Source organism: Atractosteus spatula, chromosome 10 (genome assembly GCF_055471065.1).
Source record: "Atractosteus spatula isolate fAtrSpa1 chromosome 10, fAtrSpa1.hap1, whole genome shotgun sequence".
Lineage (NCBI taxonomy): Eukaryota > Metazoa > Chordata > Actinopteri > Semionotiformes > Lepisosteidae > Atractosteus > Atractosteus spatula.
The window spans coordinates 23,009,174-23,081,262 of NC_142715.1; the positions used below are offsets into that span (position 1 = coordinate 23,009,174).

The 72,089-nt window shown below is 40.0% G+C and overlaps 2 protein-coding genes and 2 non-coding genes across 4 annotated transcripts; 3 read left to right on the plus strand and 1 right to left on the minus strand.

Moving 5' to 3' along the window:
• Window positions 1-25,372: 25,372 nt before the first annotated feature.
• On the plus strand, window positions 25,373-26,574 carry LOC148826006 (zona pellucida sperm-binding protein 3-like). The gene is made up of 6 exons (XM_088926351.1): window positions 25,373-25,497; window positions 25,576-25,693; window positions 25,890-25,990; window positions 26,059-26,132; window positions 26,305-26,487; window positions 26,567-26,574. The coding sequence occupies exons 1-6, from the start codon at window positions 25,373-25,375 to the stop codon at window positions 26,572-26,574; spliced, it is 609 nt and encodes a 202-aa protein (XP_088782477.1).
• A 6,983-nt stretch (window positions 26,575-33,557) lies between these two features.
• On the plus strand, window positions 33,558-33,668 carry trnal-caa (transfer RNA leucine (anticodon CAA)). Its single transcript has 2 exons — window positions 33,558-33,595; window positions 33,623-33,668. It is a non-coding gene; the product is annotated as a tRNA-Leu (tRNA).
• A 9,472-nt stretch (window positions 33,669-43,140) lies between these two features.
• Window positions 43,141-43,212, minus strand: trnaa-ugc (transfer RNA alanine (anticodon UGC)). Its single transcript has one exon. It is a non-coding gene; the product is annotated as a tRNA-Ala (tRNA).
• A 3,496-nt stretch (window positions 43,213-46,708) lies between these two features.
• On the plus strand, window positions 46,709-59,422 carry LOC148826009 (uncharacterized). The gene is made up of 2 exons (XM_088926352.1): window positions 46,709-47,288; window positions 57,267-59,422. The coding sequence occupies exons 1-2, from the start codon at window positions 46,709-46,711 to the stop codon at window positions 59,420-59,422; spliced, it is 2,736 nt and encodes a 911-aa protein (XP_088782478.1).
• Window positions 59,423-72,089: the final 12,667 nt, after the last annotated feature.

Here is a 72,089-nt window from a genome sequence, read left to right on the forward strand (position 1 = left end):
TCTGCTCAAAAGGAAAAAAAAAAACATTGAAATCATAAATCTCCAACACTGGCTGGAGACTCTGTGTGTCCGTGCTCAGCGGTTATATAGGACAGGACTCAGCGCGCAGCAGGTGCGGCTCATTGCTCTACGCTCCCCGTGCGGAATGCGCGTCTCCTCCTTCCAGACTCGTAACACCGCTGCACACATCCCTCTTAAATCCCAGAAACACAGAAACTCCGGGGGGTTTCTCTGTTCGAGGTTACAAGCAGAAACAAAAAAAGCGCTGAAAGCAGGAAGTTATTTCTGCTCGTAGGCATAAACGTGTAAAAATAAATTTTCTGATTCCTAAAACCCTAATAAAATCCATCTAAGTCTCCCTTTCGTTCCCAATGCACATTACTGAATATAAACCAGTCAAGTTCAGGTACTTTTCTGATGTACAGTATCTGAATAGTTCTGGCGCGGCTGTTGTAACAAAGATACTTACGAACTTTTTTTTCATACGAGCTCTTGCAGTTTTTAAAATGAATATTTTTTTGAATTCACTAAATCACACGAAACACCAGCATCACTTATCGTAAGCATCTGACCAATTACATTCCTGAATGTTAAACCCATTTAGTATTTATTTTTAACTTGTTTTTTTTTAATTAAACACCTGTTAACTTAGTCCGGATCGCGGTCACCGGGGACCACTCCTGTCTCCCCAGATGACACTTATTATTTTTAAGATAAACGCGAGATAAACAACGTTTGTTTCAAACCGCTCCACAAATTTTCTCACATGCACGTATTCTCAAATATCACCACAACAAAATCATAAAGTTTGTTTCCACAGACATGACACTATTATGCAATAAACCAATAAATTAATGAACTAGCAGAATCCCAATAAAAACACCCGATCACCTGGCCAGCCCAGCATGTCAATATCATACATTTTTACCAACAAAACCGCAAAAGCAAAAACCAGCAAATATATATATATATCCCATGTTTTTACCTTATTCTGGAGCATGATATATATCCAAAATAACCCAGACTAGTTTATCTCAAGAGCTAGAGACTAGTAAACGTTACTGATTACGTAATAAATGTTTGAAGAACGAGCGCCAGAAATAAGGCGATTTGATTGGTAAAAACCGCTGTCATTCTTTGTATTTTCAGCCATTCAGAGCCCTTAGGGGGTGAGACTTCCTCTAGAAGCTTCAGGCTGCATTTTTAGCTGTCAATCATTGACTCAGAAGGGATAATCAATCAGTTTTTTATCAGTTTCTTATCAGTGCTCCTTTTTTTCACACCAGAAGGCAACTCTGAGTTTTTTTTTCATTGCATAACAGCAGGTAAAGGCTCTCTAGCAGTGTCTTAAGGTTTTTATAGCAATTGCAATGGTTTTTATTCTTATTATTTTCAATATTTTTATGATTTTTTATTATAGGCGTGAAATTTCATTCCAGGTCCAGTCTTCACAAAACATGATGTAGAATTTTTTTTAATTGATCCATTTGTCCCAAATTTTTATCCAAGCTAGTAGCCACCTAGAACAAGGTTTTCAAATCATTCCCAGGCCCTTGACATGCATATAGTTGAAAACTCTGACCTCTGAAACCAAAAAAAAATGTTCGCCAGCTGTTTTTTTTTGTTTTTTTTTCATATGTTTGTCTGCTGAGTGGACACATTAAGAACTATAAGAAATTTGACTATTCACACTCAAAGCCAAGGGGGTTAGCTTCAATTTAAGACCTGAACCAGGCTCCTGCTATGTTCTGCTGCAAAGATATAACAAATGTTTAAGGGGGAGGAAATTCCAGGTGGACATTGGCTAAATATGTCACTGGTAGTAAAAGGTTAAGTATTCTTGCCATTTTTAGCATATTGTAAGTGGATTTTTTGCAAACATTTTATTTTTTAAATCACATGAAACCCAATCAACCCATTGTAACTTCACATTGATAATTCCTGAGCTTTATAACTGTGTATTATTTCTTTTTACCTTGTTTTAATATTTTTTTTATTATTTTTGCATTTTACAGAGCTTTTTAATATATTGTGAAGATTTTAGTGTCATTTTAAAATAGGACTATCAATGCTCCTGACTTTTAAACCTGTATTTATTCTGACATTATTATCTCCACCTGCAGATGAGGGAGGTATTTGATCTTAAATGTGTTGATTTGGGGGGAAAATATACATTCATTTCCTTGTATGTATCACCAGTGGGAAAATTGGCATTTTTGGATGAATTGCAATCTTTACTGCAAGGCCTTCAGACTGATATAGAAATGACTGGAGATTTAAATGACACATTTGATAAATCAGACAGGAACAGCATAACATCTAAAATGGCAGAACCCTCTAAAGTACTGAAAAAAATCCGGCACATTCATAATAAATACAATTTATTTAATTTAAAGCATAAAATTTGCTTTAAAAAGAAAACCACAATTTGTACGATATCATATTTCAATATCGACGTTCAGATGAAGAATTTGAGCATTTGAATATCAATGGAGAGTACATTGATTTTGGGACAATGTTTGCATCTGAATAATCCTTCCTCCTGGAAAGAAGGAAAAAAAAAAGTTTTGAGTCTCAGTCTTCAGGATCCCCCCCAAAAAACGTGCAAATTTGTTTCCGATGTATTTTGGATAAAGATATAACTCTCATAGAAGATACATTTTATCAGTTGAATGCAGTCGATACTTTCGACTTTTTATATGATGATAGGACCTACATTTAGGGCTCATTCCTGATAACACTGCTGCTATTGATGGAGTAGAAATAAGTGATGTACTGGCAGTTTTTTTTTCTGAGGCAAGAAGTCCTAGAACACCTCCTATAAAAATGTTAAGATTCAGAGCAAAAAAATATTTTTCCACCTCACCTAATGCTATTGCATTAACGAGGCTGAAGTTGGCTTCTTATTCGCCAGCTGCTGCTTTGCGTTTTTCGTTCCATCTTAAATGCTGCTGCTGTGATGTTATGTTGTCTTTCGCCTGTAGATGGCTCTCTACAGTCATTTTTAAAAATACTTATCCGGATGTATTACTGTACATTTCCTCAGTAAAGGGGAATATGTAAGTAGAGACTGTCCAAATTGCATTTTTGTATGAAACACAGTTCAGAAACACAACTCACAATAAAACAAACTGGCATGTTATACCAGGAGTAAATAAGACAAAGGCAAAATGTAAATTCACTGGCACTTTCTGCATATTTTCCAGGACCTTGCCTTCTGATCATAAAAAGTCTCAAACTCTTGCATTTTACATAAAATTTTAATATAGCAGTTTTAAATGGGACATTTAGAACATGGCATATGAGACTATATGGTTAACTGAGGATGAGCAGAGAGTGATCGAACCTACCTCCTGGTTATAAAAATGTCTAAAAATTCTGACACAGATGTGTGAGAGACAATGTAAAAGACTATCAAAATCCTGAACTTCAGGACATTGTACTGTACCGTTTTTTAAATACGACCCTCTGAACATGGCATGAGAGAATACATTGTCAAATGGTAAATGCAATGTTTGCTATATTGCTAGGGCCCTCCCTCCTGATTTTAAAATCGTCTCATATTTCTGACATCAAGGTGTGAGACACAATACAACAGACTGTCAAAATCCTGAACTTCAGGACATTTTATGATACCATTTTAAAAATATGACCCTCTGAGCATGGCATGTGAGAAAATGGCATGTGAGAATGCATTGGGAAAAGGTGAATGCAATTTCTGCTAAATTGCTATGGCCCTCCCTCCTGATTACAAACTCGTCTCACAATTCTGATACTGAGGTGTGAGACACAATGTAACAGACACTATTAAATTGTGAAGTACAAGAGATTATACTGTTACGTTTTTTTTTTTAATATTGACCTTCTGGCATGTGAGGACTTGTAGTCAACAAAATAGCACACATTCTGCCAATTTGCTTTGTCTCTCCTTCCTCGTTACCAAAACATCTTAGTATACCGACACTAAGGTAAATGTCTCTAAATCCAGAAGTTAAGTTGTCAAAGTATATCGGAGTCAACCGATATTGATCAGGTTCTGCTGATGCCGAGCCCGCAGCCTTCACCATAAGGTCCAATTCCCCAAGCCTACTGACCTTATATGTTCATCCCTTCTCGTCAAAATTAGTATTTTCACAGGTTACCCTTCAGAAATTGCAGTATAGAATGAAAAAACTCCAATAGATCTCTGCCGCTGTTGGCAATTTTCCTTTAAAAACAAATGATTCTCCAGAAATTTTACAGAGTGTATCACTTACACCGAGACCGAGAAGTGTTAAGCTGTACATGAGTCTTTGTGGCTCGGTTGTTAACCAAAAGGGTGGTGGTTTGAGACCATCCAGGGATGCTATGAGCCTTTTAATGAACACACCCTCTTCACTTCATTTCTCCACGGCCAGTCTTGTACCGCAATCAAATACAGAGCCCGTAGGGGGCAGTAAGCCCGCATATATAGATCACTGTGTATATAATGAAGAAGCAGAGGTTAGTTTCTCATATGCATGTTGCAGAGCCTTACGCAACTCGTACCAACAGCTGGGGTTTGATCCCTGCACGGGCTATTAGTTGAAAGACCATTGTAAATGACGTGTAACAGCTTTATCCAGTTGGCTTTTATGTTACATACTAAATTGCTATCTTGAAACCAAAATATTTAGAAATATGGAACACAACCGTTGTTCCCCAAGAAGGAAAGCTGTTTTACACTGACGTCACTCCTTTTTATTTAATCCAGATTTTAAAGACAACTCCACCCTCAAAGGAAATCAAAGGAAAATGTTGTATTAGCACGAGCTGCACAGGCTCTGAATCAGACCATTTCAATTAGTCTGATCAATGCAGGACAAGTTAATGTAGAATTATTGCTTTGTCTATCTCTTGTTTGTATATAAATGAATGTCTCTGAAAACTTAATGTTAGTTTTTAATTTAGTTTTAGTTTTACGATGTAGGTCATGCGTTGACATATGCACAAACACACGAAATGTCTCATTCCTGATTCAGCTCATGCTCCATAGGAGAGAAAAGATTCCTCCTGTTTCTTGTACAATTCACTTCACTGATAAGCAAGATTTGTGTTTCATCTTTCGCAAGCTGTATAGATTTCTTTCAAAACAAGTTGTTCCAGAAAGGAAACGAACACTTGCATTCACCTGAATTAAAAGGCATGGGATTTGCCCGTAAGGATAAATTCTGTACAGTAAGACAGGAAGAAAGGCACCGCTGGGAATCGGACCCAGGATCTCTTGTTTACTAGACAGGCGCTTTAGCCAACTAAGCCACGGCGCCAGCAAAGTGCCGTCCTTTGACAGCCACTTGGACACGTCTCAACTGCTCTGAGACATCTGCGTTCGGTGTGCACCGAGCCTGCTCGCCTTGCAAGTTGCCTCATTTACATGCGATAGCTCCACCACTAAGAGAAAGGAAGAGAAATGGCTTTTATCTGGCACTTTTCATGTCAGAGGATCTCAATCTGCTTTCCGTGTACAAGAGGATGTCCAACTCATGTAGCTAAAGACGTAGACGACAGTGCTCCACTGAAATCTTGATCTCACAACCCTCGGCATGATTCTGCTTTAGACAAATGGGGGAAAAGACTTCTTTCATCACACGTGCTGCACTGTTTACGGTGTTTGCAGTGCTCTTTCTTAAATGAAAACCAGGAATCGGCACCATATGAGGTGTGACTAGATAATATTGGAACAAGTAGCCTCGCCATTCCATGCGTGACGTGAGCAAAGTGTAATTCCTGTCTTTATAGTGTGCTTGTTAGAGACTTAGCTGGCACCCAGAGCGCTTTAAATCCGCTTTCAGCTAACCGCCGAACTCGCGAACTGATTACACTGCAGAGCCACAGGCGCCTCGCTTTTCTCCATTCTCTGGGTTAGGGTGAAAAAAAACACTGCTGGTATTAGCTGGCCTGCTGGGAGTACCTCTTCTTCACTGATAAGCAAGATTTGTGTTTCATCTTTCGCAAGCTGTATAGATTTCTTTCAAAACAAGTTGTTCCAGAAAGGAAACGAATACTTGTATTCACCTGAATTAAAAGGCATGGGATTTGCCCGTAAGGATAAATTCTGTACAGTAAGACAGGAAGAAAGGCACCGCTGGGAATCGGACCCAGGATCTCCTGTTTACTAGACAGGCGCTTTAGCGTAGACGACAGTGCTCCACTGAAATCTTGATCTCACAACCCTCGGCATGACTCCGCTGTGTTCTGCTTTAGACAAAGGGGGGAAAAGACTTCTTTCATCACACGTTTTGCACTGTTTACAGTGTTTGCAGTGCTCTTTCTTAAATGAAAACCAGGAATCGGCACTATATGAGGTGTGACTATATAATATTGGAACAAGTAGCCTCGCCATTCCATGCGTGACGTGAGCAAAGTGTAATTCCTGTCTTTATAGTGTGCTTGTTAGAGACTTAGCTGGCACCCAGAGCGCTTTAAATCCGGGAGTCAGCAGCCCAAGACAAGAGAGCTTCCTTCGTCTATGTTTTTTGCGTGAAGGGGGGAAACCATGCGTGTGCTGCAAACGATCTTAGTATCGAAGTGCCGTCCCACATAACTGATCTGAACAATCTGTTCTACAGAGGAGCACTGCCGGAGCTTATCGTTGGCAAACTGAAGACCAGGCTGACCTCTTCTGTGACTCTTGAACACTGAATCTCAAGGTTGTGAATTCAAGCTCCACGCTGGCGGGAAATTCCATAGGTAATGATCACATTTTCTTGCATGCTAATCAAAAGAAATATTAAGAAACTTTTCCCGATACCAGTTTTTTACAAAAGTAAAGGCACACGGCACATGTGTGCCACATCACGTCCGAGTTTAGTGACAACTACCTCAGAGATTGTAAGCTGGGTAGTTTCAGATCACTTTTTTTTAAAGGTTCAAGCAAACCCGAATACCTTTGCAAGAGACATTTCAGAATCCCAGTGAAATCCAGTACGATTGCTGGATCCCTCGAATTCACAGATCTGCAGTCCAACATAAGAATACTGTGGGTGCGTTGTATAAGCCACACCGCCCAAAATAGTTCTAAAACAGGAGATGCATTCTCGTTTAGGAATGTGAGATAAAGTGAAATGGTCTGGGAAGAGTCCTACATTTGAACAGTTCAAAATAGACGTAAAGGGGTATTTACGGACTCTTTCGAAATGTAAGAACAAGCTGTGCGGACCTTATCTTTATTTACCTTGTGTAATCCTTTTTCATAGAGTGTAATTATATTATAGCATGTGCCCCTGCCGATGTTATTGATATGGTATATGTGCTCTTGTTTGTATTGTATGTAGTTTTGTTGTTTTCAACTGACTTCAAATGAAAGGGAATTAATTGCTTTTTCACAGTCTCTCGAGAAACTCAGTTTTAATTCCCTCCATTTTAATGTTGGTTGTGCTTGCGTGCTGCTTCTGTCTGTGAAACTTGAATGTTCTGCTTCTTCACACCGAATCGTTGGCAGGGGTTGAGCTTGTTATATAATAATAATAATAATAATAATAATAATAATAATAATAAATAACTTTATTTTATATAGCGCCTTTAAAGGTGGCTTCTCAAAGTGCTTTACAGGATGACAACAACAATAAATAAGAAGAATACACAAGATAAAACACAATTAGAATATATAGAGGAGACAGTGGAAGGTGGTACTAAGAAAAGCAGAGGGGTGAAGAATGGAACCAGTTAAGTAAAAGCTTTTCTGAAGAAGAGGGTTTTGAGTCTGGATTTGAAGGAGTTTAGAGAAGGTGACTCACTGAAATCCTTGGGGAGAGAGTTCCAGAGCTTGGGGACATAACAGGAGAAGACCCTGTCACCCATACAATGTAGACGTGGTTGGGGGACAGTAAGGAGAACAGAATTAGAAGAGCGAAGGTTGTGAGGTGGGGAGTAGGGTGATAAAAGCTCAGACAGGTACTGAGGTGCCCAGCCATACAGAGCCTTATAGGTGAGCATGAGGATTTTAAAGTCTACACGGAATTTGACCGGTAGCCAGTGCAAGGACTCCAGGATAGGAGTAATGTGAACACTTGCACTAGACCTGGTCAGGACCACTCAGACATCCTGACAAGTGAAAACAAATGGTGTGCTGAATGCACCAGTAGTTCACGAAACTACGTTTCTTCCCTGAACTGCTTTGCTTGTGAAGCGCCAAGCTGCCTTGAACGGATCGCAGAAATCAAATATATGGATGGATTCAGAGTGTGCTTTCCAACTTTTGTGCAACATTTTCCCTTGATAGGGCGCAGTTGTCCTCACAATGTGGATTAAAGTGAAAGGAGTAACGTCAGTGTAAAACAGCTTTCCTTCTTGATGTACCATGGTTGTTTTCCATATTTCTAATTATTTTGGTTTCAAGATCTCAATTTAGTGTGAAACATAAAAGCCAGCTGGATAAATCTCTTATACATAATTTATAATGGCCTTTCAACTAATAGCCCGTGCAGGGATCAAACCCCAGCTGTTGTTATGAGCTGCGTTAGGCTCTGCCACATTCAGATGAGAAATTTACCTCTGCTTCTTCATTATATACACAGTGAGCAATATTTGCGAACCTATTGCCCCCCGTGGACTCTGTATTTGATTGTGATACAGGACCGGTCTTGGGGAAATGAAGTGAGGAGGGTGTGTTCATTAAAAGGCTCACAGAGACTCTGGGAGGGCTCAAACCACCACCCCTTCAGTTAACAGCTGAGCCACAAAGACTCAAGTAGAGCTTTACACTTCTCGGTCTCAATGAAATTGATACACTCGATGAATTTCTGGAGATTCAAGGAAAAGAACCAAGAGTGGCTGAGATTTGCAGGTTTATTTCATTCCATTCTGTGATTTCTGAAGGGAACCCTGTGAAAACACAAGTTTTGACGAGAAGGGATGGACATATAAGGTCCGCAGCCTTGGACAGTATGGTGAGGGCTCCAGGTTGCGGGTTCGACAGCAGCAGCAGCAGAACCTGATCAGTATCACTTACCTCCGATGTCCTCCATACATCCATACACCAAACATTGAAAATGATAAACTTGGTGAATTTCCACCTATTTTCATCAAGTTGAAAAGAAGAACAAACAGTGTCCCTGGATCTGTTATCAAAAACACCACCTTAACTTCTTGGTTCATGCCATGTAAACTGACATAATCAATGGAGTCATGCCGAGGTTGTGAGTTTAAGTCTCACCTGGAGCAGCTTGGTTTTCTGTCTTGACAGGTAAACAGTGTTTTGTGTTATTTGCTTAATGGAGAGATGATTCTCTGTTAATTGTGCTCCTCCTGGAAGAGGTAAAGATGTGAATTTCATGAGGACATTAGTGGAGATGGTGTATCTACTCTCTGTGTGAGTGCTGTGCAGGAAGTATAGTCTGTGGTCTGGGAAGAAAGGACTCTCTTCGGAAGAGCGGCACTATTCACAGGAGAGAATATACATTAAAAAAAATCTTTTTAGGGATGCAAGATTTTTCTTCTTTGGGGAATTAAAAGGAGTGCAGTTTGTGACCTTGTGGTGCAACAGTACCACGTCTGACTCCCAATCAGAAGGTTTTGTGTTCAAATCATGTCGAGGTCAGGCAATAATCTTTCAGGTTCTGCTGGTGCTGAACCTGGAATTCTCACCATGCAGTTGAGTTCTATCTGTACACCACATAGATAATCTTAATGAAATAACAGAGCAGTGCAGGACATGCGGTGAGGAGCTCATGCAGCGAATACTCTTGAAAACAATAAAGTCACTCTGCACATCTGGGAAACATCACGTCTGACTTTAAAGAGAGTTTCATCCGAGAATGGAAGTTAAGAAGTTTCACACCACTTTTGTTTTACAGGCTTAATACATCACCCCATCTAAAATGAAATTCTAAGTGAGAAACGTGTTTTCTAAATTCTTATCAGTTTTAAAATATCATCTCTTTAAAACAGACAAAGGGTTTATGTGTCGCTCTGAAATTCTGATTGATTTAGAATTAAAAGAAAAGACTGTTTCACAACGCCGTGAAATGATCAAATCTTTCACTCTACTTCTCTCTTGTAGTTGTATTGGGTCACGTATCATGTTTAATCACTTCTTCTAAACACTGGTGCACGTTTTCTCCATGAAAAAAAAGACGTTTTTCCCTTACGTGATCTCTTTTTTATCAAAGAGAACAGAAAGAAGAAAAAAAGAAAAGGTAGTGTCGTAAAAGAACTCTGTCGCCCTTAGGATATGTTAAGCACATTGGACATGAAAAGTGCCCAATAAAAGCCATTTCTCTTTGTTTCTCTTAGTGTCGGGTCTGCTATTGTGTGTAAAGGAGGCAACTTGCTCAGCCAGCAGACTCAGCACTTACTGAACGCAGATGTCTCAGAGCGGTGTGTCCAAATGGCTGTAAAAGAGGAGCCTTCTGCTGGTGCCGTGGCTTAGTAAGTTAAAACACCTGTCTAGTTAACGGGAGGTCCTGGTTCTAAATCCCAGCGCTCATTCATCAGGACTAGTGTTAATATCAATGGAAAGTACTTCAAAATAAAAGTTTTAACTGAAATATTTCAAGAGTAGGAAAGCATTTAAAGTAGAAAAAATCAGTTCAGATGATGTCTTTTAATTTTTGAGAAATGTGCACATACATCACAAGACACTTAACTTTTTCTTCATTAGAGCATGCATATAAACAGCTTATTTTAAAATGTTTGTAATCGTTATTTTTATCAAATTAAATACATCATCTATCAATAGTAAGAAAGTAAGAAAAATATTTTAGAAACTATGAACTATGAAGAGCGCTTAGCAGGTCGTGTCTTTATCTTAGTCGGTAAAGCATCAGACTTTCAATATGGAGGTCCAGGTTTTAAGTACCTGTTTGGGTAGCTGTGTTTCTGAGGCTTTTGTGAACGCCCAAAACAGTTGATGTATTGTCCTTCAATTTTTCAATTTGTGCCATGGATATTTTAAATGTTCAATCTTTTCAGGCTCTTTAGCATTTTCTTTCAAATGCGAAACAAGTTCAAGGTGTTCTTGTCACTGGGCTGCAGGTAGATAATCTACATGAGAGCGCATGTAACAGCACAGGACACCCAGTTAGGAGCTCACACAGCTTTCAGCTCAGTGCGCAGCGCTCTCTTGCCTTCCTGAAGATGACGTTAAATTAGTTAAAATCATGTGATAGTTAAAAAAGCTTAATAGTGAAACAGCCAGCACAAATGGTTGCGTTTGTGATTATGTCACTTCTCTACTACAGCAGTGTCGATAAAAGAAACTCTGAAACCACTAAAGCACTGCACAACTGAATTCGGGAGAATAATATTAGGGATTCTGAGCGATGTCTGCATACAAGCAATCCAATACAGATGCTGAAGTCTTTAAATATTGACTCTCCCTGTTGTGCTGCCTTTTCCTTGAAGGAAAACTATTCAACTGGAAGAATGTTTATCGCAGGTTTAAAACTTGCCGTTGCTATTTGGAAAAATCCACAAACGCGTGTTTTTCATGTTTTAAAAGACAGCCATACCCACTGACAAAATAACGACACTGCTGCTGATTTTTTCCGGAGCCGAATCACAGTTGACCTTTGTGAGCCAATTGATGAAGCCGACCCAGTGAATACTATAGCAGAAGGTGGAAGAGCGTTCAACTTTATAACTACCGCAACCACAGGAACAACAGCAAGAAGCAGAATCAATTTCCCATTGAATGGTGTTGTTGTTGAGGTATGCGTTGTGAACGCATGCAGAGAATCACACAATTTCTTCTAAACTTGGACAAAGTATTTCTGATGGAGCGCTGTGTGCAAAAATACGAATAAATTCTTAACTGATTAAATTCTCATCGGAAGCAAGGTCTTAACATAGAAGAACCTGGCAGCAGCGGAATTTGAACCCATGCCTCCGAGACTGGAGCTTAAAATCCAGCATCTCAGACCGCTCAGCCACACTACCTTCTACAGCACATTCCTTCCTCACATTACTCAATCAAAGAACACTGGGCTTTAGCTCTTGTCCGACATGGAAACGACTGTACCTTCGTTCTCTGAGATATTTCCTGTCACTTGGTGAAATCTCAACTTCTTTGGCAGCTCTGAATATAGTTCTTCTTTGGAGCAGACTTCAGACCTTTTATTTAATTTATAAAGGAGGGTGCATTCCGAAATGTGTAATTCCTGTTTTAGAAATGCTCTGAGCTGTGTGTCTTCTTTTAATGCACAAACAGTGTTCTAACTGTATACTGTAGATCAGTGCAGCTATCGTACTGGATTTAGCTGGGATTCTCAAATTTTTCTTGAAAAGGTATTCAGGGTTGCTTGAAACTTGAATAAAAAAGTGATCTAAAACTACCTACTGTACCTTTCAATCTCTGATGTTGCTGTAACTAAACTCGGATGTGGTCTTTTGCAGATGTGCAGTGTGCCTTTACTCTTGTCGTATTAAACATTACCTCTGTTGTTGGGCAGAGTTGAAGGGGAACAAACTGCACAGAAAATTACGGAACGATAAAATGTTTCTACACTTCAAAATGTCCCTTTAAAACCCTCCTCACACACGTCGGTGTGGGGAGTGGGCAGGTAGAGAGGTTTTACAGATGCTCATGATATTTCTCACGGGGTGTTACCTGTTGTAGTATCTCTCTCTGCGCCTTTGGAAATAAAAGAGTGGCTGAAGTGTGAGGTAATATTTTGAACAGCCTCTTTGTCTTACAAAACAAGAAATGAAAATCAACTGGTAAATTGAACAGTGCAGTAATCAGCACAGTATACAGTAGGAAGCAATTAAACAAAATGATTAGCAAAAATTGAAGTTGAGTAGATTGGAGTAAGAAATTAATTCTATTTGTAAGCAAACGAGAACCCGCGCTGCGCATGAATCACATCAATCTTTCAGCATTTCTGAAACGTTTGATTGAATTGACAAAGAAATCCTCTCCCGATCTTCATCTTTGAAAAGGTTAACCTTTTGAGCCAGCAGGTGTAACACTGCAAAGCTGCCTGTTTCTCACAGATGTTTGAAGCTGTAGATAACATTTTGCATGTTTGGTGCCATGGCTTAGCTGGTTAGTGTGCCTGACTAAAAAACAAGAGATCCTGGGTGTGAATCCCAGTGGTATCTATTCATAAACAGCAGGCCAATCACTGCCAATATTTATGGAGCTCAATATAAGGATGAAAGGATATGCATGTGTTACAGCTTTCTGCAGGTGTTTTATGTTTTAGCACAAGTGTTGGCTCTGTGGCGCAATGGAGGGCGTGTTGGACTTCTAGATGTTAATAGAATGAAGTCATTCAAAGGTTGTGGGTTGGAGTCCACCCAGAGTCACATGTTATTTTGATTCAGCCTTTCGAAATTCTCTAGGGATTGGTGTTGATCAAGTCAAATAGAGGACTTATTCTGAGTCGACAGTCAAAAATGAACCAGCGGCCACAAGGGAGAAATTAGCACTGGACCTGGTCAGTCATCACATTATTCCTATCCTGTAGTCCTTGCACTGGTTTCCTGTCAAGCTTCATGTTGACTTCAAAATCCTCATGCTCACCTATGAGCCTCTCCATGGCTTGGCACCTCAGTAACTGTCTGAGCTCTTATTGCCCTACTCCCCTAATCGCAACCTTGGCTCTTCTAATTCTGGTCTCCTATCTGTCCCCCAAGCCCGTCTACACTCTACGGGTGACAGGGCCTTCTCCGATTATTCCCCCAACCTCTGGATCTCTATCCCTAAGGATATCAGAGAGTCACCTTGTCTAAATTCCTTCAAATCCAGACTCAGAGCCTCTTTCTTTAGAAGAGCCTTTAATGAACTATTCTTTACCCCTTTGCTCCTACTGTATTTAGTACCACCATCTACTGTCTCCTTTAACTGTGTATTCTCATCCTGCTTATCTTGTGTATTTTTTCATGGTATTGTTGTCATTCTGCAAAGTGCTTTGAGAAGCCACCATAAAAGGCGTTATATAAAGTAAAGTTTATTATTATTATTAATAATGAACAGTGCATTTAACACTGAGCACACTTGGTCCTTCTTTGAGAAGGATTACAGGGGTAGGGAACAAGCTTTTCACGTGTGTTGTTGAAGACATGGCTTTGTTGCAGGAAATGTCTGAATGCCATCATCGGAGTAAGAAGAGGATCAGGGTTTTGGGGAAGTCTTTTTGATGCCTGAAACTGTGTGGTTCCTGGTTGTAACGGCTGGCACTCTACACCTAAACAACAGATAACACCGTTGACATCGCTGAACTGCCTAGCGGACATTATGTCGCCTTCTTCTGACCTGTATTTAAAGCAATTCTCTGAAAACGTGGCACATTATATCTGTGGTACCTTTATGGAGGGTGAGCGCACTCATAAGGATCATAGATTCGATCACAAGCATCTAAAAATGAGCGTGAGAAAATGACATCACGCTTGAATGGCACAAGTTCTCCTTTTCCCTCCATAGAAAATGTGTGTTTTAAAGGAGGTGTCATGTTATTTTTTTGCCAGACAAAGCAATGCCGTAAGAACAGTGTGGTTATTTAAATGTATTGGTATGAAATTGGTTTAAATCAAGGGATGTAACAACAAAAAATTAAGTGCTTCTTAACACAGAGATAGTTGGAGATATTTGGCAGCAGTGGGATTCCAACTTACGTCCCCAAAGAGTCTGGATCTTCAATCCAGCTCTTTAGAGTGCTCGGCTGCGTTAGCCTTGACTGCCTCATACCTCACACTGGCTCAGAGAAAACTGGGTGGCTTGCAAAGACTGGTAGGAGAGGAAAGGAATAAATACTTATTTTTTATCTGCTAAAAGAAGAAATGAAATATTTGATAATTGTCTAGCAGTTGTTTTGATCAAATTATTGTAATGCAGTGGCAGGTACAATTAAGGTATAATATGTACATGAACTGAGTCTGAAGTCTGAGTCGTTGATGGCAGCTGACTATCACTGGAGGACAGTTCATCGTGAGTGGGTAAGCCTGCATAATGAGGGAGAAGAGATCGGCCTCTGTGACGCAGTGTCCAGTGACACTATCTGTCTTACTGTTCTCTGCTAACGTAGAGGGTGAATGTTGTTTAAGGTGAATGTAAGGTTTCTTTCTTGTAAAATATTTTCGAGCATATTTTTGTTGCTGAAACTTTATCTAGTGCTTTTGAATTAATTCTGATATTGTCACCTAATTCTATGCATTGTTTCACCAGACTAGAACATTTAGAGGAGCTAAATTGCATTAATGAATTGCATAGTGATAGTATTTCTTGTCATTTAAATATTTCAGTCAAAAATGTAGAGAAGGTGCTCCTGTTTTCACCATTATAAAAACTGTGTTTCACCAGTAATATTTACTCTCATAAAAGTATTGTAATTGTATTGTTCTGTTCTGTGACAGTCTTGAGTGACACAAACCTTCTCTTTTACTGCACTACACTTCTCCAGAGGCCAGTTCAGCACACAAGGATCCTCAGTCAAACAAACACTGCAATAGCTTGATAAAAGACACTTCTCATCCTTTCTCTTAGTGTTGGTGCTACTATTCTATGCAAAGGAGGCACCTTGACAATTAAAGGAGTCTTCATGAAGGTGTGCATGGCAAGCTCTCCACTGGCAATTGACCGGGCTTTTGAAGAAACCAATCTCATTCAACAACCATACAAATTGCACAGCTTAAGGCACATGAAGCGAAATTCATGAGCAGATAGACACAAAACAATGTCGCTTCACATTATTTGCAAAGCTGTTTTGCTTGTCTAGCCACCTCTTCCTACTTTGCAGTGAGCACATATATTTCATTTTCTTCTCTTATATTTTCCTTGATATTTTACTATCCCTTTCCCCCATGTGGAGATGTATCCACATCCAAAACCCCATGTTTCACCCTACATTTGTGCCAGTTTTACAATCTGTGTAAAAGCCTGCCTTGCACAGGTCTAGTGGTACAATCAGTCAGTCTGTGTTACTTATATAGCTGCGCACAGTGGAGTCATGCTGAGGTTATAAGTTCAAGCCTCCCCTGGAGCCATTAAGTCTTCTGAATGTTTTCCACTCATAAAAAGTTCATTTGCCATAGCAGTTTCACTGTGACTTTGCAGGTAAAATATTCTTAATGAGAATAATATTTTGTATGCGATAAATAACCGCACCAGAAAATATTGGAGAGAAATGGCTTGTCGCACTATTTGCAGCAGACACTCAGACACAGAAATGTCCTGTCATTAAAGAAAATTTATGAAGAAGAGGTGTGACATCATTGCAAAGGCGATATTTTCTGATGTCTGTCTTGGTTAATAATTATTTGCGTGGGAATTACTTCTGTCGTTATTACTAATACTGATAAAACCAGAGAACTCACAGCTTTCTGGATGTTGGTCATGACTCTAGAAAGTGTTTTTATTTGCAAGCAGCTCTGGAACTCAACACCTGTTGATGGGTCACTTCTGTCAGACACATCAGTGGAACCCAAGCCCACCTACACACACACATACACTCTCACACACATTTACAATCACAGACACATCACACATTTATACACACAATCAGACACTTACACACTCACATATATACACTCACACATGCTATCATCATTAATACTCACATAGACGCAGGCACTACACACACTAACAGACATACCAACACATACACTTACAAATATAAAACTACACACTGACAGACACCACACACTCACAGACACACACCATACACACACATTCACAGGCATGCATTCACAGAAACAGACACTACGCATACTCACAGACACACACTTATAGACACCAAACACTCAGAGACCTCACACGCTCACACACTAATAGCCCACACATGCACAGACACCACACACTTCCAGACATGCACCCACACACGCACAGATACCACAAACACACTTATCCACAGATACACAATAACTAACACAAATATAAATACTACTAATACTACAACAGTAACACTATTACTAACACTGACACAAACTACTAATAATAACAGTAATGCTGTTACTAAAACTAACATTACTACTAGTGTTAATACTCTAACAGTAACACTATAATTATAATTAATATTAACATGAATATGAACATTAAAACTAAAACAATAAGTAGTGCCACTGTCATTAATACTCACATGAACACTAGCATTAAAACTACCAGTTGTAATCTCACTAATATTAACATGAAGACACTGATATTAGTTATTAGTATTAGTTGCTGCCCGTGATGTCACACCGCTCTCTGTGACAAATGCGAGACACTTATACGCATGCAGTGACAGAGCGCCTGTCGCCTTGGTTACCATTCTTATGATTTATAAACACTGGAAAAATGCATTTAAACTGTTACATACATACATTTATGAACTTGAAATATCATTTTCTAGCTCTAGGATACAGTTACCTAAATAATAATATGAATAATCATTGTTTAATTTCGGATTGAACATTATTAATCCTTCCTATCTATGAATTGGCCTCATTACTCTGCTCTCCTCCTCACTGATAGCTGATGTGTGGTGAGCGCTCTGGCGCACCATGGCTGCCGTTGCATCATCCAGGTGGATGCTGCACATTGGTGGTGATGGAGGGGAGTCCCCATTACTGTAAAGCGCTTTGAGTGGAGTATCCAGGAAAGCGCTATATAAGTGTAAGCAATTATTATTATTATTAACCCTAAATGCACTATGGTAATTGGTCGATACAGTCATTATTGTCCTGGCCAAATTTCCCATTGGCCCTTACCAATCATGGCCTCCTAATAATCCCACCTCTATGAACGGGCTACATTACTCTGCTCTCCTCCCCACTGATAGCTGATGTGTGGTGAGTGTTCTGGCGCACTATGGCTGCCGTCGCATCATCCAGGTGGATGCTGCACATTGATGGTGGTGGAGGGGAGTCCTCATTACCTGTAAAGCGCTTTGAGTGGAGTGTCCAGAAAAGCACTATATAAGTGTAAGCAATTATTGTTGTTATTATTATTATTTATTATTATTAACTGTTTTTTAGATATTTAAACAGGATCAAGAAAAGAATCAGTACTCACCAATCGGTGAAGTTAATCGATTTTTCTACGGTTCTTCAGTTGAAATAATTGGTTGTCGATAGATAAGTGATCAATAACTCTTCTCCGTGTGCTCCGTGCGCCTCCCGGGCTCTTTCTCTCTCTGATCCCGGCTCTCTGGCTGGTGTCTGTGACATCACAGCGCTTATCCTGACAGAACATAGCGCGTCTCTGCTGCTTTTGTGTGTCTTTTTCAGAAATGCCAGAGGTACTCGAAATGTTGCAAAAAGAAAAGCGTCTTTTTCGTTTTGTAAAAAGGTGAGTGCTGATTTTTATTTTATACAGGAAATGCATGCATGTTGAAACACTAAATTCTATGAATAATTGAGAAATAATAAAGCCAGGAAAACATATATGTAAAAATACAATTTGATCACATAATTTACTTCATTACCTCTGGTGGTTAAATGTTTTTTTTTCTGTTGTGTTTTTTTCTCTTGTACCTGTTTCTGATCCTCTGGTTGTAGTTATATTTGTAAATTCTATACGTTTAATAAAAAAAAAGAGTGCATCTCTGCTGGAGGAGACATCTGTCCGGAGCCCGGAGGGCTTTTCATACAAATATAACATCTCCCAAAAAAAACGGGCTGTGAAGAGAGGCGATTTATAACAGTTGGAGGAGGAGAGAGACAAACCGAGGAATTAAATTCATTAAACAGAAAAAAAAAAGTTTACTTCACAGATTAATGCATTACAAAGCGTACCCATGTGGAGCAGTAGAGAACGAGCATGAGTCCCTGCAATAAGCGCTTTTAAGGGTTTTACACGAATCATCAGAGTATAGAAGCCAGGAGGATCAGACTCATGTTCCTGGAGGTTAAAATGTGTATCCTGGTTTCATTTCCACCCAGCTCTCAGCTCTATAGGTAGTCTGATGATTTAAATTAACTCTATAACTGTTACAAGACTTCATCTAATTGTACATTTATAAGACTGTCTGTGAGACACTTGTGAGAGCAGCTGAATCCCAGGGCTGGTGTAGAATCACCAGAGCACTGCTCAGAGATACAGACTGGTCAACTGGTCACTATTGTAGTCACGACCATCGGCCCATTGGCTACTAATAATCAATATACTGATCAGAGTGTCAATACTGGTGTTTATTACATAAATACTAATATAATTCCACACTCACTTGTGTTATAAAACACTTAAAAAACATGTTTGGAGGCTGATATACAGTAAAGAAAGTAATACTGAAGGGCTGGAAGTCCTGGAAAGGGTTAATAGAAGCTTCTTGCTTCTGCCCTGGAACAGAGCCCACAGCTGCCGGATCAGTGACCCCTGAGCCCAGTTCACAGAGAGGAGAACCAGGAGCTCTTTTATGTCTCTAAGAGGACTGGGAGAAAGGAGAAAAGGGGGAGATGTGACTTGAGTCCAGGCTGTTCTGTCTGATATTGTTCATATAGCAGCACTGATGGTCTGAATATCTTCTGGTTCTGGATTGTGAGGATAGAGAGCAGTACGGAGTTGAGCTTCTGTCTGAGTGTGAGTCTAAGCTGTGAATCTGACTGAGAAGAGAATAATGTTTTTTTTTTTATTCTGCCTCAGAATTTTTCTTCTTTACCAAGTGGTGTTACATCCCCTTCAGATACTCTGCACAGACTGCCAGAGAGAAGAGGAGAGAGAGATGGACAGATAAGAGCACACACAGCGAGAGAGACATACGTCTTAATTTACTTTGAAGCAACTGTTCATTTCTTTTCTGGAACAAGTTGTTTCTGAACTTCAAGAAATTCAAACAACTTATGAAAGATAAAATACAAGTCTTGCTTATCAGGACAGAAGAAATACCGCAGGAAAATGCCAGTGATTTTTTTCCTTTTAACGAAAAGTGGAGAAAAACAACGGCAGTGCATTTCCGTCGGCTTGATTTAGCTTAATACAAGTATTCACTTCCTTTTCTGTAGATTACAGCCTGCGAAAGATGAAATAAAGTTATTGGTTATTCATGGTCAGTGCAGGAGAAATACTGCTGGCTGGCAGGAAAATGTCAGTATTTTATTTTAACTACAAACGTGTGAATGGCAAAAAACAACGGGAGTGTGTTTCTGTGCAGCTGTTAAACAAAGGGCTGGTGGTTCAAACCCACTCAGGGATGTGCTTCAGATTGTTCCGCTATAACCATAATCTCTGTTTAAACTTGATGGGATTTCTTTGCAAACCCTCTTGATCTTTGCAGGAAATGTGCATTTTACTCGTGTGGAACTACATGTAAACAATTAAGTACCTAAGTCAATGTTCAAGAGAACCATTTTCACGTGTGGAATTTTATCTTCAACTGGCTGTCAGGAGAATTCATTCATACACCCGTTGTATCCTTAGCAAAAATATTTTAAAATTAGATCACAGATTTGTTGGAGAACTTGACAATCCTTGAAAATCATTAAATGAGCATTATACAAATGTGCGTTGATATTTTGTATATTTACCTTAATTGTAATAAATATAAACATAATTGCTTTGATATGGATGTTCATTTGAAGGATTTGAGGAAACTATCAAGGATCTCAGAACAACCAAAGATACATTTGGGCATCTGCTATTGGTAAAGATTAACGAATACAGTAAGTGTGAAGCTTGCACACACACGAGAGAAAAAAAATCAATGATCATCGTTATTAAACTGACGGTCTGTATAGCAGAGGATGGTTTCGATCCATCGATCTCTGGGTTATGGGCCCAGCACGCTTCCGCTGCGCCACTCATAGCGTGATTCAACGCAACTGCTCTATCTTTGCTTTCTAAAAGTGCGCCCGAGATGAAAAGTCTAAACGGTAAACGCAGACGTCACTTTGAGCACTTGGTGTTTTATAGTACAAATATCACACGCTGCACTACATGGGCGTGTCTTCAAGAGCGTTGTGAACCAAAGCTTCTGCTTTCCGAGGCAACTGATTCTTTCGTCGTTAATTCCCAAATCTTTTAATGAGAATCAGTGAAACGAAAACGAAACACATGTACACACTCGGGTCGTAGCGTGAAAGAAAAATGATGCAAGCATTTGAGAAATAACAAGAGTAGTCTGAACAGCTCCAGCCTATCAACTGCTCTACAAAGTGATGGCTCCCTCTACACCCACTTTATAACACTGAAAATGATGCAGGAAGCACAGCAAAGTTCTAAAACCAGCGGTTGAAAAGCGTCTAGATACATAAAATGACAATTTCTCAAAAGTAAAATCTTAATCTTTTAAATATTGTCATCCATATATTTTCGTTTTTCTCTTTTTTACATAACACGCTTTCGAGAATGAAAGCTGCATTAGAAAATGTGTACTGTATCTAAATTAAAATCGGGAATATGTCTTTTGCGCTATTCAGCTTTCTTAGCGCTTGGGTCTCGATTCAGATATTGCAATGAAAGCAACAGGGGAGTAAGTTTTCCTTTTCTAAATCAAAGGAGATCTGCTCACAAGGAAGTATAAAAACTTCAGCGTTTACTTTTTGAAGACCGCAAATGTTCGAAACACTGTTGCTTCATAAGCTAATAAGTAACATTTCTGACCACGCATTGTATTACTAATGCTATTATTAACTAAAAAAAAGCTTAAATTCACATAATGGAATTTGGTTGGCTCAAAGTAGTCTATTCCTTGTACAACTTTACTTGCCCGCTGAGTAGAGTTTTAACCAACGGCAGCAGATGTAGCAGTAATAGCAACACCGGGGAGTGTCACAATACACTCTGTGAAAGAATTGCGGCTTCAGATCGTTTTGTTCTGTTGAAGCTACCTACAGGCTCTAAATTGTTGACATTGGCTTTGATCTTTTGTCAGGTTTCATGAAATTCTTCACATATTTGAAATGTTTCATTCGGGTTCGCCCAATACACGGTGCAAACCGTACCTGCAGCAGAATGCTGTGGCACATGAAGCCGTTTTGTTTATCGGTTGTAAGGATTGAGGAGCGTACTACAAATCGAGCAAGCGAAAAGAAAATTAAACAGGAGTCACTTTTTGGATTGCTAATCCATTGTGCTCTGCTCGTCTAGGTTCCAATCCCATCCTTGTCGTGGTTAAGGCCTGAGACGTGTGTGTTTTTTCTAAACGGTGTTTGCATTTGTTTCCTCTTTTACTACTGTACTAGAGCAGTAATATTTCTAGCGGTGGAAGAACATGGTATCACAGGCTGACAGCAGGAACACGTGGCCACAAGCTGCAGTACATTGGTTTGGGAACAGCAATAACTTTCCTGTGGAGACAGGTGCGCCGGTATTAATACAGCGCTTTCGAGCGGAAAGAGTTACAAGAACTGACTTAAACTTACCAGTTATGTTCAATAGCTAAAAACACAAAACCAACCTCTTCAGTGGTTGAATCTAAATAACAGAAGCCAATGCTGCCATCAAGGAAAAAAAATCCTGAGTTATGTAGTTTTGAGACTAAATATCTGACTTTCAGTTTGAAGCGGTACAATGCATTCTAGGTCACATTCAATATTGATTCAGGATATATATGAGTGTGCGAATGGTTAAAACTGTGTTTACATGAGCTACAAACGGTAACATTTTCATTGCGAGAAGAAAGTCAGTCCGTGCGCATTTCTCAGCATGCACATTGTCAGGAAAACTAAACCCACAGTGCCAGCAAACCTTTCGATAGCCTGTAGGTACTGCCATTGCAAATGTAACAGGCTGTTCATACACACATATGATATGGTTGCTATCTCGTAATTAGGAGATAATTTGGTATTTATTAATTAAGATTTTTTTCCTGGGTGGCAACAATGCGCTTCCGCAATAAATCATAGACTCTGCTTTCAAAATAGCTGCACCAGGCACTTGGACACAGATAAACACAGGGATTTAAAATTCAGGAATATGAATGGTCAATTGCTTACAGTTGGGGTTTTACGTTTTCTCATTTAGCGATTTGTGCATCAATCTTTTAACAATTCATTAAAATGCTAACAATATTTAAAATAAAAACAACAGCACCGTTAAATGAAGGGGAGACAGGTAGTTTTTTTTTTACAATCAGATTCCAATCTCTAATGCTGTGTGTGAGAGCTTAGGTAACTTTCCTTTTCTCACATTTTCTGACGACTATTCCAAAGGGGCACCCTGTCAACTCCTAATACTTTACAAAAGTCTGCCTGCATGTTTGATTATTGTCGTTTTATTTAGAAAAAGTTCAATATTGATCATAACTTAAGAAAATTATGATCACGAATAAAAAAAAGGGGCTAAAGATGTGAGTTGCTCTTGAATCAGAGCTGGGTGACACGGGCTTCTGTTCTGATATGGTTGTACGAGAAGCAGGAGGAATCGCTTCACTCCTATGGAGCATGAGCTAAATCAGGAGGGAGACATTTCATATGCTCGTGCATATGTTAGCGCATGACCTACATCGTAAAACTAAATTAAAAACTAACATTAAGTTGTCAAAGACATTCATTTATATACAAACAAGAGACAGACATAGCAATGGTTCTACATTAACTTGTTCTACACTGATGAGACTAATTGAAATGTATGAAAGCCCGTTTCTGCCAGGGAGTTAAAAAAACGCGCTATGGTATTGCAGAATTCCGACTAAGTAACTCAAAATTGCGACTTGGTAACTCAGAACTCCGACAATGAAGCCAATGCAGTGAACTTGGGTGGGAGCGGCGAAGGCAAAAGCCCTAGAACCCGAATCCGTTACAATAACAAAAGGACAGACAATGAAATATGGGCTATTTCGAAGTCGCAAATGTGAGATCTAAAGTCAAAATTCTGAGTTTTTAGGTCGCAATTCTGAGATACCATAGTGCGTTTTTTTTACTCCCTGGCAGAAACGGGCTTCCATTGGTTCTCAGTGCTGGGGATCAAAAGCAATCTGGAAAATCAGACAAATTATTATCAGATTATGTCAAAAGCTGATCAGTATTTCTTTACTGGGAAGCAAAGAAATGCTTGTATTACACATTTTAATATGACATGCAATTACACATGAAAAATAGTAAAATTATTTTCATTGCGGTACATGTTGATAGAACAGCCCCCTCGATAAAAGAAAGTGTGGACGGACGTGTCGCATGTTCCGTACTCTGTCTGGCAGCGAGTTTAACACACTGTCCTTGGAAATTAGAAACTAATTGAACAATAAATTAATCTGAGCAAATTTTACACGTGTGGGTGATTTAATTCTGTCGAAATTGCGTGGAACTCCTCCGCTGAGCTCGGATACACACGGGAAAGTGTTCAGGCGGCTTCACGGAGTCCCGCCTCAGACTGGAAGCAGGTTCTAATTAGACGCTGAGAACAATCCGGGTCTTTGTATGTAATTGATTGTGTTGATTGAGCGGTAGTGTGACCATGTGTGTGGTAGCATAGTCCTGCTAGTATAAAAACCTAGTCACCGCGTTCACACTTTATGCTCTTTTGCTTCAACACAGTTTGGTGGTTTACTTGTTTTACTTCTGTAGCAGTTTAGCGGGATGTCAATTTGGCAATGCGCTCCCCGCACTGATCTCTGCCGGGCCGGCTGGCTGGGACTCTCAGGAATTTGCGCTTCAGGCCAGCCTCCTGGCTCCTGAAGACGCAGCCCGGTCGGAGGACTTGAGCCTGGCAGATGCGCCCTTCGAAGACCTGTCTGCAAGCGAGAACGACTCGCAGTCCTTGGCTCCCGACTTTCGCCGCCTTCCCGTGTCCAGAGACGCGTACTCGCCCTACTTTGACAAGGAGAAGATGAAGCCCGAAGCCGGCAGCCGCCCCTTACCCGCCTACATCAAGAGCGTCCTGTTTCCTCCCTAGCGAGGGCGGCAGCCGGCTCGCCCGGCCATCGGGGGCACCCAAGGAGTGGCTGTGTGGTGCGACTCCAGCAGGATGTACGTGAGGGTCAGTCGGCTCCTGTTCGGCTTCAGCTGTTGGCCATCGGAGGTGACCTTGGGCAACTGCAGCGTCAGCCGAACCACACGCCGTTACTTCTACTTCATCTACGGGCTTCACGAGTGCGGCACCGAGCGATCGGTAAGCGGGTCTTCATCTACAGGCAGTGTATCGATGTGAGCTGTAGGGCTAGTGTCAGGGTTGCCTTTGCCACCCTCCTCCAGTGCACCTGTGCATCGCTTCATTCCCTTCTCTGTGCCGGTCAAGTGCTCCTACAACAGGTAGGCAGGGCTCTGCTGCTGCTGAAAAGCTGCTGGGAAAGTGACCAGAAGCCCCTCATCCCCTCTGTCCTGCAGGTTCCACTACTCCTACAAGGTTGGCTATGTCCCCACGTGGGCCAGGAGAAGGACCTTTTTCAAGGACCTGAAGAACAAGCACAGCTTTGTGCTGCTTACCACCAACTGTAAGCTCCTTGAGCGAGTGGCTCCTCCTGCCTGCAGGGGGTGCTGTGTGCAGGTGTAATGCTGCCTCTCTCTCTCTCCAGCCCACTGGGTCCGGCTTTCTCCTAAGGATGAGTACTTCCTGGGTCAGCCCATGTACTTCCAGGCCACTGCCTACTTTGCCACAGTGGAGCAGAGGCTGTACATCCACTCGTGTTACGTAACGGAGAAACCGGACCAGCACTCCCAGCCCCGTTTCCCTGTGATCGACAACTTGGGGTACAGCCCCTTCTGGGAGGAGAGGTGGGCAGGAGCCCTGAGAGCCTGCAGGGGTTCATCCTTGCACCTTGTCCCCAGGTGCATGGTGGACAGCAAGGCAGATGGATGCCTGTCCAGGTTTGTCCCCTCCAAGCAGAAGGATGTGCTTCGCTTCACAATTGATGCCTTCCTCTTCCAGAAGAAGCTGTCCAGGAAGGTACTACTCTCAAAGGCTGCTCAGCCTTCTTGCTCTACTGATCCATTGTCTGCTTTTCCATCCATGATCTAGATGTGAACCAGACTGGCAGCTGTAGTGCCTAGAGCTGCCAGCTTGACTTCACTGATGGCAGAAGGTCCTTCTCTGTCCCTCTATTGGCCTTGATCCCTTAATGCTGTGACTTTCCCTCTTGCAGCATGAAGTGACTGAGCTGTACATGCACTGTGTCATGGCTGTGGCTCCTGCTAAAGCAACACCAGGGACCAAGTCCTGCACCTACAACAGGGAGGCGAAGAGGTACTTCTGCAAGGAGGGTGCTCTGGGACATGCCAGGTGGAGGCCTCACCTGTCCTCCTCTCCTCCAGGTGGGAGGAGCTGTATGGTGACCATGAGGTCTGTGCCTGCTGTGAGTCCAGGTGTGCTGGCAGCCGGAATGAAGGTGGGTCTGGTTCTCTATCCCTTGTGGATGCATCTCTGCCCAAGAGACAACCATGCTTGGACAACTGAGGAATGATCCCATGCTGGACAAAAGGACTGTTTTAGATGAGTAGCATCACTGTGGGACTCTGGGTATAGCGGATCCCTCACTCCTGGGTGCTGCTTGTCCACAGGTACCAGGAGCCTGGTGACCAGCAGTCGGGTGGCTGTGGCACCAGTAGAGGGTCCTCTGGATGTGGGGGCTGACTGGACTGAGGATGAGGAGGGAGACCCTCAGAGCTCCAGTGAAGATGCTGAGAGCACCAGTGAGGATGTGGAGGGAGCAGAGGACTTTGGAGATGTTGGCCAGTGGACAGGTAGGGTCTGGCAGGAGGAGCTCTTGTAGGGGTGGGTGTCCTGCAGTTCAGCTTGATTGTTCTCCTTCTTCCTCCCCAGGTGCCTGAATGAAGGCTCCAGCCTGGCCCTTGTGACTCTCCTGCCTCCACTCACCTTGTAATGTCAACATCTCAATTAAACTGTGAAAGACCCTTCTGCCTGCCCTTGTTTCTTCATGGTTTATAGGTTTGAATGGGGTGGAGGAATTCAAGGGAAGTGAGACCCATTAATAAACGGAAGTATTTGTGGGGGTTCCCCTTTCAAGAATGCTTCCCGTATTGCTGCCGATGAGGGCTGAAAATGGCTGGAGTAATAAAGCGTTGTACTGGGGGAAGATGGCTGCACTACTCCTTGGGCAGGGCATTGTGACTTTTTTTTTACTGGGGGAGAGACAGGTGTTCAATATACTGGAAATCCTCCCATTTCGGGGAGGGGTAGTGCTTATGGTGTGTGAGTTGCTATTGTAGTGCCCAGTAAGAGTGAGATGTGGTGTCCTATTCTAGGCTGCACAAACTGACTAAAAGAAACACAAGGAAGGAATTGTCAACAGGGGCTTGGTATAAAGTAGGCCTTCCCTTCCTTAGCAGAGGAACAATACTGGTGCACAAACATCAGTGAATAATGGTACAGTTAGAATCTCGGAGGTCTTGTCTTATGGGTGTTGGTTTTACAGCAGTGGTATTGGACAGTCATGAGAAGTATTAGGATTGAGACTGGAGATCCCAGCACTTGAGCTGGAAGACGGGTGTTCACAACCACCTTTACCAGCAGCACAGACTGGGTAGAGTGAGACTGAATGCTTACTACACAAAGCCTCTCCACTGTTTCAGTGTTCCAGGTCATGAATTTCAAGTGAATCCTAGTCTTCCTTTGTGACTACCTATAATTTGCACAAATCCTGCTGGCCCACTAACACTGTCAATTTTTAGCCCTACTGCAGTGCCCTATTAAAGTTTCAAGGGTTTAGGATAAACTATTTTATATAATGGTTCCAAAGGTGGCTTCTCAAAGCACTTGACATAATTACAATAAGAATACACAGGATAAAACAATTCCAATAGACAGAGGAGACTATGGATGGCGGTACTAAGAAAAGTAGAAGCAGAGTGGTTAAGAATGGAACCAGTTCAGTAAAGGCTCTTCTCCAGAACAAGGTGTTGAGTCTGAATTTGAAGGAGTTTAGGGAAGGTGACTCTGGTATCCTTGGGAAGAGAGTTCCAGAGCTTGGGGGCATAACAGCAGAAGGCCCTGTCACCCATACAGTGTAGACGGGCTTGGGGGACAGTTAGGAGACTAGAATTAGAAGAGCGAAGGTTATGATGTGGGGAGTAGGGTGATAATAGATTAAACTGCAACTGAAATGTGAAGGCACGTTCTACAGTTTATGCAAGAAAGGGTAATGTTAGGCTTTTATGGGACTGGGGAAGTGGCAGCACTTTTGCGGACTGTTGGTACAACAGCAGTGCTCAAGGATTCATTTCTAATATTGAGGACAATGGGTTATATACCCATCGTTCTTACCAAAGGATCAGAGACCTTTTGCTATATAAAAAGACTCCTTTCCACCACTAATTTATTCAGGTTTGGTTCATTTGGGTTTTATCAGTTAAACATTTAATATTTATGTCAGTTTGTTGATGCCTGTATATCACAGTGATCTGCACACACACCTTTGACTGAATATGGGCTGCCAAACCTCTCCACCAAACTTATGTATCACGGTAGGTACACAAGAAGTTTATTTTTAATAACAGGGTTGTTGGTGCCAGTAGTCAGATTGGGTCAATTGCAAGGTAAGAACAGCATCACATTAACTGGAGATGATCCAGAGATTAGCATGCAGCTCTGTACGCCAGATTAATACCGATTTGCAACTCGCTCGTCTGCTGACTTTAGTCCCCTGCTCAGTAATCACAATGTTCCCAATTGCAATGAGCCCAAGGAAACAGCTGCTGCTCTCTAGAGGACACTACAGGACAGGACTAAGTACAATTCCTGCAATAGACTAAGCAGTTTAGTGCCAAACTAATAGAACACTGAATCCTATGGGACAGTTCCGAATGTAGTAACATCTTAATACTGAAATAATATCGTAAACACCTTGTGATCTTAAGAATCTGTCGCTGTTAAAACGTATTATAATAATAAGCTAAAATTGTACTGGAGCCACAACACAGTGGACTTGCAGCTCCTGTCCTGATCATACAGAAAGATGTCATCACTATAACACCTGTTAACAAACATAGCGCCTGCAGTCTGTGAAAGAGAGCTCTGAGGTAAACATTCCTTGCAGGGAAGTGAACCGAAAAACAGGCAAATACATCACTCAGATGAAGAGCAACGACTGTCGCTAAAGAAAGTGAGCGAGGGTACACCTATAGTAGTTCATCCACAGAAATTCAAACATAAATTTGTGACGCACCAGAGTACCACAAAGCTAGAAGCGTGCCTTCAACTGGAGTATTGTAGCACGACTATTTATAAGTAATATTAACTTATTCCAGGCGTTCATCTGGTTTAAGAATACGAATCGATGCCTTCAAATAGACGTTTAACAGTCCTTTGATGTAGAATTAAGAAAATGGGGAATTATTTGATCCCATTCTCAATCCAGTAGTTTATGGACAGGCGCTCTCAGCGGACTGTGTGCAGGAGTGATGGGTGATGTGGAATTCTATGGGCTCAGTGGGACTCTGGGAGTCAACTCAGGGCTCTGCTGTAGATTCCTGTAGAACCGGTGTGAAATGATAATGTATCGTTGGCTGGTATTGTTAATGTAAAGTTTACTGGTACGTTTCGGCCAAAACATATTTTCTTTCTTCTTTTTTTCAGCATGGAATAAACCTATTACATGTTTCTTTGCAGCCTACGCATGCTGACGCAGCTACCCACCTGAACTAAAAATTGTATGTTGGCCGTTCCGTTACACTATATTGATGAATCGTACAAGATCATAGAATCTATAAGCCTGAAGACTTGTCATGTACAGTGCCCTGATAAAAATCAAATTAATTACACTAATTTTTATGGAATCCCATTTCCGGTAGTGAGGCTTCCATAGTACACAGATGGAATAGTGGACGGTGGGCTTTTAATTTTTTTTTATTTAAACACCAGAAATACAAAAACGAAGACAGAATATGAAATAAGATACAGAAATAGACACTTCACATCCAGAAGAATTCACAATTATAAAAGCTGAAACATACTTTTTAAATATTTCCATTGTATGTCCTTTTTTACTTTAAAAAGAAACTCTTCTTTAGCTCAGCTGGCAAGGCCTGGGTTCGAGCCAATGCAGTGAGGCACGAACTAGGGTGGGAGCGGCGAGGGTACAAGCCCTGGAACCCGATATAAAGATATATATAGATATAAAGTCGGAATTCTGAGTTTTTAAGTCGCAATTCTCAGTTACTAAGTTGGAATTCTGAGATACCATAGCGCGTTTTTATTTTTACTCCCTGGCGGAAACGGGCTTCCATAGAAATGGTCAGATTCAGAGCCATTGCAGTTCGTGCTAATTAGAACAACGCCAGTACTGAACCCTCAGCACCGTACTGACTACTGAGCACAAGTTCAGCTGCTCGCCAGCTTTGTTACGGACAGTTTTGCATTGCTATTGAGCTCAGAGCAGGAGCTGATCTTCAGACAGTACCGTGTTAAAAAAGCAACATGAGCCAGGCAGGAGTCAAACCTACAATCTTCTGTTCCGAAGTCAGATGCGTTATACATTACGTCACTGGCCCTAATCTTTCGGTGCTCAACTGCACCATAGTGACCTCAGCGCCACTACCAGTAATACATCGCCCCCGACCAAAATTGCTTAGTAAAAAAAAAACGTTTTTCTATACTTGTCTGTTTAAAAATATTATATCTTTAAAAAAGGCAAAGGGTTTGTGTGTCGCGCTAAAGTTTCGATTCATTTCGAATGCAAAGAAAAAACATTTTCTTCCAAGAAATCATAAATGTGTCTCATCCTCCATACTATAATTCTCTCTTGTAGTAGTAAAGCATTTTGAGTCAAACCGAACAATATATTAAAGGAACAAGTAATAGGTTTATTCCATGCTGAAAAGAGAAGAGAGAAAACACAACGTTTCAGCTGTGAAACCTTCTTCAGGTTTGTTTTCTCTCTTCTCTTTTCAGCATGGAATAAACCTACAATATTACTTGTTCCTTTGCAGATACGCATGCTGACGTAGCTACCCACCTGAATATATTAAACGTTTCATCTATACGATTAACATAATGTTCTCCTGAATAACTACAGTAAATGACAAAGCCATAATAAAAAAATATATTTACGAATTTTAACTTTTTATACAGTAAAGTTTTGTTGTGAACATGAGCCCTGTTTATCGATATCACCAACACAGTTCTGGATTTTATTCTGCCTTCCTATGGACATATGAATTTTCTTTCACACAACAGCTTGCATGTGTGGTAGCTTATTAGCGCCAGGGAGAAAAAGAATATTGTTGGCTTTTAAATGAGAAACCATTTGCGTTTATACAAAATCACAATGCGTTGTCCCAGACATTGGGACATCCTCTGTTTAAACATCTGTCGTTTTCTCTAATATTGGCTCCTGTGCTTCGGTCCATTTGAGAGAGAAGACACTGAAAAAGTCGTGTGAAAGTGGATTTTGCACCTGCGCCAGTGCTGTAGTGGTATCATACAGACACCCATACAAATCCATCACACGTTGGAAGCTCTGGAAGGCAACGTAAAATATTGCTCTGTCCGTTGGTGGATTAGGTATGCATGCTACATTTCAACGTAAAATGCAATGTAAAAAGATCAAATTTGATTCAAAATCGATTAATGTAAAAACCGATAAAGCTCATGTTTTTTATCTAGTTTTATCTATATCTAGTTTTTCAAAGGTCTTAAAAAAATGTTTATCGCGATTGTGAAAGTTAGAGAAGGTGTACCAGTGCGTGCCTTTATATCGCCAGCTTCAGTCTCGCCTGTAGCTGCGAGAAGGTTAAAAGCGTACAAGTGATCTGTCTTTCGTCAAAATAATTGCTGGAGCAGCAGGACGTAGAGTACAATCCAGCAGCGGTAGATGGTGCTCGGGTAAGAGCTAATTCTGTTTTCAGCACAAGGAGCAAGAATGAGCTCAGTCTGGCTCCCAGCAGAATCCATTCTGGTTTGGTTGCTGTCAGACTGTGCATCTGAGGCTTTTTGGATCGCAACGTGAAAAAAAAGAACAAAAAACAATTACTCACATCGTGTTACTTCTACCAGAGGAAGGGAAGATATCACTTAAAAAAATCAGAACTGAATATTTGGATCCGGTGCCTCATACTTATACATAATTATTAAAATAATAATTATTTAACTATCAGATTGTGTTTCTGCAACATTTCGTGCACAGTATGCCGTATTCAACAATAAAACAACAGTCACAACGAGGCCTTTACACCCAGTCTGGGGTATTTTCCCCTTTTATATTTTTGCCACTTTATATCGAACCTGTTATACTCCCAGAAGTGCACAGTAGATTGTACTTAATAAAAATGTACAATTCACCGCTGGTATAAACAGATGTGTGCCGTGTTTGCCTTTGTAAGCATTTGTTTAAAAAATAAGTTCACAATACGATAAAAACACAGAAAGCACAAACTTAATAATACAACGATACAAAATCAAAACCAAATCATAAAGCCAATTAAGTACCTATCCTTTGAAAACAGAGAACACCTTTATATCTACAATAAAAATGTGACATTTGTATCTACTTTTGAATTACTGTACAAAGCAGACAGAGTAGTCCCTGAATTCAAAGATCAGATCTTGGCCAAAACAAGACAATCAGACGTGAGCTGAATTCGGAACAAAAGCCTCTGCTTCGTCGTTTATTGAACTTTTGATCAAAGTCTGAGTGAAAAAAAAGATCGGCTATTTTAACTGTTTGAATGAAATACACGAAGGGCACCTTCCTTCGAGCCGGAGTCAAACCGGCGACCTAAGAATTCTCTCTTGTTTCTACTACAGTTCTCCGCTTTACCAACGGAGCTATCAACAGATGTCAGGTGCTGCTTTCTGGCACATACTGCCCAATGTAGTGAAATGTTCCGGATGATTTAAATCCCAGATCGACATCGTTTCCAACTCGTTTCCTTAGTCTTGTTTACCTTGAATTTAAGCCACAAACCAGGATTCTACTGTATAAACTTCCGGAGATATTACAAAATGTTTGAGCATCAATCATTCCAGGCGGAAATTGACTCCTTTCTTTCTCGAGGGATCATATTAAACATTTCATTTGGATCGAGAAGAGGATCACCATGAGACACAAAACAAACAGTTTCATTCTGTCTTTATTAGAATCTGTATCACAGCTAATGCATGTAAAACCTTTAGTATGCGAGAGTGAGAGTTCAGTTATGCCAGGGAGTGTGAGAAAAGAGAACTGAAATTTAGTAAATTAATATTTAAATAGAGTGTAAATCTTCAAAGTGTCACTGCAAAATTATTACAGGGGTCTACCAGCTGCCGGACGTACTTGTTTTGGGACTATTTCCAATAAGTACCGCATTAGTAGTTGTGTGTCCTTACTGGTATCTTTTAAACATTCGGTTATATACAAACGGGACAGAGACACAGTAATAATCCGATTTTAACGTGTCCTGCATTTTAACTTACTGAACAGATAAATTGAAATGGTCTGATTCAGAGCCCCTGCTGTTCGTGCTAATTAGAACCACAGCAATACTCCTGAGTCCTGAGCACCACACTGAGCAAAGGTTCACCTGAACTCTGACTTTGTTCAGCACAACTTGTTGTGGCAGTTGAGCTCAGAGCTGGAGATGATCTCCATATTCTACCACACCAATTAGTCCTAAACGTAGTACGTTTAAAACAATTTAATTCAATTTTTAAAACAATTTAAAATATTACACAAAGGCTGTAAAGCACACTCTAAATCGATCCGAATATTTGATTTCCGCGATCCGCAACAGTAGGCAACGTGGCGCTTCTCCAGCAAAGCATTTCTCAGTTTTGTGAACTACTGGTGCTTTTAACACACCAACCTACATAACTCTTCAGGATGGCCGAGTGGTCTAAGGCGCCAGACTCAAGGACTCCTGTCTTTCCATTGCTTGGGTGTTCTGGTCTCTGAATAGAGGCGTGGGTTCAAATCCCACTCCTGACAGCTTTTCCCTCTCTTGCATTTTTCCTGTCTTCTTGTGCTCGCTGACAATGACAGAAAGAAGAAAACGGAGAAACCGGCTTGCGGGCACATGGTGGGCAGGTAAATGCTTCGTGAACACTCCAATGTGAATAGCAGAAAGTCAAATAGGCTTCTATTTCTCCTTTAAGAACTGTTTGGGGTGCCTGTAATCGAGTAAAGATTTACGGTCAAGGTATGCATTCAAAGGTGAAAGACCGAAATATAAATCCAGAAGAAGACGTATTAAAACATATTGTTTTCCTCGCGGTTTCCCCTATATTTCATTACATGTGGCATTGTGAAATCAGCCTGTAGCCCTACGGAATGCAGCCACTCTCCCGGTGACAGCGGCAGGAGCCGAGAGGATTAAATCAGAGCTCAAACAGAGAGTTAAAAAAATATGGGCAACTAGAACATAGATCATAGAACATTTTCATTAAACTTTCCTATCTGCTCGGCCTTACTGAAGTATTTTAGCTGCATTTTAGCTTCTATTTATATACTTTACAGTAGATAGTGTTTAGTAAGAGAAGAGAGATACAAGAGCTAAACCCCCACAATAACCAAACCTTAACTAAAGCAGGAAGATCAGTTTCTGCTCGAGACAGCCGTTTTCTGAACTGTAAACCTTCAACACTGGCTGGAGACGCTGTGTCCGGACTCAGAGGTTGTATAAGAAAAGACTCGGAGACCTGCAGGCGCGGCTCATTGCTCTGCGCTCCCCGTGCGGAATGCGCGTGTCCTCCCTCCTTCATTACCTTCATACACTCCTCTCAAACCACAGCAAACTCCTGGAATATTTCGGTGAACAGATACTGGGTCTTTCTTTCCGAGATCATAGGCAGAAACAATAAACACGGTGAAAACAGGAAGGTATTCTGATCGTATAGGGAAATGCGCAAAAATACATTTCCTAAAATCCAATACAATCTAGTTACATTCTGATGTATCTGAATAGTTCTGGCACAGTTGTTACAGCAAAGAGACAAATAAACTTTTTTTTTAATTTCATTTGAGCTGTAGTTTCGAAAATGTTTTTTCAATTCTCTAAATAATACAAACACAAACACCCGTTGTAAGCGTCTGACCATTGATATTCTTGAATTATAAACCCGTACACACGCTGGCAGGCAGTTCAGCGAATATGATGCCCCTGCAGGGGCCGAATATTAGACAGATGTACAGTATACATACAGTCATCGTGTGGAGTTTATTCCTCCTCTACCGCAGTCTTTGCCTCGGACCACCCCACTTGCCACATTTGCGCCTAATTGTCGATTTTTTGTATAGAACACCGAATATCTTGAGGAAGCCTGTCAAGCGAAGACTGATGGATTATTGAGGTGCAAACACCGGTTCAAAATCAACACCCTCTGCTATTGCCGTTTCTTTGATAGTTTCTTCAAATTCCTCATCTGACCTTCAATATCGAGGGATATTGAGCATAATACCATACAAATTGTAACTTTCTTTTGATTGCCAGTTTTTTAAAATGCCATCCTCTTTTACAGTTATTTTAGATGTTTGGCAAGGCGTAATATCCCCCCTCTCACCCTCAGCTAAAATATTTTAAAAGTACAACAACATTACATTATATTGAACAGCACTTCGGTTAACATTTATATTAAAATTAAGGTAAATATACGAAAATATAAAAATAGAACTCCGGCTATCTGTTGTTTTTGCTTGTCAAGTTCTCAAACAATTTGCATTGTTTTTTAAATTACTTTAGCTGCAGATGCAACGGGAGTAGAAGTGAATTCTCCCGCCACCCATTGGAACATAAATGAACATGGATGAATACTATCTGCTTGGAAGTTGCTGATGTCGGTAATTATTGGAAATTCCCGGTAATGTTGACTCTTTTCTCAATTGTTTACTACTGCAAATATCAAAATAGTTAAGGTCTTGTGGAAAAATAAAATTTTTGCGGTGATGATGTTTACTACAGGAAGAAGTGCGTCCCTGGGTGGTTTCAAAACACCCACCTTTGGGTTAATAGCCGAACACGCAAACCGATTGCACCACAGAAATGCTTGCACCTTGCTTTTTTTACATTTACATGCTTTTGGTGAACAAAAAATTCGCTCGCATTTCATCTTTCGTAAGCTATATGGTTAAAAAAAGCAAGATGGGTTCCGCAAAGGAAATGAATACACGCATTAAACCAAATCAAGACTTCTGTGAGTGTCCCAAATTACATGTTCTGTAAAACAAGACAGGAAGAAAGGTACCGCTGGAATTCAGATCCAGGATCTCCTCTTTATGAAACAGGTGTTTTAATCAACTTTGTCATGGCGCCGGCAGAGCGCTCTTCTTTTATAGCAGCTTGGACACACCGCCATGAGACATCTGCATTCGGTGTGCGTTGAGCCTACTCACCGAGCAAGTTGCCTCCTTTAATGCACTAGCAGCCCCGATACTAAGAGACAGGATGAGAAATGGCTTTTATCTGGCACTTTTCATGTCCAAGGAGATCAATGTGCTTTCCGTGTACAACAGGGTGTCCTCTACACCCGCCACCGAAGCATAGCACAGGCTTGGTGGCTTGACATCTCCCAAGGAAAATAGTGAAATTACAGGTGGAAGAGGAAAATGACCCTCAAGAATGCAGAAAGATGGTCATCTTAAGGGAGCCAAATCATGTCTGAAGGGAATGGGTTTCTAGGTGAGGTGGCCAAGTGGTTAAGGTGATTGACTGCTAATATATTGTGCTCTGCACGTGTGGGTTTGAATCCCATCCTCATCAGTGACAATTTTTTTTTCTTTAACGTAACCTTACATTTGCCCGTAAAGTTCATATATTTTTCTGTAGCTGCAAATCCCCAATATTTCTGCTGTCTCCTGAGAAACACAAGCGTGGAGTCAAATCATATTAAATAACACAACACATCTATTAATTTAACACCCAGATGTGACAGAACACATGAAAGACTTACACACAGCCTTTAATATGCGATAGTGAATTTGCAGGTATCCTGGGGATGGAAGATAACTGATATTAAGGAAATACATATTTAAAGGGGGTGTAAGTCTTACATGTGTTCTGTCACATCTGGGTGTTAGCTGAATAGATTTATAGTATTATTTATTGTGTTTTGACTCTACACTTGTGTTTCTCAGGAGACAGCAGAAATATTGATGTTTACTTGAACTTGAACTTTATTGCCATATGTAACCGGTACATGTACTGGTACAATGGAATTCTTACTTACAGAAAGTCTCACGATTGTAAAACAAGTGTAAAAACACAGTGCAAACAGTGCTTAAAGACAATATACAGACAAACAGTAGATAATGTACACGTAGACATGTAGACATTTATATCTACATTCCCGGTGATCTTGGCTTAGGTACTCAACTATTTACTTGTAGTTTGAGTTGTGTCAAAAGTTTAAAATCTCTGCAAACATCAGGATGGCTAAGGATGTGTAAAGAAACTCAATCACATTTAGAGAAGGTCATGTTTAGATCGGTTTAATTCAAAGTGTGTTTCTGGGTGCATTTGATCTACCAACGTTGTGTTTAACTGAAGCACACCCTGACTGAGTGTGCCATAGAAACTGACACATGTTGTATTTTTTCTACATTCACAGATTTTTGACTAAAGCAAAAAAAAATGCATTGTCATTTTCTTGCCAGCTGACAGTAATTCTTCTGCACTGATAAGAAAGATTAGCATTTTATCTTTCACAATGTGTGGATTTTTTTAAAAACAAGTTGTGCCAAAAACTAAATGAACACCTCCATTAATCTTAATGTAGAAGCATGTTGTCTATAATGATAAATGGTGCAAAAAGACAGGAATAAAGGCATCACTTGGATTTGATCCCAGGATGTCCTGTTTATTAGGCAAGTACTTTTACCAACTTAGCCACAGCAAAGCACTACCCTTTTTTAAGTGGTTGTGTTTTCGTTTCATTTTTCGCTCTTCTACTAGAGTAGTAATGTTTCTAGATGTGCATGAACGTGGTATAGTAGGCTGACAGCAGGAACACGTGGCCCACAAGCAGTGACGGTATTAGAGGTGCCTGCAGTATGTTGGTTTGTGAGAAGGGATAAAGTAACTTGCCGAGGAAGCAGGTGTGCCTGATTTAATAGAGGCCATCGAGCAGAAAAAGTAACAGAAGAACCAACATAAATTCAACAGCGATCTTCTGCAGCTGAAAACACAGGCGAGACTTCTCCAGGAAACTCACAACCTGGGCATGACTTCACTGCACACTGCTGTTGAGAACGATTGGTGCAGTGGTGCACTGGAGCTGTGCGAGTATTTCTCTCTACACTGACTGACACTGCAGAAACACAGGGTTTTGGCTCTGGATCCATTTCCTCATGGAAGAAAGAGACAGTAAAATAGCAAGGAAAATACAAGAGAAGAAACTGAAAGAATTGTGCCCACTGCAAAGTAGGAAGGACAGAGGTGGCCGGACACTTAAAACAGCTCAGCGGATAATTTGAAACGACATTCTTCGGTGACAATCAGCAGATGGATTCAGGTTCTGTTGTGCAGTTTGAACGTTTGTTCTCCGAAATCTGGCTCGTTATATGAGATGAACTGATATTAAATAGGAATAATCATCGATATAATAATTGATGTCTGGCGAAGGCAAATAACCTTTGTTCATGATTTGGGATGTGACTGGTTACATTTCAACAGTTACAACCCCCTTTATAAAGGGTTTGCACTCTTATGCAATCAAGGGATTGAAAGATTTTTATTATTATTATTGTTGTTCCAAAAATGTTCTATTTGTTACTTCTGATGGAGCTGTGTGCAAAGATTTAACAAGCTCAACTCCTGCCAACGATTCGCCGTGAAGAAGCAAAACATTGAAGTTTCACAGACAGAAGCAGTTCGCCAGCACAACCAACATTAAAACACTACGATTTGCACTGACTGGAAAGTGATCTCAGCAGACGTTGTTCCCTGCATAACGCTAAAGGTGGCAAAGCACATTTGGGTTGAGAGGACGCAGTAAAGCTTTTGTTTTCTGCCTTGATGTCAAGCTGACAAAGTATCTCTAAAAACTTAGCTTAGGTTCTCAAGCGACTGTCAAAACACAATTCCACTGATTGCTTTCCAAGTCACTTTTTGCCAGCCGGTAATATTTCTTCTGCACTGATAACCAAGAATTGAATTTCATTTTTCGCAAGCTCTGTGAATTTCTTGAAAAACAAGTTTTACAGAAAGGAACTGAACACATACATTTAACAAAATCAAGCCCTTTGTGGTTGCCCGAAATGGTACGTTCTGTACCACAAGATAGGAAGAAAGACATGGCTGGGATTTGAACCTAGATTCTTTTGTTTAATAGACAGGCGCTTTAACCAACTAACATCACCTTTTATAGCCATTTGGACACACCGCTCTGAGACATCTGCGTTCAGTAAGCGCTGAACCTGCTCTCAGAGCAAATTGCCTCTTACATAGCAGCCCCGACACTGAGAAACGAAGAGAACTGGCTTTTATCTGGCATTTTTCGTGTCCAATGCGTTTGACATCTCCCAAGGGCGACACTATTTCTTCTTCTTTTTTCTTTCTGTGCGCTTTGATAAAAAAAAGAGAACTCGTGCAAGGGAAAAATGTCCTTTTTTTCATAGAGAAAACGTGCACCAGGAAATGTGTTGAGAAGAAATGATTTAACATGATACGTGTCCTAACTTACTGGAGCAAATGCTCACCCGTCGAGGTCTGCTTTACTACAAGAGTGAAAGATTTGATCATTTTGTGGAAGAAAACAGTGTTTTTTGAATTCTAAATCAGTCGGGAATTTCAGTGCGACACATAAACCCTTTGTCTGATTTAAAGAGATTATATTTTAAAACTCATAAAAATGTAGAAAACACCTGTTTCTCACTTTGAAATTTTAACGGGGCGGTGTATTACTCGTAGCAGCGCAGCACACTATGGTGCAATTCAGGTTATGTGATATACCAGAGGTTTAATAAATAACGAGTCTGATTTCAAATCATAAGATTGTAGGTTCGACTTCTACCTGGCTCGTGTAAACTTTATTCAGGATCCGCATTAATAGATGTCTATTATGTAATGAACTGCACCTGAAAGCAAACGTTGGGTCTGTTTCCTTTTTTTCCAGCATGAAATAGCAAATCGTTACAAAAAGCACCAGCTAATGCGCAATAGCGTTTTTTTTTCAAATGACATTTACTTCAGGCTTCAGACACTTTTTAATAAAACAAAAGTGTCCTGAAACTCCCTAGCAGGTTTGCTTGAACCTGTATTAAAAAAAGTTACCTGAAACTTCCAGGATTCCATTTCATTTTCTGATGTAGCTGTCTCTGAAGTCGGACGTGATGTTTAGCAGATGTGAACTGCCTTTTCTCTTTTGTTCAAAGGTATTTGCTGTGTGAGCTCTATTTTGTTTAGATTATCTATGTGGTGTACACAGGGAGCTCAACTGCATGGTGCGAATTCTGTGTTCAGGTCCAGCAGAACCTGAAAAGCTATGAGCTGACTCCGACGTGATTTGAACATGCAGCCTTTTGAGTGGGAGTCAGACGTGCTACCGTTGCGCCACAAGGTAACAGCTATCTTTTTCCTCCTGTGAGGAGCGCCGCTCTTCTGAAGAGAGTCTCTTCTTCCCAGACCACATTTTATTTTTCCTGCGCAGCTCTTGTGCAGGTGTTGTTCTCGATAACAGATCCAGGAACACTGATTGTTTTTCTATTTTTTTTAATTAAGTACCCCATGGTGCAACTGTAACACGCCTGACTCTAAATCCAGAAGTTAATTTTCAAAGTATATCGGAGTCAACTGATATTGATCAGGTTCTGATACTGCTGAACCCACAGCTTTAATCATAAGGTCAAATTCCCCAATCCTGCTGACCTTATATGTCGATCCCTTCTCGTAAAAACTCGTATTTTCACAGGATACCCTTCAGAAATCACAGTATAGAATGAAAAACTCCAGTAGATGTTGATGATTTTCCTTTAAAAACAATTGAATCTCCGGAAATTTTACGGAGTGTATCACTTTTACTGAGACCGAGGAGTGTTAAGCTGTACATGAGTCTCTGTGGGTCGGTTGTTAACCCAAAGGTTAACAGAGCCCGTAGGGAGCAGTAGGCTCGCAAATATAGCTCACTGTGTATATACTCAAGAAGCGGAGGTTAGTTTCTCATCTGCATGTTGCAGAGCCTTACGCAACTCGTACTAACAGTTGGGGTTTGATCCCTGCACGAGCTTTAGTTGAAAAACCATTGTAAATGATGTGTAACAGATTTATCCAGCTGGCTTTTATATTTCACACTAAATTGCGATCTTGAAACCAAAATAATTAGAAATATTGAACACAACCGTTGTTCTCCAAGAAGGAAAGCTGTTTTAAACTGATGTCACTCCTTTTTATTTAACCCAGATTGTGAAAACAACTCTGCCCTATCAAAGGAAAATGTTACACAAAAGTTGGAAAGCACACTCTGAACCCATCTGTATATTTGATTCCCGCGATCCGTTCAAAGCTGCTTAGTGTTTCGCAAGCAAATCATTTCAGGGAAGAAATTCAGTTTAGTGAACTACTTGTGTATTTTCACTCATTGAATTTGATCTCAAAATTACAGTTCGGATTTATTGGAAAACTTCACAAGCATTATTAGGTTAGGAATGTAAAATTTTATTTTAATATCTTGGTATATTTACCTTCATTTTAATATAGATATAACCATGAATGTTGTTAATCATATTGTACTTTTGTCGTACTTTTTAAAACATTTTAGCTGAGGACGCACGGCGACTATTATACCTTGTGATACATGCAAGACATCTGTAAAAAAAGATGTAATTACAATAAAATTGTCAATTAACAGAAAACAACAATTTGTTTAATATTATTCCTCGATATCGATGATCAATTGAAGGATTTGAAGAAACTATCAAAGAAACAGCAGCAATAGCAGATGATTTTGGTTTTGAACCCATCTTTACACCTCAATAATCCATTTGTCCTCGAAAAAAGAAAAGACGGGCATGTTTTGAGTCTCATAATTATCCTAGATTATTCTAGATCCAAAAGAAACGTATACATTTGATTGCTTCTGTAGTATTTTGGATTTTCTTCTGAAGATCTTACGAAGTATTGCCAGGATCTATATTTAGTGCTCGGTAGCGATAACACTGCTATTGATTGAGTAAAAATCTATGATGTATTGACAGCTTTATCTGAAGCGAGAAGTATTCGAACCCCGCTTATGAAGTATTGGGATTCATACCAAGAAATACTTTTTGTTTTCCCACCCAAAATGCTGCTATTGCATTACACATTATATGAACATTACCAGTTTTGGTAGCTCCTGGGTGCGATTTTCCAAAACTGAAACTAATTACAAAATTATTTAAGATGAACCATGTCCAAAAGTTGTAAATCATGACTAATATTAATATCAACTGAAATTACAACAGAAAAAAAAAGATTTAACGGAAATATTCATAAGGCTATGCAAGCTAAAAAGTAGAACAATTAATTTCATATAACTTTTATTTTTTATTTTTTTAGAAATGGGCTCACACACCTGAAGACACTAACGTTTCTCTCCGTTAGAGTGTGTGAATAACAGTTTAACCTAAAATGTTTGTAATTGTGATTTTGATAAAATGCAATAAATCGTCTATCAGCAGTAAGAAATTATTAAGAAAGTAAGAAATTGTTTTATTTAATAAACTGTAAGATGTGAAGAGAGTTTACAGTTTGCATCCTTTAATTTGTCTTTTAACTTAAGCGTTCAGGACCCAAGCCCGTGAGCGGACGGTTGTGTTTCTTGAATCTCTTGTAATCATCAAAAGTAGTTCAGGTGGGCAGCTGCGTCAGCATGCGTAGGCTGCAAAGGAACAAGTTATAGGTTTATTCCATGCTGAAAAAAAGAAGAAAGAGAACACAACGTTTCGGCCGTCAAAAGTAGTTGTTTGTTGTTTGTTGTTTGAGTCCTTCAGTTTTTTCTTGAGTTGTACCATGGATATTTTATTCGATCCATACTTTTCATGATCTTTTGAATATTCCTTCACTTATGAAAAAGTTCAAGGTGTTCTTGTCGCTGTGCTCCACATCTACACGAGAGCACCTGTAACAGTACAGGACACACAGTGAGGAATTCGCGCAGCTTTCAGCTCAGTGCGGAGTCCAGAGGGAGGACTCGCTCGCTGAATGATTTCTCAAGAAATCCCAGGTGAGATTTAACAGGTGATTTCTTCAACAGCCACGACAAGTGTGGAGACGTTCTCTGGATTTCCTGAATATGACGTTACATTAGTTCAAATCATTTGTTGTAGTTAACAGAACTAAATGCTTTGGAGGTACATCTAAAACAGCAGAGCAACACTGTAGCACTTCGCGTGTGACTGAACTTAATTGTGTAAACCTGGCTCTCTATGAACACCAACAAAGAGTTCTCACTCAACAGAAGATTGCGATGTGAGCACAATAATATAAAGCACGTGGAGATGCCAGGGATTGAACCCGGGACCTCATACATGCAAAGCATGCGCTCTACCACCGAGCTACATCCCCAACAGTGTGTGCTCATGGAGAATGCCTGCAATTTCCCACTTTCGTGTTTCCTCTACTACAGAGTAAATTCATGGGAATGAAGAAATAAGGAAGGAAAAATAATCACATTGAAGCTTCCAGAGACTGGGCAAAAACGAATCAGTTATTTTTATATCCAGTCACACGGGCGACGGTGGTTAATTCCTCGACGGGGGAGTGCTTTTTACCTCCTTACTCTACTGTCTTTCAATTCTGTTTTCTTTGAAAGCTTTTTGCATCTTTTAAGTGCTCTCGGTTAAACTACGCATAGAACAACAGCAGTACTGATGATTTTCATGGACCGATGCACACTTCTTCTGTACAACTCCAGTGATAAAGCCCTGTCTGTAAATATTGTAGAAGAACGAAAAAGGGCGAAACAACGCTCCAACCACAGGAATGGTAACCGGAAGGATCGTGTTCTTATTTAATATGTCATTTTGAGATGCCTTGTCAACGCAGACAGGCGTTAGAGCTGAACAAATAATTTATAGTGGTGGTTGTAAACATGGAACATGTTATTTCTATACCAGGAAGAAAGGAGCAGACTCTTAAACTCTTTAACTCTTAAGTTAAAAGAGACAAAAACGACACCTAATCACAGCTAACATTAATTAAAATGACATCACAACAAAAGAGCGAAGCCTTGAGTGAATCAAATTCGTTTTCATTGAATGTCTGTGTCTTCATCACTTTTGGGTAAAGTAAGCTTGAAGTTCAAAAACGATTTTGGCACGCCTGTAGCGTTTTTATGAAACAATTGCTTTGTATATACAATTGCTCTGTGTATAAAGTACATTGTGAATGTTCTCACAGCCTTCAGTTTGTCTTTTTATTCCACGCACGAATATTCTTCTGTCCATATCACATATCATATAACACGGAACGCCTTCAAACCAAATGCATTTTAAAGACCACGACTCACAACCCCTCCATAAACATATCAGTGAGCTAATTATCCTTTTCTGACAGTCGGGGTTTTGATTGATGCGCAATTACGCACCATCTGGAACACTGGGGGACCGCTGTATACATACATACGTTCACAACGCAGAAATACTGCTCAATAGAGTTTCATGCGAAAAACCCATATATGACCATAGGAAGCAGAACAGCAGTTTCCAATTACCCAGACTGTCAGCACAATAAAGCTTTAATAAATAAATAAATAAAGCTTTGTTTTATTTCTGAAACCCTTTCTTTATTTCCTGTTTTCATTCTGCAGGAAAATTCCTATTCTTTACTCAACAGCTTTTTAAAAACAGCACCCATGATGTTCAAATCATGATGTCCATGATTGTTTACACAGAAGACTGGCAGAGCTTTGGGTTGTGAATCTCTTTTTCTCATGGTTTTATTGAATGTGGCACTGTGCACTAGGATAGGGGGATGCTGTTCACAAGCCAATAGCATTTAAACCACAGCACCCACAATGCTGCAAGTAAGTGTTTTACACACTAAGCAGGTCCTCTGACCTTTCCCAGCCTTGCTTTGGGTTGTGAAACCTCTTTCAGTTTTTGTTATGATTTTTTCAATACGGCACCTATTAGACATGCAATACACTGGGATAGGGAGGTCCTCTTCATGACTCAATAGTATTTGAAGCACAACATTCACAATGCTACAACCAAGTGTTTTACACACCAGACAGCCCCCCTCACCTTATACAACCTTGCTTTGGGTTGTGAAAGTGTTCTTTATTTTTTTATGATTTTTTGAATATAACACTACAGGTAATATACTGGAATAGGGGGGAGTCTTCTTAATACATGGGGTACATGGGGATAGCGCCTTAAAGGGAGGCTTCTCAAAGCTCTTTACAGAATGACAACAACAATAAATAAAAATACACAAGATAAAACACAATTACAATATATAGAGGAGACCGTGGATGGTGGTACTAAGAAAAGCAGAGGGGTGAAGAATGGAACCAGTTCAGTAAAGGCTTTTCTAAAGAATAGGGTTTTGAGTCTGGATTTGAAGGAGTTTAGAGAAGGTGACTCTGTGATATCCTTGGGGAGAGAGTTCCAGGGCCTGGGGGCATAACAGGAGAAGGCCCTGTCACCCACAGAATGTAGATGGACTTGGGGAACAGTTAGGAGAGCAGAATTAGAAGAGAGAAGGTTGCGAGGTGGGGAGTAGGGCGATAATAGTTCAGACAGGTAATGAGGTGCCAAGCCATGCAGAGCCTTATAGGTGAAATATTGTCAAATTTGTAAACCTGAAATTATTTTTTGTTCATATAGTCATTAAGATCCAAAAGACTTGGCCAGAGATTCAACAAGCCCAGGCATAGAGACTGAGTGTCGAGCGAGCAGGAGCGATGAGGAAGGAGACTGCGAGAACATAGATATAGATACTTTACACAAAGTACATCAAGACAATATACTGTACAAACAGTAGACAACGTACAAGTAAACAATGCAGACATGTAAACAGTGACTGCAGACGTGCAGAATAAATAAGAAATTAAGGTAGATGTTTCTATTAAATTAAAGGTATTCGAAATGTTGTAAAAAGAAAAGCAATTTGTTTTGTAAAAAAATGAGAGATGATTTTTATTTTATACAGGAAAAGTGTGTGTGTCAAGTTGATCTTTTCGGAGTGCACCATTTGAAAATATAAATTGGAAGTTAGTTTGGATAACTCCTGATGGATATTGTATTACAAATAAAGCTAAAAAGATATAATTTAAAATTGTTCATAGGTTTTATCCAGTTAAATAAGTACTGTCTAAATTTAAGCATGAGCAGGATGATTTGTGCGTTTTTTGTCGGGTTGAAAGGGAATCTTTGGTACATTTACTTGTAAGGTGTGTGTTTGTGAAGTTGTTTTGGACGGACTTGCAGAGTTTTGTTTGTAGGCATTTAAAGGTGTTTTTTTTAGGTTTAAGGACTTTGATATTGTACTGTGTAAGAGAACTTTTTTTAAAAAGAATTTATTTATAGCAAATTTATTAGTCATTCTGAGTAAATTTCACATTCATAAATCAAAATGGTCCAATAATACTCCCCTTTTTAGTACTTTTCAGATGGAGTTAAAATATTATTTAAATTCTATAAAAATGAAAAAATGCTTAAGCAAGGAAAACATTTGATATATGTAAAAAATATAATTTACTTCGTTACCTCTGCCAGTTAATTTTTTTTCTGTTCGTGTTTTTTTTTCTCTTGATTCTGTTTCTGCTCCTCTAGTTGTATTTGTAAATTATTTACACATTTAATAAAAATAAAAAAATGTCGACCGTATGCGTTACACAATAATATAACGCAAACATCTATTCTGGACTATTTTTTTCAGATTTTTATTATTCGAATAATATTTTTGTGGTTTATAGCAACGGTCACTAAGGAAGTTCATCTGATAACCCGGAAGTCCTCTCTTTGACCACATTTCGCTTTCTGTGCTCAAACCCACGTGTTTACAGCCGCTGCAGCTGCAGGACTTGTCTGTGTCTTCCAGATCGACTCTGGAAAAAATGGAGAATCTGTTGCTTAATCTGAAAACTGAGGCGCACTCTTTCGTGGAGACTGTGCTTAAATCGATCGTGCATGAAGTTTCGGAAATTTTCCGAAACCGGACAGATGATTCCGAGAAGTCGATTGAAGAAAAACTCCGCCGGATCTCTCAGGTTCTGGCGAGACGGGTCGTGATTAAAATCACGTCTGTCGACAACGGTTTCGGGGTCGAAATCGCGCAAATGAAGCAGGAAAACGAGGTTCACTGTTTCGTGGAGGTTTTGCTCAAATCGTTCGTGTATGAAGTTTCAGAAGTTTTCCGAAACAGGATGTCTGACTCTGAGAACGAGTTTCAAGACAAACTCCACAGCGTCTCCCAGATCCTGGTGAGTCGGGCCGTGATTAATATCACACAGTGTGTGGAGGACAGTTTCGGGACAGAAATAACGCGAATGAAGGAAAACGAGACCTTTAAAGTGCGACTGCAGCTGTGGGAGAAGGAGTCGGGAGCAGGAGGAGATCAGGGAGGGACGGATCATGTTGGACTCATGCCTCCCTGTGAAATCACTGCAGAAACAAATGAGGAAACGGAGCTGTCGGGTAAGTGCGATGACTTATGTAGTAATGTCTGTGTTTAAAAACGGTGTTTTTAACTTCCTCACTGTTGAATCTGTAGTGGAGAGATGCAGAGCGAAGTAGGAAAGGTTTGTGATGTTGCCGAGGGATTCTTTTCTGCGAACTAAACTAGTTGTGGTCTAGTTATATTCTCATTAAGGTTATTGCTGTTCTTTGAATGTGGCCAGAAACTCGGTTTTGTCTAAGTATTATTGAATTTGTCATCAACTGATACACTTTCTTTATGTGAAAACCAATTTAGGAGACTTTGGAGTCTTGGAAATATGTTTGTGGGCAGATTATTTATCGACGTGGCGGTAACTATCTCTTCTGTGCAGTGTTAATGTACCTTATTGTACATTAAAGCAGTGTCCAGTCAGCCAGTGTGTGTGTATGAACCCCTCTCTCTCAGTGCACTGTTAATGTACTGGAGTGTCCGGTCAGTGTGTCTGTATTAACCCCCCTCTTTCTCAATGTAGTGTTAATGTACTGGAGTGTCCAGTCAGTGTGTTAAATACTGGCAGTTTAGACAGAACAAATGTTTTCGTGAAATTACATCCCCGACTGTCCTCTGCTGCCCTTTTCAATCTTCTGCTGAGCACAAAAGAGTCTTAAGAAAATGATTACATGATCAGCTTCCCCTCCTAGACCCTGTTAATTGCTGCGATGAGTTATTGCTTTGTGCTCTGTTTTGCCATCTTCTGAATATAGTCTGAGGAATACCCAATGATGAACTAATGTAGCTGGTGTAGTAAAGCAGGCTTAATTATTTTAGAACCACTAATGTCAAGACAGCACTTGCTTTTCCCCCACAATTGGAAACTAAAATATTATTTTTTATGGTTTAAATACGTGCATATTTTATGTAAAACAAAATTACATAAATTGGACAACCTTCGGCTCAGGAGCAAGTAAAGGTTTATTCCCTGCCGGAAAGAGAAAAAACAACATTTCAGCTGTTGAAGAAGGTTTTGACGCCCGAAGAAGGCTCCACAGCCGAAATGTTTATTTTTTTCTCTTTTCAGCACAGGAATAAACCTCTACTTGTTCCTTTGCAGCCTACGCATGCTGACGCAGCTCCCCACCTGAACTACTTTAAGTATTCATGCTGTATATATTATTTACATCTGTAGATTATGTGTTACTTTCAGATTCATCCTGTTTGTGTTCTAGGTTTTGATGTACAGATTTGATTTTGTCACCCCATTTTGATAAATATAATATTGGTTTACCTGCAGTATATTTTGTAGATGGAATATTTAATAGTAGACGTATTCAGTAGTACAAAGCTTTGAGGTCCTGCCTAGTTTGTGTTGAAAGAAAGCGAATGAATGAGTTATTTTCCCCAGACTGTGATTTGTGTACCGGGATAGTCGAGTTGAAATGTATTTAGCTACGCAAAAACGGCGGTATCACCACGTTTTCCTTTGTTTACTTCGCCCATTTGGAGTTCAGTCTGCTAAAGACGAATGAACACAACGTGTCACTCCCTTTTGGTTCGGGGACAGACGCGATGAGATTCAATTTCATCAGCCTGCGAATGGAGAAAGGAAGACAGAAACATATTTAAGAAATTCTGTCCACATGCACTGAAGTCCACACTTCTTACGCTGCGTCATGGAGATGTGGACCTGGAGGAAGGGCTTAGGGTACAGTTTGGAAATTGGGACGTGGTCTTATAATGTTAGTGAATAGGGAGGACAAGTTACGCCATGAGTCAATAAATGTGTGTTGAATGTCTTATAAACCCTCTTAACATTGACACAGGAGCAGGATTTGTGGCTGCTGCGGTTCGGAGCCTTGCATTATCTTGCAAATGTGCTCATCTGTGTGACAATGACCCCTTTCTCAGTCTGTCTGGGGGGTGGGGCTCAATCTTCTGTCTCCCTTCCTCGATTTAACATCTGATTCGTCCTCACTACCACTACGGGCTTAAGAGCTCATGAATTTAAAGTGAATATTTAACAGGCTGTGATATGTATATATAACCAATATAAATGTCAATATAATTTACATATTACTGAGAAGTTATCATCAGTGAATGAATTTAAGATTTTAATGATAAATATCTATTGTACGTAGTGACTTTAAAATCTTTGTATATAAAATTTCAGATTAAAACAAAGTTTTTGCATATTCTTGTGTGTATATATATGGTTCAGCCACAGAACCAGGAGAACATGTCTCCTTCTTCTTATAATATTATTGTGGTTTTGTTTTTGTTACTGAGAGATCTTGGCACATAGTATATATATATAACCATTTTCCATTGTAATTCAAGGTTGTGGATCGCTGAAAGTCTAACACACAAGAGAGAATGGTGATATACATAGAAAAATTGGTACCAGATGATTATTTGTAGCGGCTTCCTGAATATTTGTCCCACAAGAGACACTTTTTTGTTGAAACTATCAGGTTTTGATGTACTTTCATGTGAACTCTTGCTCTTAAGATGGTAAGAGATTGCATCTGGTATTGCATGTAATTAAATGGTGATACTTTTATTTGCTCTGTTTCCTATATCAGGAAAATATAGTATTTGCTCAGTAGAGGGGCAAAGTTTTTAGTAGTGTCGTGGGAATTTTCTCTAAACACTTAAACACGCAGGAAGAGATTCTGCATTTAAATAGTATGCTCTGTGAAGTTGCCCCTCCTACAGACAGCACAAACAATGAAACCCACGTGATTTGTTAGTGCTATGTTTGTGCCGTTGAACCTAGCTTCTGTGCTGCTTTCGTTCCCAAGATATAGCGCTTTGTTTTTTCGGGGTCGTGACGTCACTCAGCCCCCTTCAACGTCGTTGGGGAACCAGAACGGTCTCAATCGTTAGTGCTGTGTTTGTGCCGTTGAAAGTAACTTCCCAGCTACTTTCTTTCACGAGATATAGTGCCTTCTTTTTGGGGGGGGTTGTGACGTCACTCAGCCCCCCTACAACGTCTTAGGAGAACCGGACCGGTCTCATTCGTTAGTGCTGGGATTGTGCCGGTTTGTGCCATTGAAAGTAGCGTTTGTGCTGCTTTCGTTCCCGAGATATAGCGCCTTGTTTTTCCATTGATCACGTGACCATGCACAGTGACTTTGATCTCGAGTTAATCCGTCAACTGAGTTAAAGCACTCTGTTACCAGCGCGAGAGTAACAATTCTGCAACTTTGTTCCTCTGTTTGCCCAGGTACGGGGGGGCGGCGGTGGATTTTGCATTTAATATCATTATCTTCTATGCGTTTGTGTGAACAGGAAAATTGAATTTGTCTCCAATATCATACCCGAATTAGAAGAGTTTCAAGTGTAGCCTTAAAAAGCGACATTAGCAAACAATTGTATGTTCTTACAAAGAGGCTTTAACAAACAAGTCTTAATACCTCATAGCATTGTCCTTTTTTAAAAATCTGAAGAAGTAATCAGTTTCATATTGTCTCCGTCTTAAGTAAACATAGGCATCAAGGGACGTGTGAAGATTTGACCTGTCTGTGTAGCCACATATTTAAAAAGACTTGAATTTGCAACTTTCTGAACCATTGTTGCTCTTTTTTATGCAAAGCCAAAGTGAAAAGGAACCAGGACTTCAGGACTTTTTTTTAAAGGGGCACTATGTACAAAGTTTACACAAGTTCATAACACATCTGAGAAACAAGAGTCTTACCATCTCACACATGCAGACCGTGGCAATATTGGAAATTATTTTTATTTTCACAGAACAGAAGTGAACACATATCTAGGTTCTTTGGAAAAACTGGCATTATCCACGTGTTTGTATTAACAGGGGTCTTATGCACAAACATGAAACGATTAGCTCACAGTTCTTTTATCTGTATTTCTGGTCAGTCCTTGGTGTAGAATACAGCATGAGGGCACACCTTGAGCTCTGAAGACACAGATATGACTGCCTTTGTTAGATCGCCAGATTTCTCCCAGGTGAAGTCGTGTCTTTTGCAATATGCAATGTAATGACCCAGGACAGGTGGGCAGAATGCAGTGACACCTCTTAATTTGAAGGTCCCATTTAATTCCAGGTTATGTGGAAAATCTGAAAGTTGACTCTCAAAGATATTTTGAGACTGGACAGTGTTTTCTTCACGACTCAGCCAATCTCCCACGTCACAGTCAATGACAGGATGTTGCCCAGTTGACAAGCTGTGCTCTACAGTACCATTACACAAGATGTGTTCTGATAAAGCTGGGTCACAAACTTGCATTTCTATCAGAGTGTTCTGCACATCTGTAATTTGAACAAGTGTTAACAACACTTTTGCTATGATTTCTGAAATATTACATTCAGCTCTCACTTATTGTAGCTCTGACTCTGTTTTCATTGCACCAAAGATGTCCCTCACAATTTTAGCTCTTAGAACATAAACATCTTTGTGCACACCTTTCTGTGCCAAATGTTTCACCAGTTGAAATATTTCTATGCTATCTACAGCCTGATTAACATAGCTGCTAGAAGACCTGCTATCACAATAGTCACTGCATAGGTACTGACATCAAATGCACAAGTGTTCAGTACATTCCACTCACTTTTACTGGGGGCAGGTCTCTGCTGCTTCCATTCCTCATCAGAGCCACTACAGCCTTTTTCACAGGAATAGAACAATCTATGTTGTAACCACTCAGAACGAGGCACAAGATAAGAAGATGGTTTCCGTTTTTTAGGTGGTGCAGCAAGCCCTCTCCAATTTTCCAAACAACTCAGATTTGATGGATACACCAGTTCTTTGTCCTTTTTGAGCTCTGTCTGTTTTTCAGAATTCATAACAAGTGTTCCGCTCTGCTGTTCTAGAGAGCTGGATGTGGTAGCACTGATAATGGCCCTCTCACACTGCTGGGAAACACCATGAGCACCCATTGATATTCTCATACCTTCTATGGGTGCTAGGTGCTTCATAAGGAACCTGTCAACTCATGCTTCAGCACTGATTGTTTTAGGATTTTGAAATCCGCCTCCACACTGGCTGAACTTGCAGTGATGTTCACACTTTTGAAAAGTGGAACCATTAAGCCAGTCCAGAGTGTGAGATATCAAGCAAGCCTGGTGAGATGAGGAACAATCTCTGGTAGGAAATGCAGGTTATGTCTATCACCACTGTCCACAGCAAGCAACCTGCATTCTTCACAGATTTCTGTTTTCCAGTCTTTCAATGCTGTCGGGCATGCATCAAGGGTCCCCAGTTGCACCTATTTTTTCTAGAATTTCATCAGAAGGAAAAACATTGTATCCTTGTGCTATTTTTTGTTCTAAGTGTGAGGTTTTACGTGTGATTTGATCTGTTATGCATGTATACATTGATTCTTTTTTACCTTTGCAGCCCTGCAGCACTTGGGTATATTCTTTTGTCAGGTTATGTCTGGCAGCACAGCCTGAATGTTAGTACTGTTAAGTTCCTACCCTCCTAACAATGCCTGTGGGTGATGAATCCTGGAATGAAGGGCAAATATGTAGAATGAGTACTATGGTGCAACAACATACATTGTTTAAAATACAAAAAAACAAATCCTGTCCTCACATCGACTTTCGTAACCAAACAGTGTGTAAAATGTTTAACAATGTCAGAATAACAATGAACAATGCAGAGCTTTAATCCAGTACATTTCCTTGGTCTCTTAAGTGTGGTAACAGTGTAACACACCAGATGATGCATTTTTATACTTCCTTAATATACTCTGTTGTGTGAGGGGATAACTTAATAAAGCTCACAAAACTCATTTTATCCTGTTCTATGATCTGTGAAGGCAGACCTTAATCCATTGTCAAATGGTTAACTCTACTACATTTACTACAATAGTGGAATCACCAGTTTCGTGCCTGCTGCTTCTGGGACATGATACAATCAATGTAAACCGTGCAAACATTCCCAAAGATGCTCAGAACTTCACAGAGGCAGGTACTTCAACGTGCATTATAAACCCCTCTCCCTCTCTACAGGTAATCGAACAATAGAAAGGCAACAGCTCCTTAATAAGCTATTGCATGCAGTAGGTCTGATATCTACTTTCATACACAATTAAGAATTAACAATCAAAAATCACAAATATGTAGTGCATTACCTGGAATCGGACCGCTCAAGGTTTTAAAAAAATCAAGCAAATGATGAGTAGTTTAAATCCCCAGAAAGAAATAAGGATGAATGCAAAACACTGTATATTGCTTAGAACTGAAGTCTCAAACAACAAATCGTGGCGAGCTTTACACTTCTCTTTTGTTAGCTCCATGATGTAACCCTTTAATCTTAGTGTTCATGTGATGGCCGAATCCCTAGCTAGACCCATGGCCCGGGTATTATGGGAAATGTTTAATGCAAAGTATAGAGAAGTCCGATTAACACTCAAAAATGTAACAAAAAATGAATTTCACCAAACCTGGCTTAAACTGTGCTTCTTCCCAATTTTTACGTGATTTATAATAATATCCTTTCAGTTACATAGTGCTTCTCTGGAAACCCCAGTGAAAGCGCTCTACAGGTAATGGGGACTTCCCTCCACCGCGTAAATGAAAATAACTAAGTTTTTTACATTGTTATGGATTACAGTTTAAGTGCACATCAAAAAGTCTCTGTATATGTAGATAGAAATTGATAAATTAATATTTTTTGATCCGCCTACTTACGTTAACTGCAATACCAAGGCCCATCACCACTTCTTTCATTTATGATATGTTTTTAAAGCATTGCATTCACCACTTAATCATTTCAGCTTTCACATCAGCAATTTGTAACATGTCAGAGATTTTTTGGGGTTCAGTTCTCTTGTAACACTTACAGAAACAAAACATTATAATTTAAATTCAGAAGTGTGACAAATCCTTTCAAGTTTCACTTCCATGTGTAGAAATATCATGATAACGACAAATGAAGCTTACTAATTTTTGTGGTATTCCCCGCGATATAAACAAGTTTCTCAAATATCTTTACTTTAAAATAAATTCATGGGAACGTCAACGTTGCATCATAATTACAGTATAGCATTTATAGTTTGTAAAGTAACTTACGATTTGGAAGAAGAGGTCTTCGCCAGAGATGCAGATAATAAATCAAACATTAACTGCAAAGGCTGGGGTCAGCTGATCAAGAGATCACAATTGAAAGATCTGGTGGTCTTGAACTTGCGGTTTTGTATGGTGCCGACGACACAGAGTGACGTCACGGCCAGAAAAAGAAGGCGCTATATTAAAATGTAAAACATCCACCCCCACCCGACCAGACAAAGTCGGAAAACAAATTTCATTCATTGTTTTCATCACATCCAGTAATTTCAGTACTGAGTGTGTTGGTACCTGTAAATGTCCTTGTAGTCATATTTGTGTATTCAGAGGTCAAGGTGTGCTCTCATGCTGTATTCTACACCAAGGACTGACTAGAAACACAGATAAAAGAACTGTGAGCTAATCGTTTCATGTTTGCGCATAAGATCCCTGTAAATACAAACACGTGGATAATGCCAGTTTTTCAGAGAACCTAGATATATGTTCACTTCTGTTCTGTGAAAATAAAAATATTTTCCAATATTGCCGCGGTGTTCATGTGTGAGATGGTAAGACTCTTGTTTCTCGGATGTGTTGTGAACTTGTGTAAACTTTGTACATAGTGCCCCTTAAAAAGTCCTGAAGTCCTGGTTCCTTTTCACTTTGGCTTTGCATAAAAAAGAGCAACAATGGTTCAGAATGTTCCAAATTCAAATCTTTTTAAATACGTGGCTCGACAGACAGGTTGAATCTTCACACGTCCCTTGATGCCTGTTTATTTAAGAAGGAGACAATGCGAAACTGATTACTTCTTCAGATTTTTAAAAAAGGTCACCGCTATGAGGTATTAAGACTTGTTTGTTAAAGCCTCTTTGTAAGAACATACAATTGTTTGCTAATGTCGCTTTTTAAGGCTACACTTGAAACTCTTCTAATTCGGGTATGATATTGGAGACAAATTTAATTTTCCTGTTCACACAAACGCATAGAAGATAATGATATTAAATGCAAAATCCACCGCCGCCCCCCCGTACCTGGGCAAACAGAGGAACAAAGTTGCAGAATTGTTACTCTCGCGCTGGCAACAGAGTGCTTTAACTCAGTTGACGGATTAACTCGAGATCAAAGTCACTGTGCATGGTCACGTGATCAATGGAAAAACAAGGCGCTATATCTCGGGAACGAAAGCAGCACAAACGCTACTTTCAACGGCACAAACACAGCACTAACGATTGAGACCAGTCCGATTCCCCTAGAACGTTGTAGAGGGGCTGAGTGACGTCACCCCCTGAAAAAGAAGATGTTATATCTAAGGAACGAAAGTAGCTGGGAAGTTACTTTCAATGGCACAAACCGCCACAAATGCAGCACTAACTAAACTAGATCGGTCTGGTTCTGCTATGATCTTGTAGTGGGGCTGAGTGATGTCACGACCCCGAAAAAACAAGGCTCTATATCTCGGAATTGAAAGCAGCACAAATGCTACTTTTAACGGCACAAACGTAACACTAATGAATGAGATGAGTTTAATCATTTGTGCTGTCTGTAGAGGGGCCAACTTCACGGAGCTAATTAACCCCACTCTCTCAGTGCAGTGATAATGTACTGTAGCGTTTGGTCAGTGTGTCTGTATGAACCCCCCTCTCTCTCTCAGTGCAATGTTAATGTACTGGAGTGTCCAGTCAGTGTGTCTGTATGAATCCCTCACTCTCAGTGTAGTGTAAATGTACTGTAGTGTGCAGTCAGTGTGTCTGTATTATGTAAATGTAATGTATTATTATTATTTCTGTATTCTTACTTTTTACACAGTAATTAGGTTTCTGACAAAGCTTGTATATCTAAAATCACGTATTATCAGAAACCCACTTAAACTCTATTATTCCTCTATGCTTAAACAACCCAAATTGATTGCGAGAATACTAGACATGTGTTTGTGTAGCTTAAGGCTTACAGCTTTAGCTTGAAGCTTTTAAGATCACATGGCCTCAGCTATCATTACTATGTTAATGTTACTCATATATACATCCATACCAAACCTTATGCTGATGTGGCCGTCTCTATTCTAATTGCATCTCTGACATAAGAACTTGGATGACTCAAAATGTCCTTTATCTTAACTGTGACAAGACTGAAGCCATGCTTATTGGCAACACCCATCAACTTTGTAAAATCAGTGTGAAACCCTATCTGTAGATGGTCTTGTACTTGAGCTTCAGTCTAAATTGAAAAACTTGGGGATGATATTTGACGTTCGACCCACATGTGCAGCGTGTTGTCAAAACATCTTTCATTCCCCTCAGAAATATTGCTCGACTACGCCCTGTGTTATCACTAACTGTGGCTGAAAAGTGTTGTCTAATCTTGAATCGACTGCTATAATGCTCTACTCTCTGGGGTTTCTAAATCCACATTGAACAAACTCCAGTATGTCCAAAATTCAGCAGCCAGAACCCTGACCATGTCTAGTGCAAATGATCACATTACTCCTATCCTGGAGTCCTAGCACTGGCTTCCTGTCAAGTTTCATATCCACTTAAAAATCCTCCTGCTCACCTATAAGACTCTCCATGTCTTGGCTTGGCACCTCCATACTGGTCTGATATTATCACCCTACTCCCTACCTTGCAATCTTCGCTCTTCTAATTGTGTTCAACTATTTGTTCCCCAGTCTGTCTACACTCTATGGGTGACATGGCCTTCTCCTGTTTAGCCCCAAGCTCTGGAACTCTCTCCCCAAGGATATCAGAGAGTCACCTTCTCTAAACTCCAAATCCAGACTTTTTCTTCAGAAGAGCCTTTATTTAACTGTTCTGTACCCCTCTGTTCCTACTGTACTTAGTACCACTGTCTACTGTCTCCTTTAACTGTGTATTCTCATTGTGCTAATTTTCTGTATTTTTTGTAATTGGCATTCTGTAAAATGCTTTGAGAAGCCACCTCTAAAGGTATAAAGCTATAAAATAGTTTTTTCTTATAAAGGTCGTGTCTTCTTGTCCTGTGTTTACAGGCTCAGAGGCCAGTGTTCTTTCCGACGCTGGGGAAAGGGCTCTCCTTGAACAGCAGGAGGAGTGGGGCTCCAGTCTGATGCAGGAGACAGAGCTCACTGCCGCAGCAGGGAAAGAGGCACTTAGTGAGCAGCACACAGACAGCAGACAGAGTGTGAAGGATCTGGACTCTGTGCCCATGATGAAGACGGAGCCTGAGAGTGAGACACCTGGGCTCTTAGTATGCGATGATTTTACAGAGAAGATGAATAATCTGGACACAATCAATATTACACAAAGTTGTAATGAACTGGGCTGTGTCTCTGTACAAGAGCACAGTGAAGAACTGGATGTTTTAAATCTTACAGAGCAGGATATGGATCTCAAGTTGATTGACCCTGCAGAGCAGCAGACTGATGTCCCTGGTGAAGAGAACAGTACTGAGTTACAGCACCGAGAGGAGAGTCAGTACAGGGAGGAGCAACAGCAGCTCCTACAGGGCTTGATAATAATTAGGCCTTGTTCTGTTCAAGTGGAGAGACTGTCACTGCAGAGTCTAAAACAATCATATGATCCCTTAGTATCTGACGACTTTACACACAGGTTTAATAATCTGGTTACTGAGAAAATTGTTGAAAGTTTTAATGAACTTGAGAGTATGTCTGTTCTTGGGCAAAGAGAGGAACAGCAGAATGAACTGGGTGGTTTTAGTCTCAGAGAGCTGGGGATGGAGTCCCAGATGATTCACACTGCTGAGAAGCACACTGAAGGACACGATGGAGAAAATAAATCTCAGTTTCAGCACACAGAGCAAGACCATTCCATGGAGCATTTGCAGAATAAGAGACCCCAGCATGATCACAGGATGAGGAAGAATCACTCAAGGCCTTGCTCAGATGGAGTGGACAAACTGCCATTACGGCACAGGGAGAAGCAGCGTTTCTGTCAGTCTAGCATTTCAAAATCCTATCAGCACCTTCACACAGGAGAGAGACCTTTCAGCTGTAGTCAGTGTGGGAAGAGTTTTATTCTATCACATGACTTAAAAAGGCACCAGCGCATTCACACAGGAGAGAGACCGTTCAGTTGCAGTCAGTGTGGGAAGAGTTTTAGTCAATCAACTAACTTAAAAACCCACCAGCGCATTCACACAGGAGAGAGACCGTTCAGCTGCAGTCAGTGTGGGAAGAGTTTTAGTCAGTTAAGTACCTTAATAACCCACCAGCGCATTCATACAGGAGAGAGACCGTTCAGCTGCAGTCAGTGTGGGAAGAGTTTTAGTCAGTCAAGTAGCTTAATTATCCACCAGCACATTCACACAGGAGAAAGACCGTTCAGCTGCAGTCAGTGTGGGAAGAGTTTTAGTCTATCAACTAACTTAAAAACCCACCAGCGCATTCACACAGGAGAGAGACCGTTCAGCTGCAGTCAGTGTGGGAAGAGTTTTAGTCTATCAACTAACTTAAAAACCCACCAGCGCATTCACACAGGAGAGAGACCGTTCAGCTGCAGTCAGTGTGGGAAGAGTTTTAGTCAGTTAAGTAGCTTAATTATCCACCAGCGCATTCACACAGGAGAGAGACCGTTCAGCTGCAGTCAGTGTGGGAAGAGTTTTAGTCAGTCAAGTACCTTAATAACCCACCAGCACATTCATACAGGAGAGAGACCATTCAGCTGCAGTCAGTGTGGGAAGAGTTTTAGTCAGTCAAGTAAGTTAGTAACCCACCAGCACATTCACATAGGAGAGAGACCGTTCAGCTGCAGTCAGTGTGGGAAGAGTTTTAGTCAGTCAAGTAGCTTAATTATCCACCAGTGCATTCACACAGGAGAGAGACCTTTCAGTTGCAGTCAGTGTGGGAAGAGTTTTAGTAAGTCAAGTCACTTAAAAAGCCACCAGCACATTCACACAGGAGAGAGACCGTTCAGCTGCAGTCAGTGTGGGAAGAGTTTTAGTCGGTCAAGTGACTTAGTAACCCACCAGCGCATTCACACAGGAGACAGACCGTTCAGCTGCAGTCAGTGTGGAAAGAGTTTTAGTCAAATAAGCCACTTACAATCACACCAGCGCATTCACACAGGAGAGAGACCTTTCAGCTGCAGTCAGTGTGGGAAGAGTTTTAGTCGGTCAAGTGACTTAATAACCCACCAGCGCATTCACACAGGAGAGATACCATTGTAGCGGCAAGGTTACTCTCTCCCTCATCTCAAGTGGTGCTTGATAGAGAGAGGCCATTCCATTTGGTTCACATTTAAGGTGTTTTTCTAGCTGATAAGAGTGTTCTGATAAGGAACAACTCCCAAAGTTGAGACACGTGAATGGTCATCGCTGGTGCCTCACTCTCTGGGAGATTCCAAGGGAGAGTCTCATCCCAAGTGGTTTACAACCCCAAGGTCAGAGTTCATGGTTACTCATCCTCACACGGGGCAACAATAAATGTAGGCATCCTCTCACGAGGCACCAATAACTGTAGGGGTTTGTGCATTTACTGGGACAATTGTTAATTGTAGCAGTAAGTCACAAAATGATTCTCGAATGCCCATGGAACTTTCAACCAATGAGCAACCGTAGTTCCTCCAGGTACAACTCCAGCTCCTCCTGGACATCCTCAGACTCAGCTCAGACAGTCACGTAACGGCCAGTATGTCCCAGTGCCAGGACTTTTCCTTGTTCTAAGAGTTGAGAACGGAGGTTGCCAGCATGTAACCAAAGGATCCACCCGAGGTTAGCCCAGCAGCAAGCCTAGTGAGCCCACCACGAACGCTCACCTGATCAACGAGTGAACTACGGTTGGAACTGTGGACAGCTGAATATCAGTATTCAGGACTCGTGCTACATTGGGAACGAACCGGTCTTCTTCCTGTCTAAAAATTGTGCAAACTCTGCTAGGTTCAGCCAACACTAACTAGCCGGTCTTCAGAGAGCATCAGCAGCGCACTGCAGCAGAAATCTCTCCCTCCTTCTCCTTCTCTCACGTCGAACCAGCACTGCCTTGCACCGGGCCAGAGAGCGCCGATTGGACACGGCAACAGCCTGCCACTGCTTCTTTGTATCCGCGGGAGATCTGAATCCCCATAGAGCGGATGAGTATTCAACTTTCTGCATTACAGCTCGAGAATTCAATTGTTACCTCAACCTGAGTTGATAGCAATTTAATTCCTATGAGTCATGTACTTGCTTTTGAGTATCTAATGTACAAGTTGTAACAAAGTTTATTTACAAAACAGTCTAAATGAATGGTATTACGGAATGTATGTCTCTCTTGGTTTGTAACTCTTCGTGATTGAATATATACCTTTTGTATACCGCTAACCCCCTCTATAAGATCTGTTATGTTTATGCACATTTTTTGAATTAATAAATGTATTGTTGTGTATTAGCATCTGCGTGTGTGCGTTGTTTGAGTTATCCTGCAAGGTTGATTCTAATAGCCATCAAAAGAATAATTTTTGTGACTTGCTGCTACAATTAATAATTGTCCCAGTTAAGCACAAAACCCCTACATTTTCTAGTGCCTCGTGAGAGGATGCCTATAGAGTGAAGGACAGGAACATGTAAGATGATTAATATACATTAATATACCCATCCACTCGATTCAGGGTTGTGGTAGAACTGGAACAATCCTGACAAGCAGTGGGTGCAAAGAAGAGTATCGCCCATAATGTGACACCAGTCCACCTGCAGCACCCAGGGGTGGTAAAGAACATGACAGTAAAAATACTTTCAAACAACAAAAAGAGTAAATTACATATATATGGGATTTTTACAGTTTGGTGTATTCATTTTTATTTTCTCACTATTACAGGTCGAGGTATGGATGCAAAGAAAGTGTTGTGTCAACACGTGGGCACAAAAATGGTAATAATTGCTTTTAAAGAGCACAAAACCTCAAACAGCAGCTATCTTCCTTTGCATTGAGTGAAGAAGAGGAACATGTAAGTTGATGGCTACATTAATATACCCATCCACTCGATTCAGGGTTGTGTTGGAACTGGAACAGTCCTGGCAAGCAGTGGGTGCAAAGCACTATCGCAGATCATGTGACACCAGTCCATAACAGGACTCACTCACACCATGGCCAATTTTCATAGAAGCCCATTAAAACCCATTTCAATACAGAACAACAGACCTCCACCTCCATAGCTTCCATGTTGTACAGTATTTTGAGAAAATCTGGAATGTACCTTTCTTGCATTTTATTTGTGTTTTATCAGATGTTTAATCTTAAACTAAGCTGTAATGCCCAGGTCAGCAGCTGTAAAGGGAGACAGAAGTTTTTCATTTCATCTGTGGGAAAGCCAATTCACAGTCCTTCCAAAGACTTGAGAAGACTGCATGAGAAGTAAGCAGAATAATATATTACTTTAATTTCTGTGGTGTCATGCCCCACACTCTACCTCGGAAATGCCGTTCTATCCCTGTCACACCCCACACTCTCCCTCGCAAACGCCGTTGCATTCCCAGAACCGCTGTTTCATAATCTCATCCCTGATTGAACCCATCACATTCTCACATGCACCAGATTCCTCAAATTCTCACTCCCTAACCAATTATACAATCACACCCCTTTCCTTTCAGTATTTAAACTCCCCTCACACACACATCCCTACGCTCACTATTGAGAAGCCTCTTGTAGTATTCTCCAGTGCGTGTTTCTAAGCCTTTTGACTGATCTCCTGTTACGAATCTTCTGGCTCCGCCTTTTGACCTCGCTTTCTGGATTTTGTCTTTTGGATTGTTTTTGGATATCTCTCGTTACCGGACCCTTTGCCTCCCTTAACGACCCAGCCTTTGGATTTCGTCTTTGGATCGTCCCTTTGCTACTTTGTGTTCTGTGGGATTCCGGTCACGCATAAGGATCCTCCAGTTCTTTACCTATAGGTTCCCTGACACAGACGAGGGGAGTTCTGGTGTCCGTGTGGCGGCGCAGCTGGTAAAAACGCTCCCTGTGCTGTGTGAGTTGGGGGCTGCTGGTGTTTCCGAGAGAAACGGGCTGTTTGTGTGGGAAGATGCTCTTTCCTCAGGAGGGGAAAAGTCCGTCTGGGGCTCAGCTGGAAGAACCGAGCGGGAAAGAAAGTTATGGAAGTGCGCGTCTCCTCTTCATCTGCTTCAGTCCCAGTTACTGCGACACCAGGACAGAACAGGAGTGACGAGCGAGTCTTCTTTTGTACACGGGGTATTAGAGGGGTTTTTAGGAAACAGCACAGAGAGAGAGAAAAGGACACCAGTGGGAGAGAGTCCTGAGGCTGATTGATGAATCTCTCAGTTCTTGTCTTGATCCAAGTTATACCCCGTCCCAGTTTAAACTGGTTTACAATGTGGGATTTCTGCACTGACACGACCCTACATGTGTCTCCACAGGAGATGGGAGTCCTGTAACGTGTTTTTAGACAGAAACCCGCCAAAACAGACACATTAGAAGTGACGTGGAGGAGAGGTCAGAGCGGGGACAGTTTCTGGACGACTATAAAAACCGGAACTTCGCTTTTTATTGCCACACTTTCTGATTAAAGTGTCCCGTTACTTCAATCTCAAGAAAACTATTTAAAATTTCCAGAAATGGATTAGTCGGGTGATGTCCCATTTTATTAGAAAGAGATTTGATCTCCTGACTGTTACTCTTACTAATATAATACTGTCTGTGTTGTTATCAGTTACAGTTACTCCGACATCGGGACTCATTACAGCTCGTGACATTAATTACAATTAATTAACTCTTTATCCTGAGTGTCTTCAGTCGTGAACAGAGGTCCGTCCAGTTTCTATGCGCTGTATCCAGTACAGGGTCGCGTCTTTCACACTAATGAAATGTAAAGAATGAAAACACATTGAAACAAGCAGTAAAACGGGGGAATTTATTAAAATGAGACTGTATTAAATACGAGCGACCCAGTGGGCAAAAGATGTATAATATACGTCTATTAAACGCATACCTTAGACATATAAATGTGGTTCGCAATTCGTCTAGAATTAAATATACGTCTATCGTTATACGTCAATTATACATCTATGATTATATGTTCATTATACGTAAATGGTTGGAGTTCTAGTATACGGATAACTTTAGAGGTCTATTATACGTATATGGTTAGAGGTCTATTATACGGATAACTTTAGAGGTCTATTATACGTATATGGTAAGAGGTCCATTATACGGATAACTTAAGAGGTCTATTATACGTATATGGTTAGAGGTCTATTATACGGATAACTTTAGAGGTCTATTATACGTATATGGTAAGAGGTCCATTATACAGATAACTTAAGAGGTCTATTATAAAATATTTTTATTTCTTGTCGAGAGTGAACAGAAGGAATCTTCACATGGGCTTCTGTGTTCGGTGGGCACTGTGTGAGCACAGTCTGCCTCTTGGCCCCCCTTTCCTTCTGTACAGAAGGCTTAGGAGCATTGACCTGTTTCCACACTTTGCCTTTCTGGTGATCCACCAAAGGTTCCACTCTGAGTCGCATGCCCTTTTCTTTTTCTACCCGTTTGAGCTTGCCGTGTGACATCAAACACCTTTCAACCTCAGTGTCAATCAGTGTATCCCTGTGTAAGACATCTCCCATGGCAGTCTTGAGGTAAAAGCTTCTTGCTTTTCCTCTCTGTTTTACTGCCTACTCTGTGACTTCAGTGGTGGAGTCAGCACTCACTTGGGAGTGGCTGACCTCATCCAGGCAGGAACCCTTCCGCTCAATCAGACAGACTGAGGGAGGGCGAGGGGGCGGGTCTCCGCCTCCTCCAGTGGAGAGTATCAGCTCATTCACGCTTCCGGCAGCCTTGGGGAGCGGTTGTCCCTGTCCTAATAAAGCTTGTTCAAGCCTGGCCAGGCGGGCGGCTACTGAATCTTTTTGTTCAACCTTTTCTAGCTCTTTCCCTCCCCTGGTTATCTCATGGCATTTAAGACGCTGGGTGCGGTCCTGTGTGCCTGCTTTGGAACGGGGCTTAACCAGCTCAGGAGCCTGTGCTCCTTCGAGCAGGAGGGGATTCACCCTGCTGCCTCTGACGGCGAACACAGTCGCTTTAACAGCTTTTTGCTTGGAGCGACTTTGGACATCATATTCCCAGGCTTTCTGTGCAAATCTCCTAATATCAGTCATTTTCATGGTCTGTGCATCTGTATGCATTACGATCATCTTTCTGACTGACGGATGGAGATTTGCAATGAATAACTGAAATTTGTGTTCTCCTCACAACCCTCATCATTTCGCCCTGCAAAATAATTTCATCTAAGTCTCTCGTAATATTCGCGAGGGGACTCGGCTCTCTCATGCTTAATGTTAAGGGCGGTGGCTTCTAATTCTGAAATTCTAATATACGTATATTGTTATACGTCAATTATACATCTATGATTATATGTTCATTATATATAAATGGTTGGAGTTCTATTATACGGATAAATTTAGAGGACTATTATACATCAGAGATAGGTTTTATAGGTGTAGAAACTAGTAAACCAAGAAACGATTTGGTTTAGAAACTTATTCTGAAAATACACATTCACACCTGAAAAATATGTATTTCAAATTATACATTGTATACAATCAATCAACAATCAACATATGGGCAATAATCATAAAAAAACACAACTAGTCTTAAACTTCAGCTACAAATTCTGGTAACATCAATATACAGTATAGTAATGACAAACACAAACTAATTACATTAACACACTAACTCAAAACCACATTTTGATTCAAATATAAATTTTAAAATGTAAAACTTGTATATTTCCAGGAAAAAAAAATATTACAATGGAAGTTAAGACGATTTTTTTCCACCATTTGCAAACCCTGTCTAATTGTCCTAACAGAACCAGAAACCTATTATTTTCAGTGTCCAGATCTCCTGATTCCCTGCCTTGCATATGCATTCTTCAAGTAACGCATTGCGTGCTCCTTTATTTCTTTTTCTGTTGATGTAGGGTGGGACTTCAGCACCGCAGCTAGGAGAAAATTATATAATATTACTATTCAAATAAATGATGATTATATCTTCTTGAGTATAATCTCAAAAATGAACCATTAAGGTTTACTAAGCTCAAAGCTGAAATAAACTGATAAAATTTGGCCTGCATCATAGCAGTTGAGCAATAAAGTCTGTCCTAATTAAAGAGTACCCAAAGTTTGAAAGTACAACATAGAATAGGAGTACCTTTAATTACTGTATAAAGATTTGTGTCTCCCAGGCCACTCTTTTGCTGTTTATCTTTTCGGTTTGTGCCAGGGAAAGTGAATTCTGTCATCAGTTCATTTGTCATAAGTCTGAAAACCAAATTCTCACTGAGTTTAGACATTTTTTCAAGTGAGTTTCCATTCAACATTTATTTACTCAAATATTAAGGATCAAATGTAGTACTGTAACCCTTATATTTTAAAAGACAATTTTGCAGTTTTACACCTTGCACATTCAGTGGTTAACACATAGGTATCTATAAGCTCAATTCTGTGGACATTTTAACTCGATCAAAGTAAAAATGTAATGTAAAAACATTTTTAAAAAATCAATAAGCAATACCTTTACAAGACTGTGAACACACTCTCTGACATCACTGCCACCTACTCTCCGAAGTTGGTTTATCTGGAAATAATATTATATTAAAAATAATATTAGAAGCTACTAGATCTTCATTAATCAACTAATCAGACATACCCATTTACACATTCAATGGAACAAACACATTTTCACGTATTAACTGCACTTTTTTTGCAGTATTTTCTCAGTCTATAAATACAAAGTGACCATTTTCAAAGTAAAAAAAATTGTAGTAACTTTTTAGAACATGAAAACACTTTATTTTGCCATTAAAGGATAAGCAAGATTATACATTATAAACTAAAAATATGAACGTATGCCATAGATGGATCATTAATCAGATGTAGGCTATAAAATTATGACCTATCTGAAACCTAGAACATTAGTAGTGAATATTTTCTACACCACAGTGAGAATATAATATCATACCAGCAGGTTTTGATTGTCCATGCTGTCAAGTGCTTGCTCGTATGCACAGAACTCTTCCATTGTGGGTAGCCTCCTGATGTGGAATTGGGAGTCTACCGGTTCTGTGGACATACCCAAATGCCTCAATTCATCCCTCATCTCTATCAGGAGGCCCAATACCCACTTCTGAAACTCCTGAAATTATTTACATTTATATCAGCATTTAAAAGGAATTAGGTTAGGATTTTCTTACACTATTGTCACATTAGCATAACTGTAGTGTTGCTAATGTGCTACATGCAATTTATACATACTTATAAAAAAGTATTTAGACATACTTTTTGACAGTCTTCCAGGATCATTTCTGCCATCTGGCCAATCCTGGTTGGATACTAGAAATTAAAAAGTTAACAATAATCTCATACTAAACAAATCTATCATTTGCAGAGGGATCATAAACTATTCTTAAATTTAATAATTTAATTAATATGATACAAGTAATGAACTAAGTACTGAGGAGGCATGGTGACTCTGGGGTTCGGTTGAAGACTTTGGTCTCATAACTTGCTTAGGGCTTCGAACTTTGCGTGGTGAGGTCCCAGTTTGGACTACCTGGGCTGTTAATATAATATTGCAGATTAATTTAATATTTAAGCATGGACGTAAAATGTTCACCAGTCCAATAATCTTTGAATATAATTCGCTTATGGTAGACAGTTCTCCAGACTTAGGAAAGTACAGTGACATAACCTCAGACGTAATAAAAAAAAATTAACTTGTGAATTTCATCTCAATTTCATAGAGTAATTAGATGTAGGCAAAAAATGTAGTAATAACTTCAGGAATGTTGAAGCCAGAACTCAGCACCGTTTTCTTCCTTGGGGAAGTTCTCACCTTTGATGGTTGGGCTTCAATAACATAAAGAATGGTGTTAACTTGTCTTTAAATATGATTGATGATGGTTATCTTCTAAGGACATTAAGAAAACATTTTAACTTTGATTGCAATAACCTACCTTTAAGCATACTTGAACAGCTGAGTGAGGTTTGGGAGACTCTCTTCCTAGGAGAGAACCTCAGTTTGGGGGGTAGCACTGGCAGCTTCAGTGGCTTCTTCTTTTCTAAACAGAAAAGATATGGCAGTAAAATATTTCATATCAAATTAAATTATTTAATCAACTTGATCTGTAACTTTTTACAATAAATTAATTTCCTTTATTTTGGGAACTTTGAAGGCAGAGAAATGGACATACTTGGAGTACCAGGATCAGAATCAAAGTCTGTAATATAATAGAAAATTATAATATTTCAATATAATACTGAAAACTAGTTTAACATAGCTAACCAAAAGTCTTAGCAATTTCCATGATCAACAAATCTGATAAGATTTTTAACATTTTCATACAGAACACCTTTCAAAATGACTTATTTTAAAGGGTTGTAAAAAAAATCAATAACAAGGTACAAGCTAAATGAGGCATCAGTTGATATTAATAACTGGTTAAAAATATAGCTATTGAGATTGTTACTTTTACATACCATCAATGTAATCGGAGAACACCCGCTTCTTACTTTTGCGTTTTGGATTGGGTGTCTCATCCTCGTCTTCACCATCTGTAACAGAGGTGGTTAAATCAAAGTTATCACACTCTGATTTCTTGTCTACAAATAATTATATTTACATTATGTATGATCAAATATGAAAAAGGTATTGTTGCACTAATACATGTACATAGACAGTTACTGTAAATATTCAATCGGAATTTATAAGAATTAACAGGAATTTGCTCTTTTTTTCAAAGAAAGCTATACCATATGTATGTTTAACTTTAATGACCTTGAAGGTAACCCAAGTATCTTTATTAGGGTTGGCCTTCTCTTTGTATAGTTTTGTGGCCTGCTTTGGATCATTCGGCCACCACACATACTCTCTTCGGGCATCCACCCAGTTTGAGACTCCCTCAACCTCCCCCTCTTGCTCTATCCAAACAGCGCGTGTCCACATCACCTGAAACAGACATACACATTTTAATTTTGAGTCTTAATTCAGATTGCGGTGCTGATTACTACACTTGTGTTCGCTTATAATGATTATACTCAATGAAACACATAATTCAATAATAAACATTCTGCTTTATTTATACATTTGTAGTTAGATGGTATTCACTACATGCAATTCCTCACAAACTTTAAAATTTAAACTTAACCATGAGAAAAGAGCAGACAGAAGCATCCTGTGTGAATAAAAGTTGCAACTTCTTCATGGAACAGGATTATGTTCTATGCCATGTAGAAAAGGGAAAAGGACATAACCAGCACCATATGGGAGACACACTACTTTTCTGTGCAGCTCTTTTACAGAGAGGAATTTCTCCCTTGCATGCACCTCCAGACTATTAACATATACAATATTAAGAAGTTTTGACTCACATGGTTCAGTGAAGAAGTTACAAGTCTGAGTCATACAACATCACATAGAAGACTTCTGTCTGCTCTTTTCTCCTTCACAAATGCAAAGCCCTCATTATCCAACAGGAAACAACAGTCTTTTTGTCTTGACGAAATCTACATCCGTGAACCATATGCTTCACAGTTGCTCTGAACTCTTTCCTTCTCCTTCATTCTCTTTACTACTTGAGCTATAGGGTTATGACTGTTCTGCACTAGTTTCATCAAGGACTGTAAAAAGTTTTCAAATGGGAATGCAGATACAGAATTTAAGGAACAATTAAATTGTACCACATCCTGATGTAGATGTCTCAAACTGTGCACATTATATAAAACAAATGTTGGTCTATACAAATGCTGAGCATTGTCAACAAAGGTATCAAACAGTTTTTGGGCATAGTTGAAATAGACATTTCTCTTTCTTTCGTCCGAGTCCAACATAATGGAAAAAGCAACTGTTAGCATCAGAAAATGGGTGTATAGTTCCTTTAATACAACATTACGAAGCACAATGGGGCCTGTATACAAAAGGAACTGGCGGAACTCTGTAGCCCTCCATCTGTCAAGCTCTGAGAGGGATCTTGGCTGTCTAGCAAATTCCCCAGGCATCTTTCCGCTAAGAATTTTCAAATTATCAGAAATTTCTTTCCTCTGCCTGACAGACAGTCGACATTTACGTGGTCCTTGCTTTAAGAAAATAAGAATTCTTTTGCCAACACCAAGACAAGCTAGATGCATGTAGTCAAGGGAGAATTGGCTTATGCACCCAGTTCCAGCAGCAGCTAAGGGAGAAAGTCTTTGTTGGTGTTCCTTGTACTCAAAGTTCTTGAATTGTTCATCTGTACGATCATTACATGCCTCTTCCCCTGTGAAAACAGCTCTTCCCTCCCAGCTCCCTTTAATTTTGCATCTTTCGCAGCCAAAGTACAAATTGTGTCCTTTGCAGCATTTCAGATATGAGCGTGCAGGAGCATCACATATAAAAGCCTTCACAGTAACATTAAATACTCTATCTTCAAAGTGAATGCCATTATTGGTGAGTAACTTTAACTCCTCTAAAAAGTCACTCACATAATCATCAACTGATTCAGGCTTGGACCCTCCACAAAATAATGCTACAATGAAAGGCTGGAATTGGTGAAAAGAGCACAAAATAGGCCAAAATTGCACAGATGTAGATTTGAAGAGAGGAACTCCATCAACATTGATACACAGGTCTACAGAATGCATGCCTTCTTGGAATGTTTTAGAAGAAGATATGTTTTTCAGGATTCCTTTCTTTTATCCAAAGTAAATGTACTGACTACCACATTTATCACTGATTTGCACTTTATTAGGTGTTTGTAGGAGAGTCCTGCAATCCTTTGGAAGCTTGTGCCCCTGACGTCTCAATATCTCCAATAAATCATTGAAACACTGTCTTTTACAACCATGCTTTGCAGACCAAGCTACAAGTTCGGTAGATAGATTTGGCCTTGCTGGGTCAGTCTGTACCTCATCTACAAGGTCAGTAGATTCAGTACTGGGGTCAGTTACATCATATTCATCAGAGTCAGAAATTTCAACCTCATTCAAGATTTCTTCTTCAGAAGTAATAACTTCTTCAGTGTACCCATAGTCATTTGAATCCTGATGTGTAATGTCATCACTGACACAAGCACCCATATCACCAGACGATTGTTCCACTTTCTCGTCCTTGGTGTCATCTATGTGAAAACTGTCATCTTGATCATCACTGCTGGATTCTACAAGAGCATTTAGCTCTGCACGTCGCTTCCTCCATCGGGATAAATAGTCCTTTGACATAAAGTCTGATTTGGTGTGCCCCCTGCATGCTGATGTGCACCTACAGATAATTGTAACACATGTAAATAAACAGTAAACAGTAAATAAACAGTGACTGTTGTATGTAAGCTACTATAAGGACGATGGAATATAAAAGGAAATGGTATCATCTTTTCTTAAGAAAATAAAAATAGAAATATTGTCATTCAAAGAAATCAACATTTAATTACATTTTTTCAGGCAGGTGGCAAGACCCCCTCATGAAACCCAGTATGCAAAGCTGTGTAAATAATTACATACAGCACTGTTGCACATTTTAGACCGTACCGTATGCTCGGTAATTTCCGGCAATTCCTGTCATCAGTTTTATTTTTGGGATTTTAACAGAGATTTTCTACTGTTTACATTTATATAATCTAATTTGATTAAAAGAACAAAATGACTGCGATTAAAATGTTGTTAACTTTAAAAGGGTGAGTAAGAAAGGTCACACTACACAGGTATTTCCCGTGTATCATTGCCTAGTTAAATTTAGAACAATAACATTATTTCAGAAATCACACAGAAAGGAGTATAACACCGCGATTATTTTTTTCCCATAAAAACTTATCGTTATCTTGCTGAGGCAATTCTAATTTCTAAGAATATCCATATATTTTTAGGAGAATCAGAGAAAATTATCATTACATACTTTACAAATCCATGGGGTACTATAACATTAAGGGTTGTTTAGCATTGACGTTGTTAATGGTACATGTTACATACTTATTTTCAATGACCCGTTGATCGTGCTGTTTTTTCACATGCTCATAAAAGAGATTGATTTAGGAACATAAACATATTACCGTATGCAAACTGTACTGTATACAGTATGTATATGTATATTTAATGTCTTAACTGTGCCCGTTTAAGTATTGAATATTTATATGGAATTTTACCACTGAAGGGAAATCATAGTGCCTGAGCATAAAAAGAATAGGAGCATACTGCAACGTGTGTGAAGGCCATAAACGATATTAATTTTGGAACATAAACATACAGTATATGGCTGGTCTCGGTACTTTAAAGAAAACATACACGAAACATGGTTTCATTATGACCAGAATCGGTCTTGAGATATTTTTAACTTGATTTACAGTATTTGAGAGGTATGTCTTGACACTGATACTACGTAAATACTGCTCACGTACTGTATATGTTTCTTGGTTTATATTATGCATTTCATACGGTCAAATTACTTTTGAGCAACTGATAAGAACCACGAAACGGTATGCCCAGGGCGTTTTAGTTTAGTTTTGTGCCGGGACTGCTTTAACTATATCGCCGTGGATTGATTAGAGATATCAAGTACGTACAAGTCATTTTTTAAATGTTGTAGTTCGTCTTGTAAAAATGTTACGAGTACATCATCTGTCAACAATTACACAGGTTCTGTTTCCATATTGCGGATTTTGGTTATGTAATATTATTTTCTAATTTCACGTTGTGAATATATGATTTGGGCAAACAGAGCCGCAAAGAAGTACATTATGGTTTGTTGTTTTTTTTTGCAGTTTTATCTAGAACAAGCGATGCTTAAACCTTTGTCTGATTCTTGTGAAACTATCCACACAACAGTTTCAGTACCTAGGAGTTGACTTCAGTGATGTCACTGATGGGATGTTTCTAAAAA

Excerpts from the sequence above, each read along its gene's own strand:
- LOC148826006 (XM_088926351.1), top strand. The coding sequence starts at position 25,373 with ATGTACTTCCAGGCCACTGCCTACTTTGCCACAGTGGAGCAGAGGCTG. Across the intron at positions 25,694-25,889 it reads AGAAGAAGCTGTCCAGGAAG|CATGAAGTGACTGAGCTGTA; the intron begins GTACTACTCTCA and ends TCCCTCTTGCAG. Across the intron at positions 26,133-26,304 it reads TGCTGGCAGCCGGAATGAAG|GTACCAGGAGCCTGGTGACC; the intron begins GTGGGTCTGGTT and ends GCTTGTCCACAG.
- LOC148826009 (XM_088926352.1), top strand. The coding sequence starts at position 46,709 with ATGGAGAATCTGTTGCTTAATCTGAAAACTGAGGCGCACTCTTTCGTG. Across the intron at positions 47,289-57,266 it reads TGAGGAAACGGAGCTGTCGG|GCTCAGAGGCCAGTGTTCTT; the intron begins GTAAGTGCGATG and ends CTGTGTTTACAG.